Below are 63,153 nucleotides of genomic sequence, written 5' to 3'. Positions count from 1 at the left end.
TTTTTCCACTTGTAGGTTACTTGCCCACTGTCTCTACTGACTTCTCCCTCCTGGTCTCAGCCTTTTTTTTTTTTTTTTTTTTTTTAAACTCTGGCACATTTTAGACTAGAAAGCAGAGCACACTCAGACCCAGCCCCACAGAAGGACAGAGATGCATCCTGAGGGATTTGGTGAAGGCGGATTAACAAACATCACTGAGGAAGTGGTTGCAAAGAAAAAGATGAGATGTCCCAGAGGGAGTGACATCCGGCAAGACTTCACATTAAATGAACTCTGGAAAATATTTCACAACACTAAAGAGGAAAGGCTAAAATGCTGGAAGCTGATCCACAAAGGCAAGCACTCTTCAAACTAATCTTGGTGTTGCAGCTGAACAAAACACTTTTTCGATTTTTAATATTTCTAATGTTTTAAATCGCATGTGCTATAAATTTGAGTTTCACTTATTTTTTTCACCTCCCAACACATTAATAACCAACCTACTTAAAATGTTGAATGTTTTGACAACAAATTTTACAGGTCACAGAACACTGTAATTTTTCCCACTGATTTGCAAGATCGCTTTAGATGGTTTTAGTGTGTGTGGTCTTGCACTATCATGCACAGCAAGGACCAACTATATTTCTTATTCCTCATTAAAAAGTTAATACAAGTATGGAGTTCCAGTTGTGGCTCAGCAGAAATGAATCCGACTAGGACCATGAGGTTGCAGGTTCCATCCCTGGCCTCGCCCAGTGGGTTGGGGATCCAGCGTTGCCGTGAGCTATGGTGTAGGTCGCAGACAAGGTTCGGATCTGGCATTGCTGTGGCTCTGGTGTAGGCCGGCAGCTACAGCTCCTATGAGACCCCCAGCCTGGGAACCTACATATGCCACGGGTGCGGCCATAAAAAAAAAAAAGACAAAAAAAAAAAAAAAGTTAATACAAGTACCGAAAACAGCATCTGTCACACAGTTAGGGCTCAATAAGTGTCTCGTGTTATTCCAAAGGCATTACATACTGCTAATCTTTTTTAGTGCATAAAGTTTTCCTTAATGTCCATATTTGCTGCTCTTTTTCTCTCCTTCCATTCTCTCTTGAAACCATTCCAATCAGGCTTTTGTCCACACCCCTCCACCAAAATTGCTCTCCTCAAAGTCACCAATCACTGCTGAATGGCTAAATCCAACAGTAGCTATAAATTTGACTTAATATACTTGACAGTAGCATTTAATTCAATTGATTACAAACTACTTTGGCTTCTAAAGACCACACTCTCCTGGTTCCTTCCTACCCTGAAGGCAGACCCTTTTCAATTTCCCTTGCTAGTATTCGCCCTCCCTCTCTCCCTCTCTCTCTTTCTCACTCACACACACACACACACACACACACACACACCCCTTATCAAAGCCATCAGAATATTCTGTCAACCTGTTACCTTCTAGTCATTAGAATTACCCCTATTTTACAGATGAAGAAACTGAGCCACAGAAAAGTTACATACTTGTCCAAAGTCACACAACTAATTAGTTGCAGAACTGAGAACTGACTAATACCCAGGTAGGCTAGCCTTAAGACTTTTAAAATTGGAAATTTCGACATCAAGGGTCCCTGCGTGTCCCACCCCCCCCACCAAAAAAAACTGAGGTCTAATTTCAAGAGTGCTTTTGATAAAGACAAAAATAATCATCTTTCTAACAGTTTCTTCCAACTAGACAATTCAGAAAGTAAATTTAACATAAAACATAGCTTTGTAAACCAAAATAAACCTTTGTAAACCAAAACACAGCTTTAACAGTCTGTAATGGAATTTCCCTGTTTTATAATCTTTGTGTTTGTATATACTTTTAAAAAATTAGAACCATATTTTGCTTTTTTAATTTTTTAACTCAAATGTATCATGCTTTACCCATTATAACAGTGTCCTCAATAAAATTAAACTTCAATTTTTTTGGAAACCCTAAGGACTGGGAGTAAGAAAATTTGCCATTTTAAAACTAAGAACTTTTTCTATTTCTCCAGAAATAGAGGATTACTTCACTTTTAACACACTGATTGTTTTGAAAAAAACACTCTTTGGTTTTGCAAAGATGAGGGCAAGAGCCTATTCTGAAAAAGGAAATACTGAGAAAATGAAAAGCTAATTGATGAGTAAAGAGTCAAGAAAACTGGATAGATTTGATCGAATCAAATCCAATTTAATCACTGTCCCAAGACTGACTTAAGGAAAGCAGTACTTTGGGAGGCCTTCAGAAAAATATGAACACCCTTCATCATTTCATAATATTTCTTGTCTCAGAGAAGGAAATGAAATTATCAGATTAGGATTACTGCCTATTGTTCTCTGGGCACAGCAATGCCTGCATGCCTCTTCCCCAAAAGATGTTCTACACTTAAAGATAAGAAAAACAGCACCTCAAAATTGCTTGCCCAACACCTCTTTGAAGGAGCTTCCAGTGTGGTTCAGTAGGTTAAGAACTCAACATAGCATCTGTGAGGTTGCAGGTTTGATCCCTGGCCTTGCTCAGTCAGTTAAGGATCCAGCATTGTAGCAAGCTGCAGCACAGCTCACAGATGCAGCCTGGATCCTGCATTGCTGTGTAGGCCCCAGCTGCAGCTCCAATTCGAGCCCTAGCCTGGGAACTTCCATATGCCATGGGTGTGGCTGTAAAAAAAAAAAAAAAAGAAAGAAACCAAAAAATCTCTTTGAAGACTGGAAATTTATTAGAAAATAAATTTAAAACAACAACAACAACACTTGCCCCTCATTTCCTAAACAAGGAGAGTCAATTATGACAGGATGACACTATGGACCCATTACATCTGCCACAGAACTAAAAAAAAAAAAAAAAAAAAAATCCTTACTTGTTCCATCTGAAACAGTGGCCTGCCCTTAGAGATTTGCTGTTAGCAAATTCCTCCATATCTGGCCCAACACGATTTAAGAAGTGCAGGATAGGACAGAGTGTATAGCACTTCTAGAGTTTGGGGAGGATCATGTGTTTGGTTTTGCTTTTAATATCATCCAGTCCCTAGCAAGTATACAACTTTCTTTCACGTCACCCTGCCCTAGTGATTTAGCCAAATAAACTGATCATCACATAAACTGTTTATTCTGGCTGACATGAACTAGGTCAAGTTGTTTAGGGGAGATAAAAGAAGGCTCCCAGTCAACCAGTGGGAACTGGACGTGAGCAGCAGCTGCTGTGGTACCCTGACTGAAAGGGTTTCGTTGACCACAACAGAATAGAAGGAGGACAGGAGATTTCATACTATATATAAAAATGAACTTAAAACAGATCATAAAATTTACAGATCTAGAACTCTAAAACTTCTAGAGGAAAACACAGAATAAGACCTTTCTGCCTTTCTCTAAGCAAAGATTTCTCTTTTTAAATGAAAGTACAGTTCAATTGCAGATATATAGATGATAAATAAGCACAGGAAAAGGTATTCAACACCATTAGTCATTTACATAAGAGAATATGAGATACCACTATTGTTATGTCCGAATGTTTATGTCCCCTCAATATCCAGGTGTTGAAATCCTAACCCCCAGGTGATGGTATTAGAAGGTAGGGCCCTTGGGGGGTGCTTAGGTCATGACGGTAGAGCCCCCATGAATGGGAAAAGTGCTCTTTTAAAAGAGATCCCAAAGAACTGCCTTGCCTCTTATACCACATGAAATTACGGTGGAAATACAGCCATCTATGAACCCGGTAACAAGTCCTCACTGGAACCCAACCTTGCAGAAGACTTGATCTTAGACTCTCCAGGCTCCACAATTGTGAGAAATTTCTTTTGTTTATAGGCTACCAGGTCTATAGTATTTTATCATAGCAGCCCAAACATATTAGGATAACCATACATCTACTAGAATGTCAAAATGATAAAGACTCACCATAACAAATACCGGAGAGGATGTGGAACAACTGGTACCCTCTGACACAGCTCGTGGGAATGGAAAATGGGACAATACCTTTGAAAAACAGTTTGGCAGTTTCTTGAACTATTAAATATACACTTAACCACATGAACCAAATTCCTAGGTATTCACCCAAGAAAAACAAAAGCATCTGTCCATACAAAGACTTGTTCAGGAATGTTTATAGTGTCTTTATTTGTAATAGCCCAAAACTGCAAACAACCAAGTGTCCATCAAAAGGTGAATGGGATAAACACATCGAAGCATAGCCATACAATGGAACACCATCTATCAATAAAAAGGGATGAACTGCTGATACATGCAACAGCATGGGTGAGCCACAAAATTAACATCCCAAGCCAAAGAAAAAATACCCCACAAAGATATATATGGTATGAGCTCACTGACACAAAACTGCAGAAGATGCAAACTAATCTACAGTGACAGAAGGCAGATCAAAGGTTGATTAGGATTGGAGGAAGGACCAGCAAGGGAGTGGAAGGAAGAATTATACACTATAAAGGAAGGAGAAAGCTTGGAGTGATAGACATGTTCATTACCTTTTTTGCAGCAACACCACAGACATAGCAACGCAGGATCCGAGCTGCGTCTGACCAAACCACAGCTCTTGGCAATGCCAGATCCATAACCCACCGAGCAAGGCCAGGGATCTAACCTGTGTCCTCATGGATGCTGGTCAGATTCATTAACTGCAGAGCCATGATGGGAACTCTGATATGTTCATTATATTGACCGAGGTAAAGATTTCACAGGTATAGACATATATCAAATTTATGAAATTATATATATATTATTAAATTAAAATTTGTACAATTTATTGTATATCAACTTTACTTCAATAAGGCTGTTTACAAAAAAACCTACTATTATATTTCAATTACTTCCTACATGTCCAACAATCGCTTTATATATTTCAGAGTTATATTATTTAGTGTCCAAAGTTTCACAACAAAAATATTTCCACTGGGAATTATACCATTCCTTAAAGAAAAAAAAAAAAAATCCTCCTTATAAAAATCTTACCTTGAATTTTACTTAGGCTAGTATTAATGTAATAGCTCCTCTCTGTAATGCTTACATTTGTCTCCCTTTGGCCTGGCCTCCCCATTAGATAGATTACATTGGGCAAGCCCCTTATCTGTCTCAAGGGTGGCCGTGATGGTTAAATGAGTTAATATTTGTTAAATTACTTAAAACAGAGTTTCTCAACCTTGGCATTATCTACATTTCAGGCCTGATAATTCTCTGCCGTGAGGGTGGTCCTGTGCATTTTAGCATGTTTGGTAGAATCCTCAGTCTCCACAAACCAGATGTTAGCAGCAGCTTCTTCCCAGTTGTGACAACCAAAAATATCCTGGGAGGTTTCCAAATGTCCCAAGGGGCGGGGGGGGGGGGCAAAATCACCCCAACTGAGAACCACTAATATAAAACAATGCCTGGAATACACTAAAGGCTGTGTATTTGTTAAATAATTGTACTGTGGCTTTGGCTGTGGCCTTTCTTCTTCCTAAGGCCACAGCTACCATGCCATGGAAAAGCCCAGCCGTATCAGAAAGAAGCCCCATTGCTCACATACTGCTACTTGATGTGGCCATATTTCTCCTGAGGCCCTTTGTATTAACTGCTTTAGACGCTGTTGATTCACATCACGGAAGTTTTACCTTTTGTCCCAACGCCATCCCCTCACCTCTAGCTCTCACCCCTCGAAATAAGGACTATCAGTGGGGAATCTCCCATAATCTCCCTCGTCATTTCATGTGATTCTACTGATTTAAAAAGCAATATTATAGGCCAGTTCTAATGATTTCTTTCAACATAGCTCCTCCTATATTATAGTTAGTAAATAGTCTCTAGTATTGAGGCATATAGATGATTTTCTTCCCTATTTCCAGAGCTCTTTTGGATTTGTTCTATTTCAGGGTCATCTTAAGTCAGTTTTGTGAATGTGAGGAAGCCTGTGCCAAAGCTTATAAATTTCCTAGACCTCTAGCATACATAGATCTTTGAGGAAAAAAAAAAAAAAAAAAAAAACCAACTCTTATTTTTCAAAAGGAAAAGACTTAGCTTTTCTGTCAAAAATGTGGAACAGGCTGAGTTTCAGTAGACAAACAATGTGCTTAGGAAGTTCTTGGTAAGAATTAAACATGTCAAAAAAAAAAAAAAAATCCTGCAGTTTTCTTTTACCACCACAATATAAAAATACTAGCAGTTTATTACTAAGTTATATTTCTGAAGCTCTGACCTTTGCCAAATGTCAATGTGATTCTTCCACTACAGATAGAAGAGACATTTTCCCTTGGATTGTTTAATAAGGTGTGCACAGTGTTTTTACCAAGTCACTTGGGATAAAATTTTGTTAAGAAGTCAGAAGGTCATATTTTCTTGACATGCCTGAATGTGAGGTCACTATTGTATCGTAAGGAAGGTTATATTTCAGAATGATCTAATATCAGGAAGCTGTCTGAATAGATATGATATTCACTGACTTACAGAATTGGAGAGGATTGGCACTCACATTCTTCAACCTGCAACTTGATTCTGCAATCTGGGCTGCATTACCTCCGCCAAATGATCTTCTCCCTGCAATAAAAGAAGAATAAACTGCTCTACATGAAATAAGAAAAATGTGGGAAGATCTGTTCCTAAAGAAGGGGAAGAAAAGAAGAAAAGTAAAAAGAATAAGTTGCAAATAAAAAGCAAATACCAAATGGGGGGGAGGGTGATTGCAGAAAGAGATATCACCCTAAATAAATAAAAAGGTTTTAAAAATGAATTAAAAGGAGTTCCCGTCATGGCTCAGTGGTTAACGAATCCAACTAGGAACCATGAGGTTGCGGGTTCGATCCCTGGCCTTGCTCAGTGGGTTGGGAACCCAGCATTGCTGTGAGCTGTGGTGTAGGTCGCAGATGCAGCTTGGACCCCGAGTTGCTGTGGCTCCGGTGTAGGCCAGCAGCTACAGCTCCGATTGGACCCCTAGCCTGGGAACCTCCATATGCCGCGGGTGCAGCCCTAGAAAAGACAAAAAGACAAAAAAAAAAATAAAAATAAAAATAAAAATGAATTAAAAAAATGTTGCTTCTGCTTCCACAAATATAAAATTAGTAAAGGAAATGATCAATTCACCTAGAATGACAAATGCAAATGTATAGATAAAACCATTAAACTTTACTTATAAAGAATAAAATATAAGTGAAAGATATATATACATATACATGAGGGGGTGTAGGTGTATTGGTGTATTTCAAATTGCCAAAAATTCTTTTTGAAAACTATTATCCGATACTACTTACCACAGAACAAGGAATGGGCATTCCCATACATTGCCAGGGGTAATCTAAAATGACACTAAACAATACATTAAACACACACACACATACAAAAGAAAAGAAAAACACAAAAAATCAGTCTATTCTATAATATCGCTATGGTTACAGTACTAAGAAACCTCATATTAACAAAAATAGAGATATTAAAATCAAGGCTATAATGGGGAAAAGGGGGAAAGAGAGTTTCAGAATTGCAATACCGAAATTGTTTTCACCACATGAAATTTCATAAAGGTATTTTTATTCACTAAGTACAATTTGTTATTTCATACTACAAATAAATGTATTCAGTCAGTGTTAAAAAACAACTTCATAGAGACTGTTTTGTATAATGCAGCATTATTATGAGAGAGAGAGAATGAACAATCCTATGTGCCCAGACATTGAAATATAACCTACTAAATAATATTTGTTTTAAAGAGAATATTAGGAAGAAATTTTTGAAAGACTTTAAGCTATGGAGTTCCTGTCATGGCGCAGTGGTTAAGGAATCCAACTAGGAACGATGAACTTATGGGTTCAATCCCTGGCCTTGCCCAGTGGGTTAAGGATCCGGCATTGCAGTGAGCTGTGGTGTAGGTCGAAGACTCGTCTCAGATCCCGAGTTGCTGTGGCTGTGGCTGTGGCCGGTGGCTACAGCTCCGATTCGACCCCTAACCTGGGAAGCTCCATATGCCACGGGAGCAGCCCAAGAAATTGCAAAAAAAGACCAAAAAAAGACTTTAAGCTAGATAAAAGCACTACATGAAAAAATTGTGAGATGAAGCTACAACTGTATTTAGAAGGAAAGATCTTGATATTAATAATAAAGCAACAATAAATAATACATGTACTTTCTCTATGCCATGAATTTGTTAAGGTTTTCATATTGAATTTCTAACTGTATTTCTGTTGTAAAATACATACTTGTGAAAATAAAACCTATATACTTTTCAAAGAATATTCTTTTTTTTTTTTCTTTTTAGGGACGCACCCACAGCACGTGGAGGTTCCCACACTAGGGGTCGAATCGGAGCTGTAGCTGCTGGCCTACACCATAGCTCATGGCAACACCTGATCCTTAACCCACTGAGAGAGGCCAGGGATCGAACCTGTGTCCTCATGAATGCTGCTCAGATTCGTTTCCGCTGAGCCGTGATGGGAACTCTGAGAATATTCATTTTTTAAAAAAGCAAACACCTAGGCCAAAAACACATCTTGCATAAAGAAAACACAGCCAAAACCTTCGGAGCTTCCTGTGTGCTTCCCCCCAATCACATCCTCTCCCACCCCTGGGAAAGGATCCGGCTGGGCTGTCTCTCAATTCTGACCTCATAGCTATGCCACATATATATTACATTGCTTAATTTGGGCTCTTCCTTTAACTTTACTTAAATGGAATCATATTTCATGGATTCTTCTGTAGCCTGGTAATTTTGCTCATCATTATCTTCTAGTTCACCCATGTTGCTGCATGCAGTTATAGATCTTGTTTTCCCTGCAGTGTCATCCAACATACTGCAATTATACATTCTACTGATGATAAATACGTGGATCGTTTACATTGCAGGGCTGCTATGGACATGCTTATACTTGTATTCTGGTGCATATGTGCAAGATTCTCTCTCAGTTAAATATCTAGAAGTAGAATCACTGAAGTTTAGGATTTGCACATATTTAAACTTACTAAGTAAAGCCAAAGTAGTCTCCAAAGTAGCTGAACCAACCTACCAGTACTGCTTGAGAGTTCCTATTGCATCATATTTTTTTCCGGTTTTATTTAAAATGCATTTTTAATTAACAGTGGTTTATAACATCATATGCTTCACATGAACATTATATTTCCACTGTATTCCTCCTACAGCTGCACCACATTTTTTTTTTCTTTTTCAGCCACACCTAGAGCATATGGAAGTTCCAGGCCAGGAATCAAACCTGAGCCACAGCTGTGACCTACACCACAGCTGTGGCAATGCTAGATCCTTAACCCACTGCACTAGGCTGGGGATTGAACCTGTACCTCCACAGCAACCCAAGCTGCTGCAGTTGGATGCTCAACCTGCTGTGCACAGCGGGAACTCCTGCACCACATTTTTAATCCCCGGTATTCTCAGACTTTATAATACTGGCAATCTCATAGGAATGTTTTTTATTATAATTTAAATTTGAATTTTCTAATAACAAAGTTGCTAATAACAAATGTTTATTAACATTCAGACTTCCTCTTTGTCTAGTAACTTTCCTCATATTTTTCCCATTTTTCTACTAGATTCTTTCATTTTTGGTTATTTGATAAGACTTCTTTCTATATATTATCAGTTCTTGTCAATTATGATTTGTAATTATCTTCCCCCAGTGTGTGACTTGTATCTTTACTATTTTTATGGTAGATTTCAAGAAGAGAAATTATTTGAACATTTTCCTTTACTATATGTGTTTATGCACACAAATATGTATGACTGTAATTTATTTTATTTTGCTTTTGGCATGCATGTGCAAGGGTAGTCTGGCTTGGGAAATTCTTCCCTACATGAAAAATACACAGATGCCTTTCTGGAATTTATTTGTATATGATGTAAAGCAGGGGTGCTATTCCATTTATTAAAATATGGGCACTCAATTGTCCCATTAATATCTATTGAAGAAAGAAACTATCCTTTTCCACCAATTTGAAAACCATCTTGTTATATATCAAGGGTCTTTTAATGTGTGGTTCTGCTTCTGGATTCTCTGCTCTGCTCCACTAGTCTATTTATCGATCCCGGCAACAAGACCATACCCACCTAAATCCAGTAGCTTTAGCAGTCATTATATCTAAGAAGGCTATCTTCCCTACCTTATCACCCTTCTTTAAGAGCTGGCCAATAATTGGGTCTTTGAACCTTAATACAAATATGAGAATAATTTTATCAAAGGTCTACAAAATAATAGGGCTGGGACTTTTACTAGGATTATACTGACTCCATAAATAAAAGTGGAGAAATTAACATTCACATTATACTGAGCCTTTCTTGTATCTTTCTCCATTTAAGTATCCCTTAATTTCTTTCAATATAGTTATTTCATTTTCTCCATTAGGGTCTTGCAAAGCTTTTGTTAAATGTATTCCTATATGTTTCATATTTTTCTATGCTGTTGTAAATAGCATGTTTCTAAATTTTCATTTTCTAACTGATGTTTGCTGCAATATAAAAATGCAACTTGGGTTTTCTATATTGGTTTTGCTAAATTTTTTTTTTCCTTTTCTAGGGCTGAACCCACGGCATATGGAGGTTCCCAGGCTAGGGATCTAATCAGAGCTGTAGCCACCCGCCTACACCGGAGCCACAGCAACACGGGATCTGAGCCGTATCTGCGACCTACACCACAGCTCACGGCAACGCTGGATCCTTAACCCACTGAGTGAGGCCAGGTTTGAACCCACAACCTCATGGTTCCTAATCGGATTCGCTAACCACTGAGCCACGACGGGAACTCAATTCTTATTATTTCTAAAAATGGTTTGTACATTCTTTTGGGTCATCCATATAGACTTTCAAGTCACCTATCTAACGTTTTTATTTTTCACTGACTTAAAAGTGTTGGCTAGCATGAATATGATGATCAACAAATGGTAGTGAGCATCCTTGACAAGATCTCATTCTCAGTGAGAATTCTTTGAATATTAAGAATGATAAAAAAAAAGAGAAAAACTGAAAAATGTCCAATTCATTTTTCATGGGAGTACAATCTTGAAAAAAATCTTGATCAGTACAATATGGAAAGGAAAATTACAGGCCAATTTCACTAACAAACATAGAAGTAAACTTCCTAATATCAGCTAATAGAATCAAACTGAGAGTTTGAAAAAAATAACCCTAATAATATCTTATTAAGTATTTTAAGAGTTTATTCTTAAAATGAAAAGATGATTTAATATCAGAAGACCTATAAATGTATTTCATCACAGCAATGAAGTAAAGAAAATACATTATTTCAAAAAACATAGGAAAGACATTTAATAATGTTTGACATCCAATTATAATTCATTCTAACAAAAGAGAAAACAAGGATAGAATGGAACTTATTTAAGTTATTGAAGGCTATGTATTAATGTCCTATAGCAAACATCATACTTAATGGAAAAAATTTTCATGCATTTCTTTTCAGGTCAAAAACAAGATAAAAATGCCAACACCACAGATACTGTTCAACACAGTATAGGATATGCTGGTCAATGTAATTACACAAGAAAAAGAAATAATAGGCAAAAACAGTTTAAAGATTGTTATTACATGAATTTGACTTTATAATCCACATAGAAAACCAGGATCATAACCATCCAATTAAAAGACTTTGTAAGAAATTAAGACATGGTACAAAACCACAGTTTATTAAAAAAACAAAAAACAAAAAAACAAAGAAAAACAATGGCATAGGATCAAAGACCAATGGAATAAAACTAAACTAAAAGCCCAGCGATAAACTCATCTGTATATAAAAGCCTGGTGTGTGACTGAGGCAGTATTATACACAAGTCAATGGAAAAGGATAGATCATTTAGAGTGATGGAAAATTAGTACACTCTATGGAAAAAATAAAGTTAGATCCTTACCTCACACAGTCTCCAGATGTGGACTCCAGATGTATTAGAAACCAAAACATAAAAAGCAAAATTAAAACATAAAGCTAAGTAAAGGTTATATAGGAGAATGTCTTCATGATCTTGACGGAGAAAACGATTTCTTACACAATATTCTCAAAGAACAAACCTTAAGGAGGAAAAGTGACAGACGTTATAAAAATAAAATCAAAGGTCCCTGTTTAAAGAAAGTCACCACACACAATGTCAGCAGATGGATAACGCATTGGGTGTAAATAATTGAAATAAAAATCATGAAGACAAAAAAATCCCACAGAAAAATGGACAAAGGCTATGAATAAGCAACTTACAAAAGAAGAAAACCAAACTGCAACACGTGTGAGGACATGCTCAAATCCGGTCATAGTCAGAGGAATGCAAATTAAATAAGGAAGTACTATTTTATACACATAAAAATGGCAAAATTATAAATTCATGTAACTCCAATTACTGACAAAATCTAGGAAATGGTAATTTTGTATTTCTGGTCACAAAACTGTTGCAGCCATTATGGAAAAAATGTTGCCAGTGCTTAGAGAAATTAAGTGCAGGAATATCCAATGACCCAGAAATCCTACTTCTGGCTCTAGACTGCAGAGAAACTCTTGCCAAGGCCCAGAAGAACAAATATATCAAGAGATTCATGGTAAGTACTGGTGGTGGTACCAAAAAGTAAAGTGAGGAATGTGCATGTAAGGAAATATTTTTAAGAGAGATTTAGTAAGCTAAATATCCACTGAGTGATATGCATAGCGTCATAAACAGAGTATGGCATAAAAAGGGATATAAAATGAGAATTAGATCATAATACCACTTATATCAAGTAAAACACACATATATACAATATGATGTACATGAGAATAAAAATGGCAGAATGGAGGAACATACATGCAATAGAACAGCAATGAGGGGGCAGAAATGGAGTAGAAATGAGGACGCTACTACATAAAATAAACGGGTGCTGGCAGGGACCAGTAATAATGTCCAGTGTGAATTAACTGAGGGGTAGAATTCAGTAAGTGGAATGGGTGGAATTTAATTCATTTCAGTAAATGTGGGACCCAAAAAACAAAGTAAAAAAAATTGTATAAAATCTGAGAAAAAAACAAAACTCCTAAGCCTTTAAATACATAAATTCATGAACTTTGTAAAATTCTTTATTACTACTGGTCTTGAACTAGCAGTTTTGGTAGCAATTCACTACCACTAAAAGTAAACAAAGAGCAATAAAAAATTACATTTTATTTAAAAAACCTAAGTGGACAGCCATTCAAATAAAGAGAGATCCTGTGAGTTACTTAGCAGCTACTTTCCTATCAGGGTCTATGTTATATTCCAAACATATACTATCACTTTATAACAAACAGCGGTCCCTGTGATAAGATCATTTCACACTATAATCCCTAATTGATTCATCATGTTATAGCCATTTTGCTTTATGAAAACATATACATCATGAGTAACCCCAGAACTCCAGCCTTCTGGGGTCACCTTTTTCTTTATGATCTAACGAAAAGAAATCAAGCTTCTTGTTTTAGGAGAGGAAATTCACATCCCTCCTGAATGCCTGGGAGTCCCACAAGGGGCTCCTATGTTTTGGTTGTTGCCACTTGTCGCCTTTCACTGGTGACTGCCGTTCTACAGCTGCTCTCTGAAAACCACTGCTCACTTTTCTCAATTCTGCTTTGCCAACTAATGTTGACGCTAGGCAGTAGGAATTTAATAAATTTCACTCAAAGTTACAAATTATAACCCAGAAATAAGCAACCTAAAATTATAGATTAGTCATCACAGCTCCTCAGCCAAGGAGCTCTTTTTTTTTTTTTTTTTTTGCCTTATATTCTCCTAGAATATCTATTCAGCTCTGAGTCCTTTCTTCCGCCTTTTACTCTTTACCAAACCCAAGGCGATTAGCAGGAAAAAAAAAATTATTTGACTTCAAAATGACTCTCTGGACTTCCCCTCTTCCTCCTCGTATGTGGGCTGCTCTTAGCAAGTGGCATCAAAGAATTCTGAGTGTGGAAAGGGAAATAGTAAAAAATCAAATGTGTCTCACCCACCCACTAGATACAACTGCAAATTACATATGAGAAATACAGAATGGAGAAACATACACACTTGCTGGGTGATATTAGGAAATCACTGTTAAAATTTTTAGGAATAGGAGTTCCCTCTGTGGCACCATGGGTTAAGGATACAGTGTTGCTGCAGCTGTGGCGTAGGTCACAGATTCAGCTCAGATTTGATCCCTGGCCTGGGAACTTCCATATGCCACGGGCACAGCCACTAGTAGTAAAAAAATTATTTAAAAAAAAATTAATCTTAACCTGTGGCTCAACAGGTTAAGAACCTGACTAGTATCCATGAGGATGTGGGTTCAATCCCTGGCCTCACTCAGTGGGTTATGGATCCGGAATTGCCACAAGCTGCAGTGTAGGTCACAGATGCAGCTTGGATCCCTCATTGCTGTGGCTGTGGCGTAGGCCGGCAGCTGCAGCTCTGGCTCAGCCCCTAGCCTGGGAACTTCCAAACACTGAGGGTGTGGCCTTAAAAAGACAAAAAAAAAAAAAAAATTAGGTATAGTAATCATATCATGGTTACTGGTTTAATTTTTTGAGTCCTTATAGATATATACTGAAGTATTTACAAAAGAAATGCCATGCTGTTTGGGGACTTCTGCAGAATTATCTGTGAAGGAAGAGACCAGACAGGTATACAGATGACTCCAGAGTGAAATGACTCAGGAGTGAACTGTCCCAGCTGGATCAAAATCTATGGGGGTTCATTATATTCATTGCTTAATATGTACATACAATTTAAACTTTCTATAAAAAAATTTAAATAAATTTCAGCTAAGGTGTACTCTCCCTCAATAAGAACCATTTACATTATTAAACAGATTACTTCACATCTCCATTTGACTTATTTGCATTCTTGCTGTTTTATCTACATTATTAAAAAATACAAGAATATTTACACTATAACTGTATAACCAAAGAGACACTCTGGGTGCACAAGTCTGGTTCAAAGATGATGTGCTGTCACCTCTGACACAATCTGCTACCAACTTTAAATATTTATGACAAGAAAAGTACATTTTAAAGTCTGCCTCACTGAGCAGCCTGCTACATATATAAATACAAAGGAAAAAGGGTAGGTATCGATATATTAACAGTAATGTTCTCTGTACAGTAGTTATTTTCTACAATATATTCAACTGTTATATTATTAGTAGTAAAAACTGATATATGAAAAAACTGATAGACAAAAAAATTTCTATATCAAAATAAAAAAGAAACATTGTATCAAAAAAAGATGAGAAAGGAAGCCTAGAGGAAACAAACCAGTGACCTTTAAAGGTACATACAAATCCACTTCCTCCTCCAAAGTGTTCATTGTCAAGCAAAGACATCATCAAGCCTCAGCTGAACCCATACAGATTATTCCTCAAGACCTTCTTGAGCCCATTCTAAATTTACAGAGTAGGCTTCTGATTAAAAACTCGTTTTCCCAGTGCCCTGATGCTGGAAAAGGAGCTGCCTCATACAGCACATGTTAATATGGTATGTTCATCATGAGAAAAGGAAACCCCAGGTGAACTGATCAGCATTCAGAACTACACATCAGTGCGTTTGTTGGGAATACGTTCCTCCTTAGAGGGCTGGTCTACTGTTGATGTGCTGATGAAACCAAACATCTGGGCCCATAACGTGGAATCTAAAACCTAGGTACCCAATGGAGATCCTGCTCTAGAGTCTGAGTTGATCAGCTGACCATTATCCCTAGCCATACCCATCTCTCAATCATGATCACCCTCTTTCAGTTTGCAATAAGGATTTAATCAGAAAAAGTCTTACACTCATTCATTTATTCAGCATTTACTAGGGCCCTATTAAAAGAGCCTGGTGTCCCTCATCCCTTAGGCCATAGGCTCCACCCAAGTTGACTTTCTGACACTTCCAAGGATGCACCACGTTCTTTGCTACTTGATGGCCATAGTCTTCTGTGCCTCTTACAGCCTCCTTCCCATCTTTCTGGACTAGTCTAAATTGTCACCTGAGGAAGGCAACCAGCTCTAGCCGTTCTAATCAAAGCAGCCCTTCCCCCTTCCCAGCTGCCATCACCATTTGTCTTTCCCATAGCATCTTTTTATTTCATGGCACAGCTATTTTTTTTTTTTACTTACATACGACTGTCTTGCTCACTAGAAGATAATCTCTATAAGGGCAGGGTGTTTAAGTCCTGGCTGGACCCCCAATTTTTTCAAACAATATTTAGCACAAATCAGAATCTCCAATAAATATGTATGGAAAAAAATAAGTTAATAAATGAATTCCTATTCATAAAATTGTTATTTTCTATCAAAATACCTAATTTCTCTAGAAATATGCCCATGTGCTATCACAATTAAGTAGTTTAACTTGTATGTTTTCAGAGAAGAAATTCTTAAGCAATGACTGTGCCCCCATAAAATTTCAGAACTGTTTTTATCAAGGGTCTGTAACACTCCGTTCCCAAGAGTCTTTTAGTAACTCAGTGTTTAAAAGTATTTGTCAGAGTTCCCAATACGGTGCAGTGGAAAAGAATACAACTAGGAACCATAAGGTTGCGGGTTTGATCCCTGGCCTCACTCAGTGGGTTAAGGATCTGGCTTTGTCGGGAGCTGTGGTATAGGCTGGCAGCTGTAGCTCCGATTGGAACCCTAGCCTGGGACTCTCCATATGCCGTGAGTGTGGCCCTAAAAAGAAAAAAAAAAAAATTTGTCATATTTACCTCAAAAACCAGTATTAAACCACAGGAAGCACTTATCTATATTCTTTAAATTTAAACTAGACCTAGAATTTAATTCAAATGAAATTAAAAATTTTTAGGCTGTATCTGAAAATCTAAAATAATTTTTTTTTTTTTTTTTGGCTGTGCCTACAGCATATAAAAGTTCCAAGGCCAAGGATCAAACCCGCACCACACCAGCAACTCGAGCCACAGCAATGACCACTGTCAGATCCTTAACCCACTGAGCCACCAGGAAACTCCTAAAATAATTTTAAAACTCATACCTTTCTCCCTTACTCTCTACCCAGCCTCAGAAAACCAATGTTTGAACATCAAAGACTGTATAACTAACAGTCACACAAAAACAATTTCAAAATGGCAAGAGTGGAAAAACAAAATTTCAAATAACCAAGGAATTCACGGTCTTCCTAGAGTCACTTGGAAGAGCTGCATAAGGCCAAAAGTAGGGCCACACACATGAACAAACATCTTCCTTTGATGCTCTGATCATCAAGGCACCACACAATTTCACCTCAACTAGACAGCTACCAGCGTTTTGGATATCTTCCAACTCCTTCCCTTTAATAACTCATAAAATGAATAATTTGGGTAGTATATATTGTAACTTCTCTCTCTTCTACTCCTCCAGGGGTGTTTGGGTCACAAGTCCCAGGCATACAAACACCAGTGTTTCCCAAAATCCAATGTGCAGACTGATACAGGCCCAGGATGAGGCTGGTATTTTTTTTAATCAATTTAAATCACAATAAAAAATAAAAAGAACAGGGAGTTCCCGTTGTGGCACAGCGGAAACAATCCAACTAGGAACCACGAGGTTTCAGGTTCAATGCCTGGCCTCACTCAGTGAGTTAAGGATCCGGCATTGCGGTGAGCTGTGGTGTAGGTCGCAGACACAGCTTAGATCTGGTGTTGCTGTGGCTCTGGCACAGGCTAGCAGCTGTAGCTCCGATTCAACCCCTAGCCTGGGAACTTCCATATGCCATAGGTGCAGCCCTAAAAAGCAAAATAAAATAAAAAATAAAAAGAACATGCTTTTTACAAAGCTAAATGTATTCAATTTTAAGTACCTGTCCTTTATTTTGAAATTATGTCTTCTTGTATGTTTTTAAATGTCTTCTATAAAATGATGGTGTAAGAAGAGATGTTATTTTTAACATCCTTATTTGGCAAAATAAAAGTTGGCAATCTTTATAGAGTATCTAAATAATGTTAAATTTTTACTATTTAAAAAATCCAATGCTGTATAAAACAAATACTGAAAGTCTGAGAAGGGAACAAGGTTTTCTAGTCAGAGTTGGCCCTAGAGGATATAAAGTCAACCTCCACATTTCTGGAAGCTTTTATTTATCATACCTCATTCAAAGAGGGGCAACCTTTGCTCCTATTCCATTCTAGAGAAGGCTAGGAATTTTCTTCACAGTGTCCCTAACATCCATCCTATTTTTCAGTCCTTCCAAAATTACTTTCTGCTGGTTGTTAAATATGAACATAAAATGATTGGGGTATCATGTCAACCTATCACAAGGGGCTGTAAAAGAATAAGAAGATACAAGAATAGGAAGTTCACGTGTGGCGAGGCAGGTTAAGGATCCAGCATTCCCGCAGCTGCGGCGCAGTGGTAACTGAGGCCCAGGTTCAATCCCTGGCCCAGGAACTTCCACATGCCATAGGCACGCCACCACCCCCCCACTGCCCAAAAAAAAGATGGTAGAAGACTATAACAAGGTACTTTAGAACCCCTTAAAATGGTAAAGATTAGAGTGTGTGTAAGAAAAATAAGTGAATGATTTGGACAGAAAAGAACACAACCAGGATGAGTGAAAATATAAAACTATTCTCTGATTTAACAATGAATTCCATTGCTCAATATGAATTATGAGCTGGTGAGATGGAATGCAAAGTGGAAAAGTTTTTCCACAAAAACAAAACAGGACTGGATTCCAGGGCGGTCTAGACTGACCATTAACCTAGATTATCCAAGAAGTACACTTAACTCAGAATTCAGAAACAGCTCTCCCCCAACTCACAAGGCTAAATTTGGGGAAAAGGAGGCTAAATGCTCTTCAGGGTTATTAATTTGCTAAATTCCCTTTGTCTGTAAACAAAACCAGCAATTCTTCATACCACTCTGATGCTGACAGAACAGAAAGCCCTAAACTGAAAGAAAGAACCACCCTAAATTGCCCACTTCCTGCTACACAAAATCAGGAAAAAAATGGAAGTTACTCTCCCAAGAGCAAAAACCAGGGGCTCAGATTCAGCTCCTCCAAGCTAGCTTCCATTAGGCATTCATCCTCTGTCAAAATGAGTCATGGTCAATTACACATCTTTTTTGTGAAAATGTCTGCATTACATAAAACGTAACATTTTTGCCATTTTGAAGTGTACAGTTCAGTGGCACGAAGTACATTCACATCGTTGTGCAACCCAAATTCTGCAACTTAATCCTGGGTCCCTAAGGATTCTGTAGCCTGTTACGTTTTCATTTGCACGAAAGAATAAATTTTTGCTCCCCACTCCCTAATCTGCCTACTTTTTAGGGCTCATTCCTAATGAGAGACTCTGGTTTTCCATAGCACAGAATACCAGTAAATATCATTATAACCCAGGTGCAAAACTATCCTGATTAAAATTATCCTGACGACTACGCTAAGTCTCAGCTCCATGCACTCAACTTGGCAAGTTAATCATGAATGCATCTGCCTGCATTCCAATGGAATGAAAATTTATAATCCCTTTTCTGCAGACTTTTTAACATACATATTAACAACTTTATTGAGATTATCTCTGACATATAGAAATGATGTATTTAAGGTGTACAACTTAATGATTTCGTTATATATAGTGGGGAAAAAAAATCACCATCAAATTAAGTAACTCATCCATCACCTCTACATAGTACCCTTGTGGTGTGGGTTGATTTAAGGTCTCTTAGAAAATTGCAAATATTCCTCTAATAAATAAAAAATATTCAACTAGGGAAGACTCCTCATTTATATTACCACCATGGCTATGGTTTTATCTATCAGGAGCTACACATTGGGGGGGGGAGGTTAAACGGTAAAAAGAAAAAAAAAGGGGGAGCATAAAATTAAAATTAAAGACTTTGCTCAAATAACTAAAACTCAATTAATTTTCACAGAAGATATACAGCATATATCAAGAGATACATAGCATAATAGCTTTTGCTTCATCAATAGATGCAGAACATAATAGCTTTTGCATCAATCTGCTACAAACAGCTTCTCCTAGCAACAACCAATTCTCCACCATCCTTGCCGCTTATTAATTTTTCAAGATAGGGTATTTGAGTGTACCTATTACATTCACATACTGTCAAACGCAATCAATATGTCAAAATTTATTTAATGACAAAATTGCACTTGGTTCCTATAACTAGCTAGCTACTCTTTTTTTCCCTAAGACATACGTATACATAAAATACACCAGTTCTGCCAAAGGAAGAAACTACCAATTTCCCCATGAACTTGTCCGCTGGTTTACTAATAAAGCTATATACTGTTTCATAAATGAGAAAACCCAGGTGTCTCAGGTTCCATCTTCAGCTCCCGTGGCTAAGCTGCTGGAAAAAAGGAGACTTTCTTGCCTACACACTCAGTACAATGGCTAGATTATCATGAGCACTCAAGGAATACTGACTGGGACTACTCTCACAGTGCTGACTCATCCACTTCCCGAGGTGATGCTGGGGAAATAGCCCTGGACCATCCTGAGAACACAGCTCACAGGGTAATTACAGTACAGACAGCAGCACAGACCAAAGAAGCACCAATGAAGGGCCCAGCAGCCCAGGAACGGCAAACTCTGCTAAACAAACACACTGATCATTTTTAGAGCTGAGGTTCTATTTAAACCAATTTGCATGGCAGTTCACTTCACAGAAATTACTTCATAGCCTAAGGAATCCCTTGTGAAATCGTAGTTTCCAGCAGTACCAATTTAAATTTATTTTTCAACAGGCTAATAAATAATGAACTAATCACTGAACCATCATGGCCTCACACAGACCTGCATCAAACCAGACTTGCTTATCTCACAGGCTGCCAATTATTTTTACTAAAAATTAACAAATGCTCCATTAGGGGATGAATTCTGCCCTATTAATAATGAAGATACAGAAGAGAGGATTAAATCGGTAAACTGGCCATTCGTGTGACAGAAGATTCTAAGTGAACACCAGGAGTTAAGATTCTTAAGGAGACTTAATGGTAGGGCTCAGTTAACTCCTGAAAAACCAGGCCAACTGGGTGGCAGAAATCCCATGGCGTTAACCGTGGTATGTGCTTCCTCTGAACCACTTATCTCGAGTCTGGAGCTTTCTTTCATATCTCTCCTGCATTAGAATTTATAACATTCCTCAGAGCCAAGCAAGAATACAGACTATCTTCCCAAATTTTAGTGAGAAGCACTCCACCAAGACAAGGTCACCCTGCTAGTGAGGTCTGGAACAGTCCTCAACACCACAGTCATGAGCGTTCAAGAACGCCGATTTAAGGTAATGGCCCAGCCACCATAGCTATGGATCAGAGCAGCCCTTCCAGAGATGGTGGCCTGAGGCCATCCATCACCATTCTGCATCAGTCATCAGGGCAGGGTACTCACTGAGTGCCAAGCACTGAGCTCAGAACTGGGTGTAATACATAATTTAATCCTGGTAATTCTTTCAGGTGGGTACCGTCATTCTCATCTTATAGATGAGGAAACTGAGGCTCAGAAAAGTAAACTTGCCAAGTCACTCAGTATATCACAGAGCTCAGATAGGAACCCAGCGTTTGACTCGAGAGCCCTGTTCTTCCAACCCCCTAAAGCTGCCACCTAAGCTGAAACCCAGGCCATTCTGAGAAGTAGAAAAAGTGCTAGTCAGAAAAGTCAGCAGACTCACATTTTCATCAACTCACACTTCCTACACTTGTGACTCTGAGCCTTAAATTCCTCTTTTAGAAAAAAATTCAACTAAAGCCTCTCTCCACTCACAGGTTGTTGTTTAGGTAAAACAACTTAGTAAATGGAATCATGAGGTAGTTCTGATCTACAGCCCAGTGATTTCTTTATGGCCCTGCCTGCGCATAGGGAAGTTCCAGGCCAGGGACTGAACCCACCTCACAACAGCGACCCTAGCCACAGCGGTGACAATGCCGAATCCTAAACCCACTGAGCCACCAGGGATTTCCACAGTCTCTTACCTTAGGATCACACTGCTATGTTCATATAACAGCCACAGAATTGGGTGGGGATGGAATCTGAGATCAACACAAAAGGCTTTTCATCTGGGGGCCCTTCCCAGTCTGATTTCTTCTCTTTGGGGGCATCTGTCTGAAGGATACTCGTTCTAGAGACAGATGTTTCTAACGCATCCTCTGGCTGAGGCCTCACCTCCCTACTGCACATAAACTAAAGAGTTAAAGTGCCTAAAGAGCTAAAGTACATAAAGCTAGGAGTTAAGATACGCCAACTGAAATCCTTCCTCAAGTACCTACCAACCATTAGACCTAGGGCAGCCAGCTATCTTCCATAAACCTAGCACAGTGGCTGCCTTGCACATAATACCTATTCAATAAACCTTGGTTATTACCTAGAGTATCACTGTCTGGTGGCTTACTTGAATTTCTCGAACACAGCAAAGAGTAGCACCAGGGCTCTGACAACGAACCCAATTTGCTTCTCCGAACCTATCTCCAGTTTTCTTATTCTTGACTTATATAGCAAAACAGAGTAACTTCACTGCCCGTTTAACCTAAGAAATTTACTCCACGCCTAAGGTCACTACGAAAATTTAAACATCAGCCATATCACCTAAAACAGAAAAATCATTCCCAATCATTAAAATACTAAAGAATAGATAGTACAAAAAGGGTTGCATTTCAATAGAACTAGCTTTATTATTATTATTTTTTAAACAAAAGGAATGGTCTAAAAGCAAATACAGATTATGTACCAAGGGATGCCTGTGACCTGGTACTTACAAAGGAGCTGCTGTGTCATAAATGAAAACAGCATGTTAGGAGAAAAATAATTTTCGGGTGCTGTCTGCTTGAATAATCAATCTGGAGTTGCAAGTTAACTGAAGGAAGGTGCTCTGCCAAGCAATGAGCGTGAGCCAAAAAAACAAAAACAAAAACCAAAACCACCAGAAGTCGCTTCCAGAGAACTATGTGGTGGCAGCATGAGAACTGGCATCAACTCACAGTCTTCTCATTTTCCCCATTTTCTATAATTTTCCTCTTCTTCTCATCTGTTTTTTTCTTGAAGATGTTATTTCGGTAAAACTGAAGTTCTTTGATGCTTTCGCTAATGTCATCAAGTGCCCTACAAGCAAACACATCAGATTGAGCCAACAGGTCCAAGACACAGGGGAGACGATCGCCATTTTACAAAGCGTAACGCTTCATAAATAACTTAAGAACCACAGGTACTACGGTAAATGCCACTCTCTGTAGCATCAAAATCATCAAGAAGTAGAATGTTTCAGCAAAGCAAACTGAAGTGCTTTGTTTTAAAAAAAAAAAAAAAAATGTTTGATTTAAAAAAATTTCTAAAACATAACAGATTAAAGTTTGCCAAACTGTCCCACAAGATGTTGAGATTTTCCAAAGGGGTGAAGAATGAATTCCAGGGTCAAATTAAGTTTAGGAAAAACTAGATGAAACGTTTCCTTTTTTGAAGTTTTTGCAAAGCGTTTAATGTACTCTTGTGTACTATGAATTCCCAGGAGGAAGTTGTACTGTATCACAGTATTTTTAAAGCTTAATTGACCACATTTGTGGAATACATATTTACAGCTCATGGAACACAGTTTGGGAAACATTGCACAATATTTAATGATGTCTCTGCACAAAATATATTGACATACTCCAACATAACTCAGGACTCAGTCATCATCATAAACATCAATTATCGGACAGTACCTAACCATAAAAGAGGATCTACCTCCTCTCTCGTGGTGATTTGTGCTATAATCAGTGGCAGCCTGCCTCCATCTAACAGCCTTTCTTCTCCTCCAACATGCTGTTTCTCATCTGTTGGAGTCTGAGAAATCAGGTAACCGACAGTATTAGAACAGTGTGCAAGTCAGTCAATCAGCTTTGAATGATGGGCCAAGGGCCTCTTCTAGAGAACGAACTGCACCGACCTTAGTGCAACACTTATTTCTGGGGTTAAGGCAACAGCTCTCCTTTCTTCCCAGGTCTTGGATAGACAGTGGCAAGAGGAAGTTATCCAAAACACAGCCACTGGCTAAGCCAAGGAACACAATATCCTACCCAGAACGCAGAAATCCAAAAGAGAGCTGAAGCCCCAGAGTACTTCCAGAGCCCACTATTGGGCAAAACCCCACCAACCTTCATGTGAGGCTATTTATAGTCATTAGTTAGACCAGTGAGTGTAAATATCCATACATTTCACTGCAGAAACACCCATGTCTTTGATTACCCGGTGCCCTCTCAGACCTGGTTAGGGGTGTTACCACCTTTCTAAAACCTGAAAAATTCTAAAATCCAAAACACTTTAAGTCCCAAGTGTTTCACGTGAGGTATTCCAGACCTGTGTTACTATGCAGTAGGCCATGGAAGCTCCCCCTGCCCCCCTCAAAAACATTAGAACACCAGGCTCCTCAGAGCAGCGATTTGGTCTTTCTGTTTGCGTAGAACTGTGCATGGCACACAGTAGGGACTCAGCATGTAGATGAACAAACACTGCCCTCAGAAGCCAGCTGCTAAATCTCCCATCAAGCCTTATGGCCTTCCTGAAAGACTACCAAACCAAGAAGTAAAAGAGGACACCAGATACACAAGATTTTTAAATTCCTGGGGTACTTGGGCCTAAGGCTGCAGACATTAAAAAGAACCTGAAAAACTAAAAAGTGTCCAAGTCAGGCTAACTGTATGGTACAAACGTGTTCTAATTTTATTTTTTTTTAATGATTTTTATTTTTTTCCATCAAAACTAGTTTACAGTGTTCTGTCAATTTTCTACTGTACATCAAGGCGACCCAGTCTATATAGTCTTTTTTCTCACATTATCATGCTCCATCAGTGACTAGATACAGTTCCCAGTGCTATACAGAAGAATCTCAATGCTTATCCATTCCAAAGGCAACAGTTTGCATCTGTGTTCTAATTTTAAATGGCTACAAATCCATATTCTTGCTGGGAAGAATATCAATACTGCTCATTGCTCGAAAAATTAGGCCAATTCATATACCTACAAACAAAGTTACCTACAAGTCTTTCAAATAGCAATAAAGACTTAAGACTGTATGTAGCTCACAATGGAATGCTGGACTCCTGACCACAATTCCTGATAATCTTAGCAAAAGAAAGTTATCTTTAAGTAGCTGTCCTTTACTTTTCCCTCAAGGAAAAGCAGAGAAGAGACAGATTTCAAGCAGCCAGGAACTGCAGGGTTACGTTGTGGCAGGTGGCCAAGCAACTGGAAGGACCCAAACTTACCTGTGAGAAGCAGCCTTCTTTGGTGCAAATTCATATTCTTCTGGATACCAGCGTCTATACACAGCAAAAATGGAACTCTCAAAGGAAAGTGTCTCAAATACACTGAATAATTACATCCTTCAAGTGATTGATTCACACTGAAAAAGGCATTTGGGTTCTGACTATCGAGGTGCCCGCCTGCCTGGGATGCCATCTTCCTCCCTCTTCACTGTGTACGTTCTCTTTGGCCAAGACCGTCAATGCATGAGATGGGTAAATCTGCTCACTGCAGGTCAGCCCTCTCCTGAGTTTCCATCATGGACATGCCGCCCGGACGTCTTCACCTAAAACCCACCAGGCACTTCCCACCCCACACACATGCCACTATCCTCATCACCCCCATCACCTCCCTTCCCCCGTGGACCAATCCACACTGCCTCTATTTTCCCCTTTATCTTTGAACAGTTCCGTCATCCACTTAACTGCCCAAAGCAGAAAGACAAGGAATCACTTTATGCCTCCTCCTCTGCCCCAGGCCCCCATTCTGCACTCAGATATTCTCAAATATTCTACCTCCACCTGCTGCCCACCACCCACTGCCATTTCCCAAGCTCATTCTTCTCTCTGCAACTGGTGCAAGAGTCCTTCTCATCTCCCTGTCTCTTTTCTTACCACCTTCTAGTCAGAACAATCTGATCTATCGCCCTGACCTCCTTGCTCCTGTCTATTTTCTTACCTCTGCCCACCCTCTGAAATGCTCTCTCCTCACCTAAATGCCTGGAAGGTGTCTGTTCTTTCAATCTGAACTTGAAGGCTCTTTTCTATGTGAAGTTCTCCCTGACTTCCCACTCCCCTCCCTCCAGCAGCTGGAGGCCCCTTCTCTTGTGCCCTCAAAATGCCACACGCACTTTTCCCTGACAGACATCTTCACACAGAACACTTCTCGGGTGTGTTTTTGTTACACCTGTCAATTCACTAAACTCTAAGCACTTAAGGGCTTTTCACCTGTATGTTCCCAGCACAGAGGTCAGTCCACGGCACAGAACAGGTGCTCGATAAATGTTCTGGATTAATAAAATGTACATGGAAGATTTCTGAGGTCTTTTCCCCCAATTTTCACCAGTTTAAGTGAGAATGGGATGACTAAGTTATACACCCACTGGGCCCCTCAGTTCTATAGCTCTGTTCAATTACTTTTCACAAATTCTCAAGTAAAACATGCTAAATGAGGCAACTGAATGGATCCTAAATTTAGCCCTTACCTGCACAGCTCTTTAACAGTGCTCACATCAATTATTCTATAATGAAGATGTTTCATGAACTGGGGCATGTATTTGTCAAGAAACTTCTTATCTGCATGAACTGAATTTCCTAGAAAGACACGAAGCATACTGCATCTGTGTACTTCTAGTGATATACAAGAGTACATAAAAAGTCATAAACTGTATTTAAAGGGAGATGATTATCTTTTTAATCCAAACGAATCCTAAACACATCTCAAATTTTCTAAATTAGTTTTGAGCGTGTCTGATTAGATTACAAGAGCAGATTTCAGAGTACTGAGTCTAGCTCATAACTTCGTAAATGGCCTCTCTATGGACAAAAGGATAAATCCATCACTCCGCATACTTAAAATAAATGCTCAAATCCACTACTTTTTTAGATTTAATACCAGATGCGCAAATTTTTTCCCAGTATCACAAAATCCACACCACTAACACTAAAACTTTAACCAAATCTAGATAAGTCTTTATTTACATCTCAATTTTAATAAATCATATCCACACTCATGTTTCCATACAGTAATTTACACTAAAAACACTAAATTTTATTTTTTTTATTTAATTTTTTTGTCTTTTTGCCTTTTCTGGGGCCGCTCCCACGGCATATGGAGGTTCCCAGGCTAGGGGTCCAATCGGAGCTGTAGCCGCCAGCCTATGCCACAGCCACAGCAACGCGGGATCCGAGCTATGTCTGCGACCTACACCACAGCTCACAGCAACGCCAGATCCTTAACCCACTGAGCGAGGCCAGGGATCGAACCCACAACCACTGAGCCACAATGGGAACTCCCATAAAAACACTAAATTTTAAATAAGAATTTTAAGAGATACCAGCTGCACTGGCTAGGGGGGAAATTTATACAATACATGCTCTAGTACCTAAAGTCAAAAATTTTTGTATGAATATTTAAGGGAAGTGTTAGTTACTGTACAATTTACAAATACAAATACACCATCACAAACATTAACCTCCCTTGGACAATTTGGTAGTCCTTTCAAAATCCTAGTAGAAGTGGCCTGGTTTCTTCAAAAAGTCAATGTCACAAGGGAAAAAAAAAAAAAGGCGCACATTTTAGGTTAAGAGACTGAACAGACAGAATAACCAAATGAATGCATGAGTCTTGACTAAATCCTGGTTATTAAAAAAAAAATAGACATTTTGGATGTAGACTAGGTATCAGATGATGTTACTGAATTATTTTTAATCATCTTCAATGTGATAATGACACTGTGGATTTAAGAAAGTGGCCTTATTCTTAGGAAATGGTGGATGAAGTATTTAGTTAGGAATGAAGTGTCATAATACTTGCAATTTACTTCCAAATGTCCCAAAAAAACCAGACAGATAAAACAAACATGGCACAAGGTTAACAATTACTAAATCCAACTTTTCTGTACACTTGAAATTTTTCCATAATAAAAATATCTGGAAAAACTGTATTGACTTAGTCTGGGTATCCCAGACCTCATGTCAAGTTTCAGGGCATTTTCCCCAATATTCACGTATAAATTATACAGGGAAATTTGAACACAAAAGTAAGATGTGTTATCTGAATGGAGAAAGTGGAAGACATGATAATCCTGGCTGATCTTTCTGGAACTGCAGTCTCTTGAATGACTACAATGGAAGACTATCTATAAGGTAGACATAGGACTGGATTTTACCTGCAAGTGGACAGAGCCCCGGAGGAGTCTGCTGTCGTACAAAGGACAGAAATTCATACTCTGCCTGCTGCAATGTCATTGTACTCTCCTTCACTGCTTTGGTTAGACCAGACTGCAAGAGAGAATCCCCAGCCCCCACCAAAACACATCAAGTCAGTTTTCAAAGGCATCCAGAAATGAAACTTCCCTTCTAAAATGAGCAAATATAACCACCGATAGACTGTGGAGCGAGCTCAAGCTCAAACTGAAACTGCTGTCTTGGTACCAATATTTTCTTCAAGGAGCCAAGTCAAATAAGCTACGTTCTTGATTGTTAACAGCATTTCCACACAGTCAGAAAAGGTGATGTTCAAAGTCCAAGGGTAAAACAAACAAGCAAATGTAACCTCTGGGAAGCAACAACTATTAACAGGAGAGGAGCATTCTCTCTGCTCTGAAAGCTGCCGTCTAACCTCATCCAAAAGACTCACTTGAGCAACACCTGACAATCCACAAAGCGCTCGCGACAGACTGAAGTAGGAGAGGGAAAAAGAGGACATGCAGGAGAAGGTGACCTCGAGAGGTCCCAAAGATGAAAAGTCAACAAGCAACCAGTTTCCCAGGCTTGCCAAGCAATCTTCCTCTACTACCCCTTTTAAAAACACCCTCCAACAAGGGGCTAGGATTCAGATGTGGGGGCAACAAGCTTGTCACTGACCCCCAAAGCAGCAACCCTGTTATTTGGTAATGTTACCTTCCCGTGATGCTCCTTACACCAATCTGACATGCTGTCCAGTAACTCATCTGGCTGTTTTATAATCAGGTTAGGACCCTGTGGATGGGAAAAGCCGTTAAGTCATCCGGAATCAACAGGGATAAACTTGGTTTCTGAGGCAAAGTTTAAGCTGCTTTAAGGATTAAATATATATGCCTGAGAAAGAAAGATAGATGAGGGCACTCTGTTACTTCAAAAAGTGGCCTTCATTCATTCCAGCACTGTTTATGACGACAAAAAAGAACAAATGAACACACACATACACACACACACAACTGAAAACTGAAATGTCCATTAATAGAGGAAACAGATATTAATTAAGCATCAGTAAACCTAGCCTGTGGCTTTTTTTTTTTAATTGTAAGCTAAGAATGATTTTTACATTTACAAAGGATTGTAAAACAAACAAATGTGACAGAGAAGTACGTGGCACTCTGAGCCCAAAATGGTCAATATTTGGTCTTCGTTTTTTACAAAAAGCTTGCCAGTCCCTGACTCTATTGCCGGGCGAAAAAAGCAAGTTGCAGAACAGTACATACATGCTTATGCATTCACTTACACTTGTTTTTAAAAAATATACACATTGGCATATGTGTATAAAATACTAAGAAAACATGTAAGACTTGGGGAGTGGGATTAGACAGGAGAACAGGGCCAAAACACCAACACCTGACTATACATATATTTTGCAGAAAGTTATACTGTTTAATTTTAACAGTATTTTCTTTTTATTTATTTATTTTTTTTTTTTTTGCTTTTTATCTTTTTAGGGCCTCACCCACGGCATATGCAGGTTCCCAAGCTAGGGGCTGAATCAGAGCTGTAGCTGCCGACCTACACCACAGCCATAGCCACACAGGATCTGAGCCGAGTCTGTGACCTACACCACAGCTCACAGCAATGCCAGATCCCCAACCCACTGAGCAAGGCCAGGGATCGAACCCACGTCCTCATGGATACAGTCGGGTTCATTAACCACTGAGCCACGACAGTAATGCCTAATTTTAACAGAATTTTCATGTTAAAAAGTTCAAAAGGTAACTAGTGACATTTGAAAAATAAAAAAAAGTGACCCTGGAGTTCTCAGCCCCACTTAATGGAACATGCAACTGTGAGTCAGAGTCCCAGCAACAAGAGAAGCCCAACACGTGGCATTATGACAAGCCACCTTCGGCTTAGTTTCTCCTTTGTACAATGAAGATAACACACTGACCCCTTCTTGCCTCTCAGGGATGTTAACAGAATAAAAGAAATTATAGATATAAAGTTCTTTGAACTCTCTGGAAGACAAGGACTCTACAAATCCCAAGGTATGATTACTACTAAGATGGTAAAAATAGTTGGCAATCCCTGAGAGGAATGGCAAGAATTTGACTAAAATATGCCTGACCTCTACAACTAACAAGTTTTAGCCAAACAAAAAAATTACTGATGCCAAGCCCCATGAAGAAGCAAAAACTCTGCTCTGGTAACATTAAAAAAAAAAAAAAAAAAAAAAAAAAACTCCATATCGGAAAATGCTATTCCAACAAACTACGATGGAAAAAGCAAACCACTATCAATGTAAGGCTATTCCACTTACTCTATCTAGATCCCAGCTTGGCACATTAAGCTACCTACAGAAAAAATTTCAGATGGGATGTCTATTCTTCTATCAGCATAAAACATTTTCCTCAGACTAGTACACAAGAAGAAAACATATTTTCCACAGAACTGATACTGAGGTGCCAACAGCCCCTAAGCGATTTTTGCTTTTTTTTCAACATCCTGACCCTCATCTGACTGGGCCGATTTACAAATGCCGCACTTGTCTGCAGCTGTGTGAATACAGACCCAGATTTCCTCCAGGGTACTCAGCAACTACTGGTCCATTAAACTGCTAGTTTCACATTATATCAACAGTCTAAGGGAAAAACTCTTCTTCAGCCAAAGGTAAATCAGCCTGGTAAATAAAGACACTTCTCTTCACTAGTCATCTCTAGCAAATTCCAAGGGACAGGGAAAAAAAACAACCAAACCTAAACTCAACGTTTATATAAAGCTTTTTTCTCTTTCTTTTTTTTTTTTAAAGAGGTAGTTGTTTTGATGAGAAATACCAAGTCTCATGATTCTCCTTCAGCTGATGTATCAGGAGGTACAACAGGATGTTGGCCTGGTACTCCAGGAAAGTAGCAATTTCTCTAAAAATGGCTCCTCCCTTCTTTTACCTACCCAGGAAATTTAGAAGTCTTAACGGCAGATTAGGAAATTGATCCAGTGTCAGTAACACCTCAATCAGACCCTCTGGAAACTGACTTTAACCAAACTGTCTTTCCCAAAAACATCCCTGCCCTGTTCCTTTTCTAGAGTTTCTCACTGCCTCTGAATAAGGCTGACAATAGGACACAAAGTTATTCGGGGCCCAGGAGTTGACCCTCTATCAATCAGAAGCCGTCATACACTTACTAAATGCTTTGTAAGTGGTCAAAAGGCAACAGGTGTGTTTGGTTTCGCTTAATCTTTCAGTTAAAAGGAGCGTATTAAAACCTTGATCATATCCAAGAGATCAGCAAGAGGATGTTTCACGATTCTCTATCAACAGAAATTCTAAAATCTCAATATAGGTTAGAAGGAGCAGACGTCCTAGTTGAAAAGGTAGAAACTGACTACATGGGGTCAAGTTAAAGCTAAGGTTATGATATAAAGAAGCCAACTTTGGCATGAGTCACCAATCCCGGTAGGCTACCAAGGTTGGTTGCCTTACTTGGTTGGGAGCATTTGACTCAGACTGCCTGAGTTAAACTCCTGGCTCTCCCAATACCTAGCCGGGTGGCCTTGGGCAAATTACCCAACACCTTTGTGCCAAAATGTCTCTTTCCATAAAATAATAGTACCTACACCTTATAGTTGCCGTGAGGATTAAGAGTGAATACCTGTAAAGCACTTAGAACTGTGCCTAGCACACAGTAAGCTCTCAGTAAATGACAGCATTAATCTATAGGGACCTTAATCTATAGGGACCCCAGTTTCTGCATTTTTTAAATAAAGAGATGTGGAAAAAAGTGATCTTTCAATTTCTAATACACTCTAAGTATGGTTATTACAAGGCATCACCTACTTCAGCCAAAATGTTGAGATCTGAGTCAGTTATCAGACAGGCCATCTCAATAATCTGGTCCTTCTCAATGTCCAATCCTGTCATCTGCAATAGAAAATATGTAACACACAAAAAAACCATCTTGTTGGTCTACCGTACCCAAGTTTATTTAACAGGAAACCCTTCAAGCATACTCAAATTATATCCCAGAGCCAGGAAAGAAGAGACAATAACACTCCCTGGCCAAGTACTTAAGGCGCTCAATATGAGTTTTTGGTCCAACAGACATTTACCAAGGGCCTGCTACATGTCCGGCATCACAGTTCTACTCTGGGGCAGATGCAAAGCAAGCAAAATTGAGTGCTGACAGCATCCAATTTTGGAAGAGTTGGATAACTAACATCACTACATCTTTGTACAGAGTTTACAAAGTTTTTATATTAATTACGTCACTTGGTCTTCATCACAATTTTGCATTATTATCCCCATTTCACATAGGAGAAAACTGAGGCTCAAGGGAAGGAGAGAGTCCTTGGTTGAGTATGGAAAACCTAAAAGGATAAGAACTAGGTTGGAGTCCCAACTCAGATCCTCACTAACAGCACGACCTTGAATGAGCTGAATCCTTTCTCTCTCTGGGCCTCAGTTTTCTCATTTATGGAATATGGGGTAAGGCTGAGTCATCTCCGGAGTCCCGTCTAGCTCTAACAACCTAAGGTCCCGGGAGGCTGGGAAGTCGGGTCTGGCAGAGCCGCATTGCCCACCTCCACCCCTGGGACCCCGAGCCCAAAGGGCCCCAAGCGTTAGGGAGGTCCACATCTGGGAGGAATTGAGGGGTTGGGGAAGCCATATGGATGACTCCTCCCTTTGGAAAAGAAAGCCTACAGTCGGGCACAGTCCCCCAAACCCACAGGACTCTTGCCCCGCGCCCTGCCCCGCGCCGCCCACAACCGAGCGGCGCTCACCTGCCACACCTGAGATCCAAACACCGCCGCTCTCCCCGGACAGGCTCGGCTACTTGATGCCACGCGCGAAACCTCACTCGCCTTCCCTCACCCCCCAACCGACCTGACTCACCTCCAGGTCCACCCAGACCATCCGCTGAGCCATGCTCTCCCCCGCCGCCATGGCTGCGCCACCTTCGCGGACACCCCGCGCCCCGAACTGCCTGCGAGTCCCACCCACACCTCGCAACAGCCTGCAACCCAGGGAGCCGCCTAGCATCACCCGGCACGAGCCGCCACGGCCCCAGCCTCTCAGCCGGCGCTGGCGCAGGCGCGATAGTCGCTAAACGTCGCAAACCCGCGGGGAAGCGCCGGAGCAAAAACCACTAGTCCCAGCATCCAATGCGCCGGCTCGCCATGAACAGTCGGACTTAGTTGCCGAATGGCGTGATGGGACTTAGAGTCTTGCCTGGTGTTGCGACCAATTTCCCCGCCCCCGCCACGTGTTTTCGGGTGTTACTGGACGCGCCTGTTTTTCCGAACTAAGTTTATTCCTTTTGAAGAGTTATTTCCTGAATTTGGATTAGTTGCAAGCCGCCTAGCTGAGAAAAAACTCTCTTAGTTCGTTTGGTAAAAAAGACTTGTTACCTATTTTTTATTTTTTTCAAATATATTTTTCTTTTTTTACTCTTTTTAACCTCCTTTTTACTTACCTGCTGCTCCGCTCCACACACTGGGTATTTTTCTCCTTTACATGAGACAGCAGGGCGATATGCTCTTTTTTAGGCCGGAAGGCCAATTCTACTATCATCAAATCTTTTGGAAACCTTTAAAAGATCTTATCTGAGAGGTAACTTAGCACTTGTTAGGTGCTGAATAAAAGTCTTCTTCGTCGGCAAAGGATTTACTCCTTATTGCTTACTGAGGGATGTCCCGTGGGCTGTGTTTCAGTTCAGCTGTTCGATGTTAGTGGTAATGACTTCCTACTTCACCCTGACACGTTCACAAAGTTGAATCTTCTCCTTGTATAACAAATCTATGCAGCAAGTTAAAGTGAACTAAAAAGAGCTCTGCCCACTCTTCAATCTGCTTTGGTTTTGATCAAAGTATTTTTAATCTCCTCCAATAACACCGGTAGTTTCCATTCCCACCAACAGGATCTTTTGACCCTGGAGTGTCAAATAGCATGAGTCTCTAAAATCTTTGGCTATTCAGTATCAAGTTTGGGCTTTGAGTATGACTTTGTCACAAGCATTGCACTCAACCTGGAACTGTATTCTGGGTATTTTTCTGAAAGCCATATTGCCTCTAATTGAGCTGGTGGTCCATCGCATGTAATTCAAACCTGGTGAGCTGGTTTTTTGAGAGAGAAACTTTGTTGCCTAATAAGAGCATTAAGGATAATACAGAGTCCTGGATTTCACCTTCAATATCTCTGCCAGGTCACAGAGAAAATCCCTTTGAAGTGTCATCCAATGAATGGTGTGTAAATGTATACATATGAGCACAGTGTGTATATATTCTGAGTTGCCTGATGAGTCACATTGTTTGCCATAGCTTTTTACTGACTTGCTACTTTATAAGAAATGGTCTACATTTCTTTAGTTTTTTCCCTGGTTTTAAACCTGATTCATATAAATTAGAATCCACTGAAGTATATAAGCTTTTATCAGTTGCACTTTTTATTCTCCTGAAGTGTCATTATTTGTTCATATTTTCAAAGAACACCCTTTGTTTTTCAAAGATACTACTGGAACACTAAGCAGTTTTATTACAAATTATAATTTATGAAATGCTATTTACATTTAAGAAGGTGTATCCTGAAAACTTATGATCATAATTTTAAAATATTGAGTAGTAAATGTTGTGTGGATGGTTTTGAAACTTTGGTTTTCATAGCAATGTACTTTCATTATAACAATAAAAACACATTTTAGATGAATGGTATTATAATGTAAGAAGCTGTATAGTCTATTGGGTTTTGTGTGTAATAACATTCAATTGAAAATCTTAAAGGTTAATGTCCCAAAGCAGAAAGATGTATGCACCAAATTCACAAATCCAAACCATGTAAATAAAGAGAGGGCAGACACAAAATATGGGCCCTTGGATTTCCTTTTGGGCACAGCAGGTAAAGGATCCAGTGTTGTCACCGTTGTGGCTCGGGTTCGATTCCTGCCTGGGAACTTCTACATGCCACAGGTACAGCCAAAAATATATACATGTATTGGGCCCTATAATCTTAAAGCAGCCTTGTCCCACAGTGACTCAATCATTGTGTTCCCTTTTCCTTTCTTAACATTATGTATCTCAAAGTCACAACACTGTGCTCAGAACTTTGCTTTTTCAATTCTGTTGTTAATCTTTAAGAACTGCTTTTGTTAATTAATCACAAAGGATAAGTGCCAAGAAATCTTGTCCTCTAAAATCACAGACTATGGGGAACTTTGCTGTTGGAAGTCATTTCAGAGAGAGTATAACAGCTCCTCTTAAAGTATCTGGGCCACCTGGGTCACTTTGACACAGAGAAGTTGCCTCAACGACCAGCCCAGGGGCAGAGATTCAGATAAGAGGTTTCCAGACACAGCATTCCACATTTATCTTAACTTTGTAGTTTCTAAGGCAACAGGACTGAGTCAGCTTTTCCACGTTGCTGGTAGTCAGACTGAAATGTTTCTGGTCCCTCTGGGTTTAAGGTCATAAGAGTAGGAGTGGGCATAGCAGTTCTGCCAGACCTCACATACCCAGCCTCAAGAGATCCTAGGTTGTTCGAGCTAGATGGGACTTTGAAGGTGACTCGACCCCCTACATTGCACAAATGTGAAAACTGAGGCCCAGAGAGAGAGAGAGAAAGGATTTAGCTCACTCAAGCTCATCCTGTTAGTAAGGATCTGGATTGGGACTAAATCCCAGTTCTGATCAGTTTCCTGACAGGACATGGCCAAGGCCACAAAAACCCTCCCATTATTTAAACCTCACTACTGAAAAAAATTTTTAATTAAAGTATATTTTTACAATGTTGTGTCAATTTCTGCCCTACAGCAAAATGACCCAGTCATACATATATAAACATTCTTCTCATATTATCTTCCATCATGTTCTACTACAAGAGATTGGATACAGTTCCCTGTGCTGTACAAAATCACTACTTTTTAAAGTGTTTTTTACTTTTATACTTTGAATTGTGGTAAAATAAACATAATGTAAAATTTCCCACTCTAACCTTTTTTTTTTTTTGTCTTTTTGCTATTTCTTGGGCTGCTCCCGCGGCATATGGAGGTTCCCAGGCTAGGGGTCCAATCGGAGCTGTAGCCACCGGCCTAGCCAGAGCCACAGCAATGCTGGATCCGAGCCGCATCTGCAACTTACACCACAGCTCACGGCAACGCCGGATCGTTAACCCACTGAGCAAGGGCAGGGACCGAACCCGCAACCTCATGGTTCCTAGTCGGATTCATTAACCACTGCGCCACGACGGGAACTCCCCCACTCTAACCATTTTTAAGTCTGCAGCTCAATGGCATTTTTTTTTTTTTTTTTTTTTTTTTGTATTTTTAGGGCTGCTCTCATGGCATATGGAGGTTCCCAGGCTAGGGGTCTAATTGGAGCTACAGCTGCCGGCCTACACCAGAGCCATAGCAACACGGGATCCCAGCCACGTCTGCGACCTACACCACAGCTCACGGCAACGCCGGATCCTTAACCCACTGAGCAAGGGCAGGGATCAAACCTGCAACCTCACGGATACTAGTCAGGTTTGTTTCCGCTGAGCCATGAAGGAAACTTCTCAGTGGCATTAAATACATTCACACTGTTGTGCAACCATCACCACCATCCATCTCCAGAACTTTTTCATCTTCCCAAACTGAAAATTACATTCTATTAAAGACTAATTCTTTGTTTCCACCCATACCCCCTCTCAGCTTGTGGCCACCACCATTTATTTCTCTTTCTGTCTCTATTAATTTGACTATTTTGAGTACCTCATATAAATAGGATCATGCAGTGTTTGTCCTTTTGTGTCTGGCTTAGTTTGCTTATCATAATGTCCTCAAAGTTCATTCAAGTTGTCCTTCCTTTTTTTTTTTTGTCTTTTGCTCCTGTGGCATATGGAGGTTGACAGGCTAGGGGTCTAATCGGAACTATAAAAACTGGCCTACGCCAGAGTCACAGCAATGCTGGATCCAAACCGCATCTTCGATCTACACCACTGCTCACAGCAACTCGGGATCCTTAACCCACTGAGCAAGGCCAGGGATCGAACCCGAAACCTCATGGTTCCTAGTCGGATTCCTTAACCAGTGAGCCACAATGGGAACTCCAGAATGGCCTGATGGCCTTCCTTTTTAAGGCCAAATAATACTTCATTGTATGTGTTTACTACATCTTGTTTATCCATTCATCAGTCAATGGCCACTTGGGTTGCTTCCACCCTTTGGCTTCTGTTACTATTTACATGGATTTTAATTTTAATTTTTTTTTTTTTTTTTTTTTTTTACTGCTGATTTCTTACCAGGAATTTCCCAGCCCTGCTTTGATCCTCTTACCTCCTAAGCATAGATTACTGTGACAATCAATCCAGAGGTAACCCCTGTTTCTTCTTTACAATCACCCAAATGCTATTTTTAAAAAGTCCTTCCTAGGTGTTCCCTGGTAGCCTAGTGGTTAAGGATCCACCACTGTCACTTGCTATGGCTTGGGTTCGATCCCTGGCCCTGGAACTTCCCCATGCTGTAGGCATGGCCAAAAACAAACAAACAAACAACAACAACAACAAAACCCAAAAAAGTTCTTCCCTTCTCCCTCTTAGGAGACTCCCAGGTTCCTCCTGTTAAATGTCAGAGCATAAATCAAACCTCGTTGCAATTATATTCATAGCCTGCTTTATCCGATATGCTCTTTCACCACCCCACTAAACTTCACTTTCATTTCCGGAATACAATTATTTTTATACTTGCATAGGACTAGCACAGAACCATATAGTAATGGTAGTAATGCTAGTTAGAAGTCACCAAAGTAATGAGACTATCTCACACTTGTAAAGTGTCCTAAAGCTTATAGAGCATTTGTAAACAGTCAGGGGGGAACTTCATGAATACCTGTTTCATGATACTATCTCTGCTTTTCCGGCTTCGTGATACTTTGTCTTGAGCAATGTTGACATCAGGTGTACTGCTGATAACCGATAGTGCTGTTTACTTCCTCCTAGTGGTCTGGGAAGGATGATAAATCTTTTGCCTTTTACACATTAACACACACGCAAAAAATACTAGCCAAACATAATCTTCAAAATGCACTTTATATGAAATGGGCACTCTAAAGGTTTTTGTGAAATTTGAATTGCATCTTATCTCCTCATTTCAACAAATACTTAGTGTGAATATTTAATACTGAATACTTAGTATGTATCCAACACTGCTAGAAAGCCAGAGTAAAAATACATTTACTAAGATGATAGCCATTATACAAGACATTCGAAGTATTTAAAAGAGTAATGGTTCATTTGGGTTTGTTTTGTTTTGTTTTTGTTTTTGTTTTGGCGGTGCCTGGGGCATGCAGAATTTCCTGGGCCAGGGATCGAACTTGAGCCACAGCAGTGACAACGCTGGATTGTTAACCCACTGCTCCACCAAAAAAACCTCATTTGGGGTTTAGAGTTGTTTTCTTTTGTAGATAAGGAAATGGCTTTAATTTTTCCATCTAGAAAATGGATTGTATAATGATTAAGTTAAAAAAAAAACCATGTAGATATTTAGTACATTACACAGTAGCCGCTCATTTATTTCTGTAAGATAATCACAGATACAAAATTTAATACAAGGCAGAGCATGCCAGTGCTTTAAAGAATTATAGAGCGGAGTTCCCGTTATGGCACAGAGGAAACAAATCTGACTAGGAAGCATGAGGTTGTGGGTTCGATACCTGGCCTTGCTCAGTGCGTTAAGGATCTGGTGTTGCCGTGAGCTGTGGGGTAGGTCACAGACACAGTTTGGATCTGGCATTGCTGTGGCTGTGGCATAGGCTGGCATCTGTAGCTCTGATTAGCCCCCTAGCCTGGGAATCTCCATATACCAAGAGTGCGGCCCTAAAAAGACAAAAAGAAAAAAAAAATTACAGAATGCTACAGGAATATGGGGGAAAGGATTCACTTTGACTGAAGTGATATGGAAGGATAGAAATTGGATCAGCTCCCAAAAGAAGAGAACTTTAACAACAGATATTATGGGTAAGAACTTCCCAGATAGAATAGCTTGGATCTAAGCAACAAGGATGATTACTCTTTAAAGTGAGAGAGAAACCAATCAGAAAGAACAAATTACAGGAAGAACAAGAAAGAGCAGATGAGTTCTGCGTGGAAAAGGTTGAAGTCTCGTTTTAGACAGGTTCAAACTGCACTGCAAGGGAGGCAACTACCTCCAGACATCTAGCAGGCTGCGAGATCGAGGTCCCAGAGAAAGGCCAGGCCCTTGGAGGTCATTACACAGAGAGCAGAGCTGAAGCTAGGGGAGAATGCAAGCTGTCTACAAAATACAGCTACGGGCCCAGGCCAACCTTGAGAATTTGAAGTTTTTGCAAATTTTAAAATCTAATTAGCACATAAAGAGGCTCCTCAGCTTATGTGTACACGTTGGCACATGTTGAACAAACTGGTGAAGCAAGCCTACCAGAAGTCTATTTCTTGGAAGGGAAAGGAGTGTCCTGGGAGAAAAATCAGCTACAGGAAGCAGCAGCCAGAAACAGAGCACAGACAAAGTCAGAGGAAGAAAAAGAACTCTGACAGCACAGCAACTATCAGTGGCTTCTCCCTGCTAAAGTCAAGTCTAAAGAACAGAGAGGCATTTTAAAGTAGCTTTTGCAATAAAAGGCACAAGTGATAATGCTATCACTTAATCTTACTTGAGTTTTCTGCTGGCGTGCACAAACACACACACACACACACACACACACACGACAAAACTGATGCAAGACAGTAAGAGAAATGGGGAGCAGAGAGGAATGTTTTTTCCCACTCCTGATATTTCCTTCCATATGGAGGAAGTGCCACTGGCAAAATAGTCCTGGAGTTTTGTTTCTCCATAACAAGATGGAATAAAGTTTCAAGATTTAACACAGATATTAGACATGGACAACCTAGCACACAGACAGTATTCTGAGGGTAAGTGAGCTTGTTTAAGAATCCTAGAAATAATTGGTTAGGAGGCTTTTGCAGAGAGCTGAGGTCTCGCATTATTCAGCCAGAGAGCGCCAGAGAGTGGAGTGTGAGTTCTTAGTGTGACCTCATTGACACTCATACACCCATAGAACTGTTTTCATCTCCCTATGTTACCAATTTACCTGGTGATCTCTAAATGACATTTTTTTTTTTTTTTTTTAGGGCTGCACCGGTAGCATATGGAGATTCCCAGGCTAGGAATTGGAGCTACAGGTGCTGGCCTAGGCCACAGTCACAAGAACACCAGATCCGAACTGCATCTTCGAACTACACCACAGCTCACGGCAATGTGGGATCCTTAATCCACTGAGGGAGGCCAGGGATCAAACCCTAAACCTCATGGTTCCTAGCTGGATTCACTTCCCTTGCACTACAACAGGAACTCCTCTAAATGTCTTGATAAAAAGTTTAAATCAGGAATTTCCTCTCTGGCACAGCAGGTTAAGGATCTGGCCTTGCTGCAGCTGTGGCACAGGTCGTAACTGTGACACGGGTTCGATGCCTGGCCCAGGAACTTCTTCATGCCATGCATGTGGCAAAAAAAAAAAAAAAAAAAAACAAACTTAAATCAGTAATTGTCATTGCAGCTAAACTTAATTCTACAATTTTGGGAGTTCCCTGTTGTGGCTCAGTGGATTAAGGACCTAACATTGTCTCTGAGAAGATGTCGGTCCAACCCCTGGCCTTGCTCAGTGGGTTAAGGATCTGGCGTTGCCATGAGCTTCGGTGTGGGTTTGAGACACAGCTTGAATCCTGAGTTGCTGTGGCTGTGGTGTAGGCCAGCACCTGCAGCTCTGATTCAACCTCTAGCCTGGGAACTTCTATATGCTGCAGGTGTGGCCCAAGGAAGGAAGGAAGGTAGGAAGGAAGGAAGGGAAGAAAATTTGATTTATGTGAAAGAAAATTCCCTATTATGTTAAGCCACTAGTTTGGGGCCTTTGATTTTTGTTGTTGTTTAATCTAATGCAATTTCAAAGCCTTTAACTTTGGAGATTGCCTATATTATTTAAGTGGTGGGTGAAGAAAGGAATTCAGAAAGAGATAACTGTAGGTCAAAATGATAGGAAGAGGGACAAGAAAATGCAGCATTACAGACGAAAGAAAATTATTTTAAGGCAGGACCAAAAAAATTAACATAAAAATGTCCCTGCCATTGAAGCCATTACCCCCTGCCCTTTAGTGTGCACTATGCATCTGATTTATACTTGAACCAGATCCCCTTAGAAGACACAGGAATGCCTACACACACACCAAAAAAAAAAAAAAAAAAAAAAAAAGAGGCAATTTTCTCCTGCTGACAGCAAGCTAACTCCTTAGGAGATAACACTCCTTCCTTAATCCTACAGGGTCACAATGACCACTGACCACAATGACCACCTTGTTGGACTACGTCAACTGTCAATATATTACTTTGATGTATAGTCCTTTGTTATATAACCCTCTGTCTCAAAAAACCTTATGACCGCGCTTTGACCTCTAATGGGCAAAACAGTCCTCAGAGCTTTGTAAAAGACTGTCTCCCAGGTTATAATCCTCAGATTGGCTTATCAAAATTCTAATTCTTAGATTGACTATTGATTTTTTTTTCATCGACAGAAAATAAAGGAAGAAAACGTTTGAACAAAGGTATGAAGTCACTGATATCAAACTTGGAGTTCCTTTGTGTGGGGCAGTGGGTTAAGGATATGGCATTTTCACTTCAGTGGCTGGGGTTCCTGCTGTGATGCAGGTTCGATCCCTGGCCCAGGAACTTCCACATGCTGTGGGCACAGGAAAAAAAAAAATGTCATCCTATTGAGTCATTAGAGGACAAAATTCTGCTGCAACTTGAGAAAAATAAGAGAATCTGCAAGTTGACAAATAATAAATCCCTCTTTTTTTTCTCTTTTTTCTTTTCCTTTTTACTGCTGCACCTCCACCTATGGTTGCCAGACCAACAATCGAATTGGTGTTACAGCTGAAACCTACACCATAGCCACAGCAACACCGGATCTGAGCCATATCTGCACCCTGCGCCACAGCTTGTGACAACGCTGGATCCTTAACCACTGAGTGAGGCCAGGGATCAAACCTGAAACCTCACAAAGACAATACTGGGTCCTTAACCCACTGGGTCCAACGGAAACTCCAACAAAGTTCTTTCTTTCTATCTTGTGGACAATGGAAGAGAAGTAGTAATAGAGGAAACTAGTTTGTTTAGAGTAAAGATGACATTACAGCTGATGGGAAAAACCTCAAGAAGTTGAAAGGAAAGAGGTGGAGAAAGGAATGCAATTGATAAAAGGATACAGGCAGGAGGTTCTGGGAGAACAAAACAAACAAAAAGGCCAGCTGTTGGGATGAGCCTAAGAATTATCATTTTATCAAATGAAATCCTCTCCTTTGAATGAATTGTTTTTTTTAAAATAATTCAATTGTCCTGACAAAATTTTTCAAGCATAAATGCTGACAACAGTAATTGTATTTCTACATGGTAAGATAAGTACCATCTTCAAACACTTGCGTTACATTTTAAATACACGTAATAACACTTAGTATCTGATTTTTTTTTTTTTTTTTTTTGTCTATTCTAAGGCTGATCCCGAGGCATATGGAGGTTCCCAGGCTAGGGGTTGAATCGGAGCTGGAGCCACTGGCCTATGCCAGAGCCACAGCAACGTGGGATCCGAGCCGCGTCTGCAACCTACACCACAGCTCATGGCAACGCCGGATCTTTAACCCACTGAGCAAGGGCAGGGATCGAACCTGCAACCTCATGGTTCCTAGTTGGATTCGTTAATCACTGCGCCACAACAGGAACTCCAATATTTAATTTTGAGAAGGGAGAAATCTTCAACGACAATAGCAAGAAGAACAAAATTTCATGTGGAAACATAATTGTTGGGAAAATTGCATCATCAACTGAACTCAAATGTCCCATTATTTAAAATTTTCATTAAAAACAAACTATAAACAAACGAATATTCCAGAAATAGGTTCATGAAATCAGCCCCTCTTCAGCGCTTATCATTTACCTTTGAATTTTAGCCATCTTGAGCCACAGCTAAAATTTTTAATGCCTTATTTCCATTTCACCTAATTACACAGATTTTACCTTACAAAAACTAAGTGATACTACTAAATTTAAGCATTGTTTTAAGTGAAAACTCTACGCTTTGATTACTAATCCCAGATCTTCTTAACAGAAAGACGTCTTCCACTTTCTATCATCTAATTCTGCTCTGATCTCATTGTAGTCTTTGGATTCCATTCTAAAGGGAAAAGACATGGCCTAAAAAATTAAATTATTTTTACTTTTTTTGTTGTTGTTGCCACATCTAAACAGTTGTTACCAAAGCAAAACATTTCATGGTGGGTGGGGTAGAGAATAATATGTGTATCGACTAAAAAAGGCACAACCTAAAAGTTGAGAATGATGGCAAACCGAGGACTTCAATCTAGGAGGCAAGCTCTCAGAGCTCTCTGAGGGATGGCTCTGAAGAGATAAAGGAGGAGCCAGGATATATAGGAGTTTTTGCAACAAAGACCAGGTAGTCAGAATATCAAAAGGTTACTGTTAATTAAAGAAAAAACAGGCATCTCAAGTTAATGAATTAAGCACTTTTCTGTGTATGGGAAGATGCTGGAGTCTAGGCTCATTGATGTCATTCCTTTGATATGCTCCTTAATTATCTAGAGCCAGTATCCTAGGTTTTTTTCCATCCTGAATCCCCTCAGGTTACACAGTGGGGGTATGGGTGGCTGCAATGGCTGAAGGCTTGATGGCCCCAGCATCCTTTGTTTACTGATGTAGCCGGCAACATTCCTTGGCCATAAGTGGTGCCACAGTTGTTTGTTGTTGTTTTGGGTTTTGCGGGGGGGGGGGGGGGCCTTCACCTGCAGCATATGGAGGTTCCCAGGCCAGGGGTCAAATTGGAGCTGCAGCTCAGGCCTAAACCACAGCCACAGCGATGTGCAATCCAAGCCACATCTGTGACCTAGGCCACAGCTTGCGGTCATGCAAGACCCTTAGCCCACTGAACAAAGCCAAAGATCGAACCCTCATCCTTATGGATGCCAGTTTCACTGAGCTCCAACAGGAACTACCAGTACCACAGCTTCTAAGAATACAGGTAGGAAAGCCCTGGATACAAATTCTGGTTCTACCTGATGACCTTGAGCTGGTTGTGAAACCTGTCTAAATCACGTTTTCTTCAGTCATAAAATATAACTACTCCCTACTTTTTAGAGTTGCTGTGAAGATTAAAGCAGGTCATGTGATCATCATAAGCACTCAATAACTGACAACTACTTATTAGTAGTAATATTAAATTCACTGTTTATAAATATTTAATATTTGCTTCCCCCTAAGATATTTCAGCAGATATTTGATGATTTTAATAGATAGAAACAATTTTTTTCTTTTTAGGATTTTCTTAAGCTTGCCTAAGAGTATAGCAAACAGCACAGGATTTTTTGCAATTCAAAAGGTGCTGTTCTTCCCATTCCTTTTTTGTGTGGTTTCCAGAAAATTTAGCTCAGTGAGGCAGGAAATGGAACTACACATTATTCAATGGACTTCTGGGCAATGGGCTTCTCCCACTAACCTCTTTAAGTTGATCTTTTGTTGTTGTTGTTGTTGTAGTTTGGGCCATGCCCAGGGCATATGAAAGTCCTGGGCCAGGAACAGAACCAGTGCCACAGTAGCAAACCAAGCCAAGGCAGTGACTAATGCCTTAACCCACTGTGCCACAAGAGAACTCATAAGCTGACACTTTTCTTTTGGTTACTTTAAGAGATGCTTAAAGCCTAATCACCTATTTCTTTCTAAAAAAAAAAAAAAATGTAGGAGCTTTTTGGAATAGACTAAATACAGATTTTATATATATATATTTATATACACACAAACAAATAGATTAAATGTGATTAAAATAGAATTATTTCTATTCACAATAGTGGTGGAAACAATCTCAGTGTCCATCAACAAGATGACTGGATAAACAAAATGTTGTATATACATAAAAGGGAATATTATTCAGCCATGAAAAGAAATGAAGCTCTGATATGTGTTACAATATGGATGACCCTTAAAAACATCATGCTAAGTGAAATAAACCAGACGTAAAAGGACCAACACTGCATGATTTTACTTATATGAAATATCTAGGATAGGCAGATTCATAGAGACAGAAAGTAGATTATAGGTTACAGGGAGGGATGCGGGGAGGCAGGGAGTGAAATGAGATATATTGCTTAATGGGTAGAATTTATTTCGAGTGATGAGAAAGTTTAGGAAATACATATTTATATGGTGATGGTTGCACAACATTATGAATGCACTAAATGCCACTGAACTACACACTTTAAAATAGGAAATTTTGTTATATATATTTCATCATCATAAGAAAATTCAGTGGAATTCTTCTTATGAATAGGAATTATAAATTTTAATTTAAAACCTATAGACCAAAATTGGGGAACAGCCCCCACCTTCTTAAAAATATATGCAAGAAGACCTATAATCTGGGACCTGATGTGTTTATACTCCAGCAACAAGTCATTTCACATTCAGGCTATACAAGGCTAGTTCTTCCTATACTAGTTTACAGGCTTCATGCAATCATAAAGTCATTATTGGATTTTTCTACAAACTTAAAAAAGTGTTTTCTTGATCATATTTTTAATCCTGGAAAAATAGTTAAATAAAGGCCTTTGTTTAATAGTGGTAGAGAGGAGTTCCCATATGGCTCAGGGGGTTAAGGATTCAGTGTTATTGCTATGGCTCAGGTTGCTGCTGTGGTGCTGGTTAAGTTCCTGGGCCAGGAATTTCCACATGCTGTGGACACAGTCCCAAAAAAAGTCTTCAAATATACTAAAATTTTAAATGGATTGAACAGTTGAACATAAAAACACTCATTAAAATCCTAGGAAAAAAATGATTTGTTTCATTTATTTGGGGGCATGGAAAGAATGATGTATGGCTCTCAACAGAAGAAGCTATGCCAAAAAAAACCCTTAGCTTATACTCCCCCTTCCCATGCATGTGCACGCACATGCATGCACACACACACACCTTTATTATTTATTTCAAGACTTCAAAAAACATCAGAAGCAAAATTAGGAGTTCCGATTGTGGCGCAGTGGAAACAAATCTGACTAGTATCTGTAAGGACACAGGTTCCATCCTCGGCCTCGCTCAGTGGGTTAAGGATCCAGTGTTGCTGTGAGCTGTGGTATAAGCCTATGACTACAGCTCTGATCTGACTCCTGGCTTGGGAACCTCCATATGCCACAAGTGTGACCCTAAAAAGACAAAAAAAAAAAAAAAAAGAAGAAGAAGAAGCAAAATTAGGTAGTTGGAGAAGACATTTACAAGAAACATTTCAAGTAAAGCTCTAGTATTTTTGAAAACAAAGAGCTATCCTTGATCATTAAGGAGAATCAAAACCCTAATAGGAACATGGGCAAAGGAGATGAATAGACAATTCATGAGTAAGTATAACTGGCTGATACAAAGAGGTAAAAGTATCCAAACTCATTAAAATAAAATTAATTTAAAAATCAATAATTACCCCTCTGATGGAAATACCAATAAGGCTGGTATAAAACTAGACAGGCTGATAATAATATTCACATAGAAAAATAAGCATGGAAGAGTTAGCCAGCAAAATTGTGAAAAAGAATGGTGAGGTGGGTTTGGAAGAAACCAGTCTGGTTTTGCTTTGTATTCTTTTGCTATCATAAAACTGTGACCACAAGTATACTCCTTTTCTGAGTTCTGTGAGTCATTCTAATGAATTATCAAACCTCAGAGGGTAGTGGGAACCCCCAAATTTATAGCCAAGTTGTTCAGAAGTGCGGGTGGCCTGAGAATTCAGAAGCTGCAGCTGGTATCTGAAATGAAGGCAGTCTCATGGAGGACTAAGCCCTTAACTTGGGAAATGTGGCCTGACTCCAGGCCATTAGCACCTGAACTGCAATGCAGTTGGCCACGAGAGAAATTGCTTGAGATCCAGAAGTCATAAGGGAAGCAGCAGCCATGTTTTCTACACTGTGGAAGCTTGCTGGAGGCTGCTGGGCACCGTGGTACCCCCTGCACGTTCTTACTACCCTCCTGGCCCACCCTGCTGGTGTGGAGCAGCACCTAGCCTGCAGACTCCAAGTCATCCACGTCATCTAAGGCAGAGAAGATACAGGCTCCATTTTTTCCTCTTTTTTTCCCGGCAGTTTCCAGTTTGTCCCTGCTTCTGTTCTTGTTCAGCTTTCCTTCCCAACTGCTGGTCTGGCTAACTTATAATGACTTCAGGCCAACACCAGACACAGGCAACAAATTGCCCCACCAGCAATCACAACCGCAGGTGGTTGAATCCCTATAAGTTCCTTACTTTTAATTGCTCTTATTTCTGCCTCTCTGATTTAACCCTAACTGCTACAACTGTTTCAGTCTAGTCATTGATAGAAAACTATAAATGTAAATGTGATTGTTGAGAATTTAAAAGAAGCACCACAGGGAGTTCCCTGGTGGCCTAGCAGTTAAAGACTTGGCATTATCACTGCTGTGGCTTGGATTTGATCTCTGGTCTGGGAGCTTCTGCATGCTGCAGGTGCAGCCAAATTAATAAGTGAATAAATAAAATGAAAGAAGTACTACAGGAATAGAAACACTAGGGTTGTCAATCCTTGTTCATGCTAGAATCTTCAAAAAAAATTGATATGACCTTCCTCCCCTAAGATTCTGGGGTAAATTTTAGAAAATAAATTGTTTTTTGAAAGGTTCCTAGATGACTCTAGTATACATCCAGGGTTATGAAATGCTGTATTAGAAGTAAGAAAAAGAACAAAGAAAAGATTATCAATCTTATATACCCACAAGGAAGTATAACAAATAAAACATATCTTAACATAAGAGGCACTCCTAAAATCAATTGACAAGATGTATTAAAAATTAACTAATAGATAAAGACACAGCAGGCAAATATTAACAAAAAAAGATGTGGAATACTGTATAAAAAAGAGAATTCAGGAGTTCCCATTGTGACTCAGTGGGTTAAGGACCCAGTGTTGCTGTTGCTGTGGCCTGATCCAGGAACTTCTATATGCTCCAGGTGCAGCTGTAAAAAGAAAAAGAAAGAATTCACAGTTAATAGCATGAAAATGAGTCAAGGATATTTACACTGATAAAAGTTGTGGCACGTATGAAGAAATGGCATGTTTCTTTTTGTATCTGGCATAGCTTCTGGATATATAAAACAAAAATTGGCAGACATGCTCAGAGAAAAATAACAAAATTACCTCTTTAAAAGTTCTAAGATCAAGCAGAAAAAAAATACAAGGTGTGAAAAATATAACAGGACTCATCTACCACGATAGAAGCATACTTAACTTTATTTATTTATTTTTGTCTTTTTTTTTTTTTTTTTTTTTTGTCTTTTTGGGGCCACACCTGCAGCATATGGAGGTTCCCATGCTAGGGGTCAACTTGGAGCTGTAGCCACCACCCTACACCACAGCCACAGCAACCCCAGATCTGAGCTTCGTCTGCAACCTACACCACAGCTCACAGCAACACCAGATCCTTAACCCACTGAGTGAGGCCAGGGATCGAACCCACAACCTCATGGTTCCTAGTCGGATTTGTTTCTACTGTGCCACCATGGGAACTCCAGAAGCACACTTAACTTTAAACTCTACACAACTGATGTTCTCTATCCTGCCTGTAATAAACATCAAAAGTCCCTGACATGCTGAGGCCTGGAGGCTAGTAAGCTACTCCTTTGTGTCTACCCATGCTTCCTCTTACCAGTTGAGGAATCCTGCTAATGCTAGTTCTTATTAAAATAAGATCTTAATTTAAATAGTATATAAACCATTGAAATAAGAACGTGAAAAATAGTTGCTCAGGTCGCTGCTGTGGTGTGGGCTCCATCCCTGGCCTGGGAACTTCCATATGCTGCAGGTACAGCCAAATAAGAGAAAAAAAAAAGTGTTGTCAGATTAAATGTGTGCTAAACAACTGTAAAAAAAAAAAAAAAAATTGGATATGAATCCCAGAAAACTTGACTATTTCCAAAGCTTCTCTACATTTACTTTCCACTATAAAGAAATCCACAATGGAAATCATAGGCAGAGTAGTCTGATAGTGATTTATACAAGAAAGCCCACTGAACTATAATCACTGCACCTAGACTTACGGAAAAGGCCCTGACCCCGCCTCAAAAGATGGACAATGAAGGAATGCATATTTATGTGTATTAGGTTAAAATAAAATGTATGTATTTTTTAATTTTTTAAATTCCTTCTCAGTCTGACTTTTAGGATGTATAAATCTTATCAGGCAGAGAGCATTTTGGAAAGACAGAATTCTGAAACAGAGAAAACAAGTGTTTTTCAAACATCTTAGGGAACCATTATAGGAGTCTGGAAAAGAAACTCTCAGGCAAACACCAAGCAGGCATCGCATTGTGCAGGATGGAACTCACAGGCAGGACAGGGAGCCAAGAATGATGGATGTGGTTTCAGATTCCTCCCACAGCCTCTGGAGAGTTGTGCTTGGGCCATGGGTTCAGCTGTGCTAGCTCACTGCCAAGCAACCAAAAAGATCCTGTGATCATCCAGCTAGTAAACTGGTTTGTCTCTCTACAAATTTTTATCACATAGCCCACATTTTCTGTTCCCAAAGCTATCAAATTAGAAGTCACAATAGAAGAATGGAGGGGGGAAATGTCATTTAGAAATGACTAAATAGAATCTAAATAACTCTAATTAGGGAGTTCCCATCATGGCACAGCAGAAACGAATCTGACTAGGAACCATGAGGTTTTGGGTTCGATCCCTGGCCTCGCTCAGTGGCTTAAGGATCCGGCATTGCCTTGAGCTGTGGTGTAGGCCCCAGACACAGCTCAGATCCCGCTTTGCTGCGGCTGTGGTATAGACCAGAAACAACAGCTCTGATTAAACCACTAGCCTGGGAACCTCTGTATGCCATGGATGCGGCCCTAAAAAGACAAAAGACAAGAAAATAAATAAATAAATAACTTTAATTAGAGAAAAAAAATTAAGCCTAGGGAGTTCCCTTGTGACCCAGTCAGTTAAGGATCCAGCATTGTAACTGTAGAGGCTCAGGTTGCTGCTGTGGCATAGGTTCATTCCCTGGTCCAGCAATTTCTGCATGCCAGAAACAAACAAAACACCTAAAAATGTAGACCATTTAAAATGAAGAATGGTCAGCGTACTACATATCAAAATCTATAAATTAATTTACACTTCTAGTCAAGAAGGAATAACAAGAATTAGCTCTACTCTTCTACCTGAAACAATCAATACAAAAACAAAATATGAAACCATGGACATCTGTTACATAGGACAGTTTCCCCCAAGAAACAGGAAACAGGTGCAGTGAGCCTTATCACTATTGCAGCTCGCTGTCTTGAGAAAGTTTTCAGACTGCAGTGTGGAACAGTTCAGGCAGGCAGAGCTTGGCCAACTCCCTGAGTTGAGGAGATAAAGCTGAGGGCTCAGGGAAATTAAGGCAATTAGAAGGTCTATTACACACCACTGAAGAGGATTGGGCTGTAGTGGGGGAAAACTCCTAGAGATGCTAAGAAAGTTTCCTCTACACTCACGAAAGTACTGATCACCATAGAGGTTTGAAGAAAATAGCCAAGGCTGGGGAAAGAACTGTGCCAAATAATTAGAATACTACCCAACATTTACCTAGAGCCAAGAACAGTATCTGTTATCACTAGCCAGACAGAAAAACTTCATAACCCATAACTCAGATGGCACCTCTAATAGAATTCTGTTTTAACAACTATTGTCTCATACTTCAGAAATCATAAAATGTTGGCCCTCTTAGAAGTTTCACTGTGGGTCAGTGAAAACGAACCCAAATAGGATCCACAAGGATGCAGGTTCTATCCCTGGCCCCTCTCAGTGAATTAAGGATACGGCGTTGCCATGAGCTATGGGGTAGGTGGCTCGGATCTGCCATTGCTACGGCTCTGGCATAGGTTGGCAGCTGCAGCTCTGATTCAACACCTAGCCTAGGAACTTCCATATGCTGCTACTTAAAAAATTTTTTTAAAAAAGTAGAGCCTCTGTCCATCAACAGATGAATGGATAAAGAAGATATGGTATGTAAATGAATACTACACAGCCATAAAAAAAAGGACAAAATTTGGACTTGAAGGGCATTATATTAAATGAAATAAATCAGAGAAAGACAAATACTGTATGATATCACCTCTATGTGGGAATCTAAAAAATATAATAAACTAGGGAATGGGAGTTCCCGTTGTGGCGCAGTGGTTAACGAATCCGACTAGGAACCATGAGGTTGCGGGTTCGGTCCCTGCCCTTGCTCAGTGGGTTAACGATCCGGCGTTGCCGTGAGCTGTGGTGTAGGTTGCAGACGCGGCTCGGATCCCGCGTTGCTGTGGCTCTGGCGTAGGCTGGTGGCTACAGCTCCGATTCAACCCCTAGCCTGGGAACCTCCATATGCCGCGGGAGCGGCCCAAGAAATAGCAACAACAACAACAACAACAAAAGACAAAAGAAAAAAATAATAATAATAATAAAAAAATTAAAAAAAATAAAAAATATAATAAACTAGGGAATAAAACAAAAAAGGAGATTCACAGATATGGAGAACTGGTGGTTACAGGCATGAGGGAGGGGGAAGAACAATATATGGGTGGGCAAGTGGGAGGTACAAACTCCTGGATGTAAGGTAGGTTCAAGGATGTATTACAACATGGGAAATAGATCCAATTTTTGTAATAACTGTAAATGGAAAGTAACCTTTAAAATTGTAAAGAAAAATTAATTATAAAAAAAAAAGTGGAGGAGTTCCCGCTGCAGCACAGAGGAAACAAATCTGACCAGGAACCATGAGGTTTCGGGTTCGATCCCTGGCCTTGCTCAGTGGGTTAAGGATCCGGCGTTGCCGTGAGCTATAATGTAGATCACAGACGGGGCTCGGATCTGGCATTGCTATGGCTCTGGCATAGGCCAGTGGCTACAGCTCCAATTAGACCCCTAGCCTGGGAACCTCTATATGCTGTGGGTACAGCCCTAAAAAGACAAAAAGGCAAAAAAATAAAAATAAAAAATAAATAAGTGGAGTCTGAAGATATCACTGAATTGTTGTAAATGATAAAATTTTCACAGGTGAGGAATTGCTTCTCATGGATCAGAAAAGAAAGTGGTTTCTTGAGATGGAATCTACTCCTGATGAAGATGCTGTGAAGATTTTTGAAATAACAACTGAGGATTTAGAACATTATATAACCTTATTTCATCAAGCAGCAGCAGGATTTTAAAGGATTGACTCCAATTTTGAAAGAAATTCCACTGAAGGTAAAATGCTATCAAACAGCATTGCATGATGCAGAGAAATCATTCGTGAAAGGAAGAGTCAATGGATGCAACAATTCATTGTTGTCTTATTTTAGAAGTTGCAACAGCCATTCCAACCCTCAGCACCATCATCCTGATCTGTCGGCAGCCATCAACACGGAAGCAAGGCCCTCCACCTGCAAAAAGATTATAACCCATTGAAGGCTCAGATAATCAGCATTTTTTTTTTTTTAGCAATAAAGGACTTTTAAATTAAGGTATATACATTGGGTTTAGGCATAATGTTATTCACACCTAATATAATGTAAACATAACTTTTATATGCTCTGGGAAACCGAAAATTTTTGTGACTTGCTTACTGTGATATTTGGTGTTTACCGGTGATCTGGAACTAAACTCACAGTTATCTCCCAGGTATTTTTGTATTGAAAGGGGGGGAAAAAATCTGTCAACTTAGAATTATCTACCCAGCCAAAAATGTATTTCAAAAACAAAAGAGACTCTTTCGGACATACAAAAACTAAGAGTTCATTACCAGCAAGCCTGCACTGTAAGAACTATCAAAACAAGTTCTTCAAGTAGGCAACTATCAGATGGATAAACAGGGCTACATAAAGGGATGAAGAGCTCCAGAAATGGTAACTATTGGAAAAATATGTAAGATTTCTTTTCTTTTTTGAATCTCCTTAAAAGAAAACGTTTCAATGACAAGAGCAACAAAAAACCCCAAACAAATAACAAAAACACTTCAATGTGGGGCATAAATATTTGTATACAAAACTAGCAGATCCGTAATTTCAAACTAAGGTAGACAATTTAAGAAAAATCTCATGAATACAGATCCAAAACTTCTTAAAAATTTGAAAAACAAATAAAGGCACAGGGAGTTCCCATCATGGCACAGCAGAAAAACAAATCTGACTAGGAACCATGAGGTTATGGGTTCCATCCTTGGCTTCGCTCAGTGGGTTAAGGATCCTTCGTTGCTGTGGCTGTGGTGTAGGCCGGCAACTGTAGCTCCGATTGGACCCCTAGCCTGAGAACCTCCATATGCTGCGGGAGCAGCTCCCCTGAAAAAAATAAATACATAAAACTAAAGGCACAGTATATTATGAAACATTTTGTTTTGTTTTGTCTTTTTAGGGCCGCACCCTCAACAGATGGAGGTTCCCAGGCTAGGGGTCAAGTGGGAGCTGTAACCGCTGGCTTATGTCACAGTCACAGCAACGCAGGATCTGAGCCTCGTCTGTGATCTATGCCACAGCTCATGGCAGCACCAGATCCTTAACCCAGTGTGATGCCAGTCAGGCTTGTTTCCGCTGAGCCACGATGGGAATGCCTGAAGCAGTTTTTATGCTGGGATGTAATGATGGTTCAGGTTAAGAAATCTGTGCCCAAAGTTTTCTATGTTGAAGCTTTTTTCTTTTGGCCACATCTGCAACAGAGATGGAATCCACACCACTGCAGTAACCAGAGTGACAGTAGTGACCACTGGATCCTTAACCCACTAAGCCATGAGGGAACTCCAAAGCCTCCTTTTTTTATTCAGTCATTTGACAAATGTTCCTTCATACAGTCCTCTGAAACTTACCATGATATATATGCCAGGCACTGGATACTGGGAATTCAATGCTGAAAAAGATGAGGTCCTGGCCTTCATGGAGTTGTCTAGAGAGATACAAATAAATAGAAAATTATAACACAGTTAAAAAAAAAAAAAAAGGCTATGATGAGAAAAATACAGGGCACTATGGGAGTACATGAATTGGTACTTCAACATTATGGTGCTGTTAGAATGAACCTGTTGAGGTAATGATTGCTCATTCTAGGATGATGGCCATCAGCAGAGAGATGAGGCTACACAATATAATTAGAAAGTGATATGAAATGTTCAGATGATTGATTGGAGGTGGGAGTCAAAGATTCTATGAGGGGATCTTAATTTGTTACATATAAGATGGTAAAATAAGGGTCAAGTAAGTTCGAAAAATGCAATTAGGTATAAACATTCTTTACTATAGCACTTGTCAGAAGCTTTACGGTGCCATTGTCACTTTAAGAGAAAGTCAGTCTTAGTACATTTTTAGTAAACATTTGACTACAGAGCCCTGTTATTTTGCAGAACACTTTGTGAGAGTACTTTCATGCAACACACTCTGGGAGAAAACGCTCTCCACAGGAAACAGTCTCTTCCTTTCTACTCCTGCAGCTCCCAGAACCTTGGTGAATTGTCTCACCAGCTGTATTCAGTTCTTTGTCCTATCCCTTTACACAATACATTTATTTAGTTTGGTTACTTTTGACTGGGTGAGACTAAAGTAAAAAAGATTCACTGGAACCTCACAAGGGGTGTCCCAAAAGCCATTAAAAAAGAAAAAGATTATTCTGAACCAGGGACACCTGTGAATCAATATGAATGGATGACCCACAGATAAGTTGCAATAAAGCAGTATTAGTATTTGTTAATATCTACAAATGCTACCAAAAACGTTTTCTTATAGGTAAGACACCTGAAAACAGACTCATGGGAAACAAATCCTTCTACTATTAAATGACTTAAGCCAACAGAAACTTTAAATTTTTTTTTTTTTTTTTTTTTTGGTTTTTAGGGCTGCACCCAAAGTACATAGAAGGCCCCACCCAGGCTAGGGGTCAAATGGGAGCTATAGCTGCTGGCTTACACCACAGCCACAGCAACTGGGGATCTAAGCCACGTCTTCAACCTACACCACAGCTCACGGCAACACTGGATCCTTAACCCACTGAGAGAGACCAGGGATCAAACCCACAACCTCATGGTTACTAGTTGGATTGTTTCTGCTGCACAATGGGAACTCCAGAAACTTTTGATCTTAACACTCTCTAAGCTGAGTAATTGAATAGCTCCATCTACCTGGACAACAAAAAACTACACGCATTTACAAACAGAAAACCAAATGTACAAATTCCTAGAGAGAACTGGGAGAGTAAGTGTCAGAAACATAAACCATGTGTCACTGAAAATTTGATTCTAAAAGTTTAAGTTTGGTATGTACAAAAGGTGTATTCCAGAATGCTCTGAGAACTGATAGTTTTAATACCAGGCAATCATTGAGTGTTGCTAACTTTTTGTGTACAAAGTCCCTAAAGTTAGTGACGTCAAAAAAAAAAAAAAAAAGAAAAGGACACACCCCTCCTTTTTGTTTTCAATATATTAAAAAGCAGTATAGTACAAATGTTGTCAATATTAAAAAGGATCCGAATTTTTCAAGGAATGAATTTTTACAAACAAGTTCTACAATGAAAGGGAAACAGCATCTTAATACATAAAAGTTTTGTTAAACAAGATTTAAAAAATTTTAAATCAGAAAGTGTTTAAGACTAAATTCTTTCAAATATTCAAAAACAAAAAAAGTGACTTGTACAATCTCCATAATAAAATGTGTCCTTTTATACATGTCCTGGGCACTTTGAAAATGTTAAAAATTTTAAAGTTTGAGTGATAGAGGCAGCACGTAAAGGTTTTGTGAACCTTTTCATCCAAAAAGTATATTTTCAGTAGGACATTTTACCATTTTTTCTGACTATGCATTTACATGTTTGTTCTTCCTGAAAAGGGGGATTTACATTAACACTGTATTTTTACTGTAAAAAAATAATTTCAAGATAATTAACTTCCTGAGTCACTTTAGCCATACATCAAACATTAAGATTTAAGGAGCAAATTCTAAGATTTTATAATGAAATAGCATGTGTAGATTTACACATGAATGCTCAATTAGGGTAAAACTTAAGAGCATGTCACAGAACTTACACTTAAGTTCTCTAAGAAGTTAATGATTTATCCCCAAACTTTATACCAAAAAGTTTCCTCAAATGTGAGTAAAATGAATCACTGAAATTACATTTTCTCATTAACAAAATACTGAGTCATTTCAGACTATCAACTTGAATGTTTTCATTATATCCACCAAAATCTGAGTCACTAACAAGAAACTTGCAATACAAAAAGATAACAAATAATTAAAATATTTGTTTCATAATACAACTAATCCATATAATACATCCTTTCCTCAATTGTCTAAAATGATTAGGAATTGTGGCACTTTCTTTTGCATAAAACCCTTTCCTCTTCTTAAAACCCTGAGGTGAAAGGTTATTAATGTAATAAAACTAGAACCACAATTCTTCTCATTTCTGTATGGGACTGGTGTTTTAAAATTTTTATAAAGAAATGTGGCAACTTGTAAAGCTGCTCTATACAGTTTTTTAACAAAACATTCCCAGGCCAACTTAACCAAAAGGGCCTAGAATGACCCTATAAAAACATCATTTGAACACTTGTTAGTGTCGAGATGAGCGCCATTTTCCATCTCTACCACTGTCTCTTCTGTTATCATAGTCATGGCTCCAGCCATCATGATTCCTGTCTTCATAGAAGAAATCATCTCTGTTTCCTCTGTAATGATGGTCAGACCCATGATCTGCGTAACGCTGTTCACGGCTATAATGTCTATCTGCTAGGTAGGGATGAGAATTCTGTCTGACTTTTCGCTGTGACGGTGTATCTTGGCGCCATGGGGAGCTTGAAGACTGGTTGAAAGAATGATTATGGGACTGAACTGATGGCGAAAATCCTGATGGATCCAGGTGTGGAGAACCAAATTTCCCTCCATATGACATCTGTCTCAAAACATTGTTCATCTAAGGGAAGAGAAAAAGAAGGAAATGTCAACAGCAAATATTTCCAGATATCAAAGTCAATATATATCTGGCCATGGTTAGCCAAACACAATAATAGAAAACCAAAATCACTCTTTGCCTAGATGGATCTTAAGTTAAACACAACTAAAAGTAGTACAATACAATAGCTTTATCCATTCCAATATATGTCTACAAGATATTTGTTTTTATGGGTTTTTTTTGGGGGGGGTCCCCTGTCTACAAGATATTTGTACAGAATTACTGCTCTTTGCCCTCCAGAACACAATTCAGAAGGGAAGAAGTCATACAAAGTGACTGTAATGTAAATTACTGCATGATGAACACATTAAGAGCCACAAGCTCACTATCATTAGGAAGAGTCTAATGAGGGTGACATATGATCTGAGTATTCAAAGTATGGATGGAGTATTTAAGGAAAAACATTTTAAGGGGGAATTATGTCAAAGAAAGAAAACTGCACAAACAATAGGGAAACAGAATAGGTTCATAGAACAGCAAGTAATTCTAAGACAGGTTATACATCTCATGAGCAGTGACTAATGGATGGTAAGCTACAAAGGTTTACTGGAACCAGATGATGGGGCTAAAAACCAGATGATGGGGGTAAAAACACAAGGCTAGAGAATTCTAACTTTGTCTTGCAAACAATGAAAAGTCAAACAGCCAGGAGGATAAGCAAAACAGAGTTCTAATAGTAATTTTGAAGTGGTGTACGACATGGACTAATGAGAAGAAAACAGAGACAAGTAGTAAATGACTAGACCAGTGGTTCCCAAATTCTGTTTATGGACAGACATTAACCAATGCTGATTTTTTTTAATGGTCTATAGCAAAATGAGAAAAATAATGTTTATAAAAGATGATATCCCTTTATACTGGCCTCTCAATTTTATTTTATTTCACTCTTAGAGATCACAAGCCAAGATTGTGATTTAGGTAAAGAAAACAAAAAGGAAGAGATGAATGTAAGAAAAGGAAAAAGAAGTTCCTGTTGTGGCACAGCGGAAACGAAATCTGACTAGTATCCCTGAGGATCCCGGCCTTGCTCAGTGCATCAGGGATCTGCCGTTGCCGTGAGCTATAGTGTAGGTCACAACTTGGATCCCGAGTTGCTGTGGCTGTGGAGTAACTTGACTCCTAGCCTGGGACTGTCCACATGCCTCGAATGCGGCCTAAAAAGCAAAAAAAAAAAAAAAAAAGAAAGAAAAAAAAGAAAAAAAGAAAAAGAAAAAAATGAAGGATCTGGAGACTGATCAAAGACAAAGATGAAATAGCAAAAGATACCTAAGAAAGTATTCTTGGTGCTATTATTACAGAAAAACATGTGAAGTTCAAAAGGAAGCTGGTCTAAAAGACTCCAATATATTAAAGTATTAATACTAAGTATTAAAGATAGTATGTGATAAGAAGTTACTCAGCACAGCTTACAAGAACATTAGAGAATGAGTTTCCAAAATGCGCAATACACACACACACACCCTCAATACCAACAATGCTTAAAGAAAGTTACAAATCTGAGATGTAATTCTTCTACTTATCTTCAGTCTTCTAAATATATATTTCAGCTCAATGTAAACCAAAATGAGTGATCAATCTACAAAGATCATGCTGGTCTAACTAAAATTTAAGAAATTATTTTAAGAAAATTTCATTAAGAACGAATATTTTAACTATGATTTTTTTTTAGCAACTCAAGTTGAAAAATTAACCTACCACTGCTTGTCTCTGAAAATTTTCTGAACAAGAGAAAGATCTCTGAAGTATCTGTGTTGATGGAGTCATATTATCCACCGTTCTTTCGTACCTGCAAAAAATAAGAAAACCAACATATAATCATTTATCCAATGTTTACTACATACCAATCATGAGCAAGACCTAGTCCTCATAGGTTGGAATGAACAAGACCAACAACAACAACAAAATAAATAAATAAAAACAACAACAACAACAACAACAAAACAAGACCAACAAGGTATCTGCTCTCATGGAGCTGGGGTAAGGATTCAGACAATAAGACAATTTCATACGGTTACAATGACAGGGGAATAAATGACTAGAGAGCAAGTTAAAGTGAGAGAGAAGGGGTTCTATTTTAGCTTGACTAGTCAGGGATGGCCTTTCTAAAAAGGACATACTTTAAGTGAGAGCTGAACAAAATTGTGTGGAGGTTAACATATTCCAGCTGAGGGAAGGACTAGGGTGAGCAAACCACAGCCTGTGGGCCAAGGCCAGGTGGTCTAAACAAAGTTTTATTGGAATACAGTCAAATTCTTTAGTTATAGTACTATATGTGTGGTGCTATAATGGCAGAGAAGAAACTTCATAGGCATGCAAAATTCAAAATATCAACTGCCTGGCTCTTTATAGAAAAAAATGCATCAATCCCTGGGCTAGCCCAAAGGCCTAGACTGATAACTAAAGTGAAAAAGATTTGATCGATTAAACATATCTGGTGGGGGAAACAGAAGACATAAAGGACAAAATTCAGGATTTTGGCTTGAGCTATAAAACCTTTAATGAGACAGGAAAGAATAGGTTTTAGGGAGTAAAGAATTAAGAGTTCTGTAACATATTAATTTTAAGGATTTAAACCTTATTCCTTATTTCCTAAAGAGGTAACCTGCTCTACAGAAAAACTCAGAAAAGGGTTTAAATTAATTCTACTTTAAAATATGCCTCTGGGGAGTTCCCATTGTGACTCAGTGGGTTACAAACCTAACTAATATGCATGAGGATGCAGGTTTAATTCCTGGCCTTGGGTTCAATCCCTGGTCTTGTTCACTGGGTAGTGGGTTAAGGATCGGAGTTGCCTGAGCTGTGGTGCTCAGCTTGGATCCTGAGTTGCTGCGGCATAGGCCGGCAGCTGTAGCTCTGATTCAGCCCCTAGCCTGGGAACTTTCCAATGCTGCAGGTGTGGTCCTTAAAAAAAAAAAAAAAAAAAAAAAAAAAAAAAAAAAGAGCAGTACGCCTTTGGAATCAAATCACCAATTGATTTATCTTATAGTTAACATCTTTTTCTGTGGGATTTTCCTAAATTGGATTATATATCTGTACGCTAAGGGAGTCAAATTTTACTTAGAGTATAAAAATCATGTACACTCTAGCCTTTGATTAAAACTAAAGTATTTACTTGTGTATTTTCCCCCCAAGAATTTCTAAGAGGGGTTACAAACTTTTTTCTTCCACCTAAGACATCTTCTGAGATTCTATAAAGTAGTTAAAGGTGCTTCAAATTCCAACTGTACTGAAAAGCATATAAACACAATGTCAGCTGGCAAGAAAAGATACCAAAAGTGTACCCCTTGCACATTATTGCTTCCTTACAATTTCACCTTCCAAAATCTTTTCCCATCTACCCACTTCTCTCCAGCTCTTGGCAGCACCTTAATTCAAACCATCAACCTCAGTCCACTAACTTCTTTGCCACTAATACCAATACCCTGATACCTATAGCTTCCTAACTGGTCTTTCTATTTTTGGTCTATCTTGTCCCCTACAATTCTCTTCCAGTGCAACAAAGAAATTCACTAAAATCTAAACCTGTTCCTCTTACTATCCTACCGAAAACCTCTTAATGTCTTCCTACTGTTCCTAGGGTGAAATTTCAAAACCCTAATTATGGCCTATAAGAAAGACCCTATATGATCTGGCCTCTACCTACTCTACCGAGATTATCTACTACTCTCCATTTTTCATTCATTATGATCTAGATACACTGGCTTCTTTCAGGTCCTCATTCACTTGTATCATCTCTCCATGTTAAAACTTTCTAAACACTTTCTACCCAATCACACTGCCTGGGCTTGAAAACAAGCCCAATGCTTGAAGAAGTTAAGAATAATCCTTACCTCATAAGATTGCTGTGAGGAATAATGTGAAATCATAATGCTAAGGACTTGGTGAAGTACCTAACATATAACGGGTATTTGCTAACTCTTTCTTGATGAAGCCTATTATGACTGATAACTAGCTCTATGGACATAACCAGGAAAAAACTGTCCCTGGTAAAATAACCTCCACAAAGAAAATAAAATTACTTGGGGATTTTAGAGAGCATTCAAATCAACTCCTCTTCCTTACAAATGTAAAGACAGGACCAGAGAAATGAGACTAGGTTAAGATTACACAACTGCTAGAAAAAGATGGAGAATCCAATTCTATTAACTTAGTCCAATAGTATGTTTACTAATACGTATTTTTAAACTGCAAGCAATAACCAATTAGTGGTCATAAAACTAACGTGAATTAAAAAATAAAACAGTAGCAAGGGTAAGTAATGTTGAGAAATTTCGTTTCAGTTATATACACATACATTAGTGTGGGTATGTCTTTACAAATGAACATAAATATAGGTGTATATGTATCCATTTTAAAAGAACTATATATAATGGGAAAATATATATACATATATATATAGTCCAACAGCAAATAATTCAGCAGAAGAATAAAAAGCATAAAGAAGGAAATCACTAACTATGTGCTCTGAGATCACTACCTAAAAAAAAAAAAAAATCCCTGATAATGATTTTAACAATAGGTGAGAAATATTACCTGCTAGGAGATGTGGAAGTAGGACTTGAATTTCCAACATGATGCTGGGGATATGACAAACTGACCTCTTGTGAGGCATGGCTACTTCCTAAAATGAAATAATAGGAGAAATTCTTACTGATAGAAAATTTAACTTGAAATATCATCTCCCTCAGCCCTATCACTCCGAAAAGGTAGACACAGTTAAAAGAGAAAAACTCAGATTTCAGTAGACCATTTTATAGTTCATCAGAGTTAAAATTATAAGTGTTTAATACCAGATATATCCAAAACCAAGAGTTTCAAATAAGGTACTATCCAATGTATAAACACATAATCTGGCCATGATCTTGTGATCCCCACACTAAACTGTAAGACTGAGTACAAAGAAAGTTTCATCCTCACATAATGATCAAAAATTTTAGAAGTTAATTACAAAGCAGCCAAGGGAAATAATCCTTGCTCTTTTCAGAGCACGAACCCAAACTCAAGTCATTCTAACAAAGTTTATGTTCTTTTCACAAACCCAAACTGAAATTTTAAACTCATTTTTTTAATTGTTAAAGTATCACTGATTTACAATGTTGTGCCAATTTCTGCTATACAGCAAAGTGACCCAGTCATACCTATATGTATTCTTTTTCTTGTATTATTTAAGCTCATTTTAAAATTATAACTTTTAAAATCCATATTGTCAGTGTTATTATCAATGTCAATTCCCATTTTCAGGAATATATATAGTTTACTATTCACAAAGCTTAAAGCATTTTAATCCAAAAAGAAGTTATTTAAAACTGAATAAGAAAATTTAAAAAACAAAGCAGTAAACAACCTCCCTCCCAAACCTCATCAGTGAATAGTTACCTGATCTAAACTGAATTTTGATGGGCCTTCCAAAAAGTTTTATTCCATTAAGGAGATTCATTGCATAAGGAACAGATACTTCATGTTTGAAATTCACAAATGCAAATTGCTTCGGTTTTCCATCTTTATCTTTTGGAATTTTCACTTTTATTACAGGCCCAGCCTACAGACAAAACAAACAAACAAAGTGTTCAGAATTTTCAATAAAGCAATTTCAGGAAAATACTCAATATTTACAAAGTTTAAAAAATTAAAAAATGTAACCAGGAACTGTAAAAAAATTGGATACACATAGATTCCCATCTCGGTCAAAGATCCTATAGACATGAATGAAAATTAGATTAACTTATTTGTGGGGGAGGGAGCCCATAAGGATCTGGTAACCCAATCACTGAATTTACATTTCGCAGCATTTTAACCGGGCGACCAACATCCTTCATTTTCCCGCTGCATAGAAACTAACGGTTATTGTGAGCAAAAGAAAGTAGTTTTCTTGGATTAAAAATTACTTTTATATTGATCAGTCAAACGTTACCACTTGTTGGAGGATAGAGCTGGAGGGAACAGGATTAACACATAATACCGATTTTAAAACACGACAATGCTGCTTTCCTATGGAGTATCTATGAGTCTATCTTTGCTGCAAACTTTGTAAGAAACTTCAGGGGCAAAAGGGTACTGACAAGGATAGCG

At 39.1% G+C, this 63,153-nt stretch overlaps 2 protein-coding genes and 1 long non-coding RNA gene across 3 annotated transcripts in view; all 3 read right to left on the bottom strand.

Moving 5' to 3' along the window:
- LOC110255435 lies at nt 2,637-17,481 on the bottom strand. The gene is made up of 3 exons (XR_002335651.1): nt 11,824-17,481; nt 7,215-7,269; nt 2,637-6,504 (listed from the first exon to the last, which is right to left on the bottom strand). It is a non-coding gene; the product is annotated as an uncharacterized LOC110255435 (long non-coding RNA).
- REXO2 (RNA exonuclease 2) lies at nt 22,520-33,250 on the bottom strand. Its single transcript, XM_003129878.3, has 7 exons — nt 32,947-33,250; nt 31,891-31,974; nt 28,773-28,850; nt 28,040-28,151; nt 26,354-26,462; nt 25,113-25,166; nt 22,520-22,971 (listed from the first exon to the last, which is right to left on the bottom strand). The coding sequence occupies exons 1-7, from the start codon at nt 33,091-33,093 to the stop codon at nt 22,842-22,844; spliced, it is 714 nt and encodes a 237-aa protein (XP_003129926.1). The 5' UTR covers nt 33,094-33,250; the 3' UTR covers nt 22,520-22,841.
- RBM7 (RNA binding motif protein 7) overlaps nt 55,536-63,153 on the bottom strand; it is an 8,603-nt gene continuing 985 nt past the window's right edge. Inside the window, exons 2-5 of the mRNA XM_003129877.5 lie at nt 62,461-62,623; nt 61,618-61,705; nt 58,780-58,870; nt 55,536-57,045 (exon numbers count right to left, since the gene is read on the bottom strand). Coding sequence (XP_003129925.1) covers nt 56,686-57,045; nt 58,780-58,870; nt 61,618-61,705; nt 62,461-62,623 — 702 coding nt within the window. The 3' untranslated portion in view covers nt 55,536-56,685. The remainder of the gene's footprint in view (nt 57,046-58,779; nt 58,871-61,617; nt 61,706-62,460; nt 62,624-63,153) is intronic.

This window comes from Sus scrofa, chromosome 9 (genome assembly GCF_000003025.6).
Source record: "Sus scrofa isolate TJ Tabasco breed Duroc chromosome 9, Sscrofa11.1, whole genome shotgun sequence".
Taxonomy (NCBI): domain Eukaryota; kingdom Metazoa; phylum Chordata; class Mammalia; order Artiodactyla; family Suidae; genus Sus; species Sus scrofa.
The sequence above is the reverse complement of the archived record's forward strand: the minus strand, read 5'-3'. Positions and strand labels throughout refer to the sequence as shown.

Coding starts and splice junctions, on each gene's coding strand:
- REXO2 (XM_003129878.3), bottom strand. CDS start 33,093: ATGCTAGGCGGCTCCCTGGGTTGCAGGCTGTTGCGAGGTGTGGGTGGG. Junction 31,975..32,946: donor TGGTCTGGGTGGACCTGGAG/GTGAGTCAGGTC, acceptor TTTCTATTGCAG/ATGACAGGATTGGACATTGA. Junction 28,152..28,772: donor GTAAGGAGCATCACGGGAAG/GTAACATTACCA, acceptor TCTCTCTTGCAG/TCTGGTCTAACCAAAGCAGT.